At 31.7% G+C, this 72,089-nt stretch overlaps 1 protein-coding gene across 1 annotated transcript; it reads left to right on the top strand.

Annotated features, from left to right (window-relative positions):
- The first annotated feature begins 26,940 nt into the window (after window positions 1–26,940).
- On the top strand, window positions 26,941–59,453 carry LOC124366526 (atrial natriuretic peptide receptor 1-like). Its single transcript, XM_046823115.1, has 9 exons — window positions 26,941–27,045; window positions 47,453–47,572; window positions 49,692–49,904; window positions 50,045–50,167; window positions 52,497–52,749; window positions 53,802–54,015; window positions 55,854–56,072; window positions 57,324–57,415; window positions 58,314–59,453. Exons 2-9 carry the CDS (start codon window positions 47,526–47,528, stop codon window positions 58,470–58,472), a joined length of 1,320 nt encoding a protein of 439 aa, XP_046679071.1. The 5' UTR covers window positions 26,941–27,045; window positions 47,453–47,525; the 3' UTR covers window positions 58,473–59,453.
- Window positions 59,454–72,089: the final 12,636 nt, after the last annotated feature.

The raw sequence follows: 72,089 nt of genomic DNA, 5'->3' as shown, positions 1-72,089 counted from the left end.
TTGCTTTCAAGACTATAAATATAATCACATTTTAAATAACAGTTCAATTTTCTAACTTATGGTAGTGCAGTAATTTTCTTCGTTTAAACCAAACAGTTGATTATATTTAACATGCACTTATAAATAATAAGTTATGTTTGTCGCAACGCATTTATAATAAGAATTCTCGCAACTTTAAAGGCCAGTGGGGTGAAGTACTATTGCGGAGAGAGGAAACCTTCCTAATTGAACCTCTGAGGAATATAATTAACGTTGGTCCAGAATTCCATGTCTCTATCTTTTATGGTATTTGCTGAATATTGATTTAGTGAGTCATAATTCAGTCAGTGAGTCAGTCAGGTCATCTTTTTTATACATACAGGGTGTTTAGTTATCCAGCCAGCATCAGTCGTCGGCCGAATACAGTATCCTGAAGCTTGGTGTGGCCAACATATTATTAATTAAAGAATTAACAGGCTGCAGATCCCCAAAGGAAGAGATTCTTTTTTCAATTTAAGTTTTTTTCCCTATATGAATCACCAACTGACAGTTCTCCTTAAACAGTTATTATAACCAGGCCGGTTTGTGATTACAAGTGTATCGGTGTTCAAGCTATGATTCCGAGAGTATATATTCCCCATGCGGGAAACTATGTACAACTAAGTATAACTATGTACAACCCGTGACTCCTTATTTATCTATACTTAAAGAGTTAATCTTTGTGTTTGTGTACTCAACTCGTGATACCAGCCGTATCCATGCCAAGAACATGCAGGTATATGAGTACCCAACGACATAATACAAAGTCTGTCTGTGCCCAAACTTTAACTCAAGGGGTGTCTGTGAGGTCAACCCATGATACCAGCCGTATCCATGCCAAGAACATGCAGGTATATGAGTACCCAAAGACATAATACAAAGTCTGTCTGTGCCCAAACTTTAACTCAAGGGGTGTCTGTGAGGTCAACCCATGATACCAGCCGTATCCATGCCAAGAACATGCAGGTATATGAGTACCCAACGACATAATACAAAGTCTGTCTGTGCCCAAACTTTAACTCAAGGGGTGTCTGTGAGGTCAACCCATGATACCAGCCGTATCCATGCCAAGAACATGCAGGTATATGAGTACCCAACGACATAATACAAAGTCTGTCTGTGCCCAACCTTTAACTCAAGGGGTGTCTGTGAGGTCAACCCATGATACCAGCCGTATCCATGCCAAGAACATGCAGGTATATGAGTACCCAACGACATAATACAAAGTCTGTCTGTGCCCAACCTTTAACTCAAGGGGTGTCTGTGAGGTCAATCCATGATACCAGCCGTATCCATGCCAAGAACATGCAGGTATATGAGTACCCAACGACATAATACAAAGTCTGTCTGTGCCCAACATTTAACTCAAGGGGTGTCTGTGAGGTCAACCCATGATACCAACCGTATCCATGCCAAGAACATGCAGGTATATGAGTACCCAACGACATAATACAAAGTCTGTCTGTGCCCAACCTTTAACTCAAGGGGTGTCTGTGAGGTCAACCCATGATACCAGCCGTATCCATGCCAAGAACATGCAGGTATATGAGTACCCAACGACATAATACAAAGTCTGTCTGTGCCCAACCTTTAATTCAAGGGGTGTCTGAGGTCAACCCATGATTCCAGGTGTATCCAAGGCCAAACTCTGAATTCAAGTGTATTGCATGCTCCAACCATAAATCCAAGTGATTATTTATCCCACCCGTGATAATAGGTGTGTCTAAACGCAATTCGTGAATACAAGTGTATGCAGGGTGTAAATTAAGTCCTGATACTCCTGGATATATTCCAAATTTTATATCGATGTACAACTTTCACCATAATAGTTTTAAAAAATCTCCTCTCTTTTTCAAAGAGAAGTACGGGAAGAAACTTTAAATTTTCAAACTTAATCCCCATTTTTGACGTGTTATTTTAAAGGTCTATTTAATAGAAACACAATGTGTCTAAGAAAACACCTCTACGCCGTTTCTAGTAAAAGTTATGGGCTAATCTGCACCCAAACAGTGCTGAGCTAGTTAAGTGCACGTGTACTCAAACAGTGATTTGAAGTGTGTCTGTGGCTAACCCCGTGAATCCAAATGTTTTTTTATCCAACCCCGTGATTCCAGGTGTATACATGCCCGAACTGTGACTCAAAGTGCATATGTGTCTAGTCCACGATTCCGAGAGAAACTATTCCTGATTTTGTAGTCTAAATGCATTTATGTCCAAACACTGAACCCAACGCGTGATTCCATGTTTACCTATGACGTACTCGTGAGCCTCTATTCCTTATACTGGATTCCAAGAAAATCTGTGCCTCACCCATTAGTCTAAATGCAACTCTGTCAATCCATGATTCCAAATATTCCTATACGCCAAATCTGTGATTTAATGTATAACTATGCCTGATGTTTGATTTAAAACATATCAAAGTCCTACCTATGATTCCAATTGTATCCATGGACAATCTGCATTCTGTATATTACAAATGTATATAAGAAATAGTGGAAACCCGAGTAGGCCTACTGAAACTTGACTCACTGTAACGCACAGTAATTACGTTCTTGAAGTTCCACAGACATCTTATAAGCAAACCAAGAAACGAAGAGAGTGAACCACCGATCTAAACTCTCCTATTTTATATGCATCCAAACAGAAATATAGTAAAGATAGCCAAACGTGATAAGATGCAAAACATTTACCTCAACAATATTAACTCTTAGGAAAGTCAATCCTCCTACAAAGAAAGATGATAAGGTAACATCCAAATTATATTTGAATCTCACACCAGATAAGTAGTCTGATATGGAAATTTCATATTTACTTAAAAACCAATATCGATTTTAAGGTGTTTTGTATAACAAAAAATACGTTTAAGTAGCTTTTAAAACACATGCTTTTATTTTACAATATAAATATTGTCACTAGCATAGATTTAATACTTTATATCTTGTTACGCAAATAATTAAAATTGATGTGCTAATAATTGTGTAGTGCGTCTTACCTTCATTAAAATACCATTTTTTCTAGTAAATAATTTACGTAAATTATGCATCGTTGGATTTTTAACTAACAACTATATTACATTTGTAAAATGCTTGCGTTTTGAAATTTTTTTTAACCCTCCAACTGTTGTTTATCAAAATTTTGATAAACATAACCCTTAGCGGATTGTTGTTCGTCAAAATTTTGTTAAACAAACATTCCCTTGCATAATCACTCATAACAGTATATTCCGGCAACGTATCGATTCGATTCATGCACCATTGGATTCGGGGAAAAAAAGCCTAAGGAATACTATAGTTTTTATTCCTCTTTATATTGTAGTTGCAACGTACCAAGTTCGTAGTTTGGAACGTAAAAGATGTGACCGCCATGTTGTCGATGCCGTCTGAGTTGTTGATGTGACGAGTCGTGTTTATTAGTAAGTTTTAGTAGGTTTATTTGTGTTATAGTGTTGTGTTTAGTGTGTGGTGAATTGTTAAATATTGCAGTAGTGCAAATAAATATATTTTAGAATAAATAAATTTCTCGAAAATTTTTCGCAAAATTTTTGAGTAATGACAAAATGAAACTTTTTTCGACTCTTCAAAAAAAAAGTTATGGAATTTATTTTACTACTGCTGTATAGTTTACTTCATTCTGACTAATAAAATATGCAATATAACATGTATAGAAGTAAAACTGTATTAGTAAAACTTTTATTAGCAAACTCTTACATATACACCCTATTTTCACAATTTATGCGCATCGCTGCTTTTTGTTATATAGTGTTATTATAGTTTCATAAATTTGTATAATGCTTATGTGTTTCTGAAACTAGAATAAATTTGACACACAATGGTACTCTCACTTTTTATAGTTTTTCTTACTATAACTTGGTTTGCTAGGTATGGTCCCCCCCAAATAAAAAAAAAAAAAAATGTAAATTTTGAATTTCATGGAAAAAAAATTTTAGTAAACAATTTTTTAAGGCCAAATTTAAATACTAATATTATTATATGTTTAATTCTGAACACAAAAATATATACTTCTATATATATTACTTTTAATTTATATTTTTAATAAATTTTTTAAAAAAACCCTTGCACGAGGCTCGAAAACATGCCGCCACTACAGGAAAAAATGAATGCCAGTTGGAGGGTTAAGGAAGATATAAAAACAGCCCCCATCCTGAAATGAATACATTTAAAATGTTTATAACGTGTTTTTAAATGGACAGTACTAATGTTCTGCTTAGCATTTTCTTTTTTTATGTTTGATGGAAAACTCCAGGTTTTAATATAAAAGAAATTTTTATTTTTTCCACAATTTTAATTTATTTAAAAAGAGCTCTCGCCTGTTAAGGCATTACCAGAGTACTAATTGTAAAATCCATTGCCTAAAATTGGTAAACATATTTGTAAGGATTTCAAGAAAAAATAAATTTTAATACATAGAGGCAGAATACAAAATCCTTAGAAATTTAGGTGTAATGACTAAGGAGAGTACGGTAAATATAGCATCCGTCCCTAATATGCACGACCAGAGGTCTGAAACAATTTTCGTATATGGTTGTTGCGTATTTTTGAATATTGGATGCTAATGTTGTTTCCTTTCTGAACCTGAAAATGCAAAAGGTTTACAAATTCCAAAATTAACAGATTCCACAGCTCAAAAACCGAAAAATATGACCCATGATTTAATAATTTTAAATGGTTTCAAATTATCTCGTTAATTTTAAACTCTCAAAAGAGCAATGCTGTAGGTTTTGCAGTCATAAATAAATACTTTTCTACAATAAATATACAGTATATAACATAAATTGTGCATGTGTGGCAAAAGACAAATTTTTATTCTATGATTAGTCTAAATTATAACCTGTGCAAAATTTAGAATAGATTATCGAAACATTATGTAAGGTAAAATTAATTCTTTTTTATTTATTGGGCAGCATGCAATATAACTTATTAATACCTTCTATTGTATTGTTTTGTACTACTACTAATCGAAAATAAGGGGAGAATATATTATATTCACAAACTCTATCTATATTATTTATATTCTTCCAAGTTCCTCTGGTATAAAACGATTTGGAATGTAATGTTCATGCAAACGTTTGTTTGCGCCAAATCCACATGATGTCGTCACGACGGAAATGGAACTGAACCTAGCCAAGTTGTTCACAATCAGACTTGTGGCTTAAGCCCAGACAGTGCAGACACATTCTTCATATTCTGACATTGTTGTGTTCTACTGATGTGAAGTATTCTTTACAACGTTTTTATAATTCTATCAGTTTTTGCACTTTAACGGAGGGTTTCATTAAATAACTTGTAAGAAATATAAAAAACGTTGCTAAATTTATATACAACTAAGGAGTTGGTTAATAATAATATTTTATGTTAAATATAAAATTTTAATATATTATAATATTAATGTTTTTTTAATATAAATTATCAACTTCAACTGAGGAACTTAAGATTATTTGCTCTCTTCAATTTAAAATAAACGCCAGTAAAATTAGATGTTCAAAGAGAGATAAAATTTAATGCAGTAAAACAGAATTTGATTGGAAGTTGGCGTTATATGTACATTTTACGATGGTATTCAAACGGACAACAAAACTTTTGATGTCCCATAACGCATCCTTAAGCTGTTCCGGTGTACTTAAAACTTTAATCATAAAATTATTCTTATTGTACTAATCTAAAAAGATCATGATAAGAAATGAAAAAGTCTTAACTTCATAATTTTAACTATGTTTTAAAACAAAATTTGTCAAGCTTTTAATTATTTTTTGTGTTGTAATAAATCCAAACAGTTAATAAGAAATGGTCATTTCCAAATAATATTAGTGACCATTTTTAAACCTTTTAACATACAGATATTATTATGTGGTATGTATTATAGGATTTCAGCAGAATGTGACACCAGTCGTTCACCGTTACTGACCTGAATATTCTGTGTAGAATATTCTAGAAGCCCTTAGGAGATCTTTTAGCTGTGTTTAAGTACAAAGAGAAGTACAATGTACTTTTTCGTTATGTTTTTGAAATACTTATACAGGTTTACCCAACATTCAGCATAATTTAATATTGTGTAATATAAATATGTAAATAAGTACTGAATTACTATATTTAGTATAAGGGAGGACAATAATATTTTCTAAATTTTTGAAATAATTGAATGTTACATTAAATAAATAACAAAGAGACTGCTTCCTGCGGCATCATTTTCTGATGTACGGATCCCGAAGAGCGTATGTCATATCCCGGGAAAAACAGAAGGTTTTTGTTTCAAAAGGATCGTGTTTGTTTTACAGATTCTCGGCGGCACTATGCGATGTACAGCTGACTTTTCCTGTGCGTAAATCGTCTGTGAGGAACTCGGATGTTCTTTAGTACTTGCCCAAAATTCAGTACTCTTAAGTCAAAACATGTATTGCTCTTAAACTACTTACTAAGTGACGTAACATTTTTAAAACGAAAATATGAGGTCATAATTGTGGCTCAGTAAAGCAACACATACATTTTAATTACAAAAATTCCGAATCCTCCTTTTCCACACAAATGTTATTGCGCCAGGAACGGTTTACTAACATCACAAAACAATGAACCCCCTACCCCACCCCACGCTACTTAGAAACCTAAAAAATACTCGAAGGTTGATAATTTGATGTAAAAGTTTGCCGTACTTAAAACAATTGTTCTTGTGGTACATTACTTAACTGAATCCGTTGGCGTAACTGTATTCTCGGGGGGAGTTTGTGCAATAAACTTTCTCACTTCAACTCTTTCTGCAGATTCAGTAAACACTTCTTTATTATTTGCAATGATTTATCATACAACTCTGACTGATGATATTGACTAGTTATAAGAACTACACTAAACTACTAGGCTAACCTTATTAGACTAACATATTTGGTCTATTTCTCGAGCACCTATTAATCGTTTATCTCTTTCGTTATTTCCTTTCTCCATACGTTTCTTGCATTTCTATTATCCCCGTACCATTTAGAATATTGATCGTGTGGGTCACTTTGTTCCGAGTTAGCGAAAAGACAGGAGGTCTCGGAAGAGCGCCCCTCCCAAACTCGGAGCAAATCATAAAAAAACAATCACATGCCACTAGTGGGAAGAGAGACAAAGAGACAAGAATTCAAGTAAATGATATATAATTAATAGGTGGCAAACATTTCCATGCAAAATACAATTACTTCAGCACCACGGTGCACCGCGTAACTTAAAAACTAAATAACAAAAGATAAAATTCCAATAAAGACAATAACATAATAAATAGAAATAATAACATAATAAATAAATAATGTAATATAATATAGAGATATGATATATAAATAACAATTTCAGGTACGGCAGTAGTAAATCTAAAAATTTTAACAGGTAATTTTTTATGAACTGAGGGGAGGGAAAAGGTTGTAAAATTTCTAGGCCCACTAATTTTAAAAAGTAATTTGGTTTCAAGTTTGTAGCCGAAAATAAAAAAAAAATATTTAAAGCCAATTTTCGAAGGAGGCGGGGGCTTAGTTGCCTCCACGAATCCGAATTAAAGATGAAATCCTCCCCTTCAGTTCATGTAACTAAACTAAATAAACACTGGCTAATATACTGGCCCTCCTCCAGATCTAACATCTGGCAGCGCTCCATACAAGCCAATCCTCTCAAGTGGTATAAGAAGAAGAAAAAAAAAACATTTCTGATCCAACCTTGTTCAAGATGAATACAGGCGCTCCGGTTGGATGCCGGTACAGTAGCGCTGGCAGGGCGCGGGCATTCCATTTTGGTTTCAGTATGTTACCATTGGGCAGACTCGCCGCACCATTCCACTGACGGCACTCACGGGGACCCTATTAAATCCCAACATAACCAGTAGATATTTAGAAAAATTTTATTGTAACCTGAGAAATAATAATAACTTAATTATGTTTGCCACAAAGTATATATAAATTTTTTTTTATTTAACAATTAAAAATAACGATCTGTAACTAACAGTACCTTTTAAGTATTGAAAACTGTTTCCTAAAAATAACTCAAGACACCAAGTATTTTAAGATACCATACTTGGTGACAAGATTAAATATTACATAGGCTAGAACAGCCATACTAAATGATTAAGCGTGATGACATTTACTTGTAACTATAATTCGCTGGATTTTAATCATTCTATTATAATATTATAATAATTTACATTTTATTATTAAATATTAATTGTAAGGTAGGCCTAATAATAATTATATAATTTACAAATAATAATAACCGTACATTATTTCCCAAATAACAATAATTAAATTATAATCTGTTCACGCTACTCTAAGGCAAATAATTAATTAAGCAATAAAAAGAAAATCATTAATGTTGCCACCCAATTTTGCACGCAACACAAAACTCGAGGTAACAGAATTTGCAAAGTCTGTACCGTCTCGCTTACACTAAATAAAGACAAAGTGTGTACACGGAATAAATAATTTCCGTTCGCCGAACGGATCAGTTAGAAAGCACGGCGCAAAAATATAAACTTAACTGGCATAGTGAATAAACTAACAAAATTTAGAACGTATGATAGACAGGAAAGAACACTTTGCGACACGAACAACGTACACGAGGAACACAAGTTACAAAAAATATATAAACTACTAATAACTAATCTACGATAATATATGTCTGGGTGGGAGAGAAAAACCGCCAACTAATTAAGTTAAGAGAGTGAAAAAGACAATTACCTGCCGAAAGTAGTAGAATTAGCCAGCCATGTGGAACGGGACGAGCAGTGAACAGACAGCAACGCAGTAGCTTCTCCGAACGTGTCTGACCGCTCCGAACAGTAGCCGGTGCCGGTGCCGGTGCCGGTGAACAGCTGGTCGGTAAACTAGTCAAGGTCAACCAACTGACCTCAACCAATCAGTCCAACCAGGCAGAAAATCAATACTCTGACGGAGTGACTCCCCCACCGACTGACAAGAGTGGCCGAGGTGGGAAAAATAATAGACAAAAATAAATTGTCCAAACTGAGCCCCGGCTCAACTTTAACATTCTATTCTCTGAGTCCTATACTTATATACTCCAGTACACCAAAATAATTTATCGAGGGACCTTTTTACTCCGTCTTACAATACGTTCTTTCTACACACATACACACACACACACACACACACACACACGCACGCACGCACGCACGCACACGCACGCACGCACACGTAGAAAGAAAGTATTGTAAGACGGAGTAAAAAAAGTCCCTCGATAAATTTATATATATATATATATATATATATATATATATATATATATCACTAATTCTAATTCTTACTATCACCATTACCTAATCTAATCTAATACCATTACCAGCTAGATATCTAAACTCGTATCATTGTTTAGTCTTCGTCACACTTCTTCCTTCCATCAATATAATAATATTTCCATACACCTCTGCTATTTTAAAAATTAATTATTATTATGATACTAATTTCCGAGTTTAAATGGTGACATATACCGGTATTTACTCATATTTTATGAGACAAGTGTAATTTTTAAGCAAATAATTAATAGCAACCGAAAGTACAATATTTTTTGTAAAAAAAAAGAGTTTTGATCCTTCATAAAGCATTAAAACAAATGTTTCTCTGTAACATATTGAAGGGTGAATTCCCCCTCAGATTCCCAATGCACTAAAGATTAACGCTAACTGTGTCTCCTGTAAGCCAACTCGTGTACCTTTACGTCAAAAAGAAAGTTGCCTAATTAATGGTTTCTTCATTTTAATTCTCAGTGCGATTACTGTTTTGCGCAAGTACCTATGTCAAGAATAAAGAAACTTAAAATAAAGAAGCTACTCTACAGACGGGGGTATTAAAGTTAAGAAAATCTGAATGAGATATATAGAAAAGCCGTGATACAATTCAATTCAATAACAGTTTATTTCCTTAAATTTTACATTTTTATGAACATAATTGCATAAATAAGTTTTTAGCTGCCAAAAATATCCATATAATGCATAATACATTGAAATATTTTCAAATTTAAATAGCATTAAATTCATTCGAGTCGCTTTAGTTTTAGATTCTCTCACCTGTCAGCTTCTTGTACCTAATGCGTGCGTTCCATAAACTCGTGCACTGAGTGACATATTTTAGCTCTTAAATAATTATTTATTAATTTTTTTGTAAGATTACTTCATTTTACTTTACGTCATATTATAAAAAGTTAATAAGATGAATATCAGACGTTTATGGATTTTTAATATGATTTAATTTAATATTAAATTTCATTTTCAATTTAATACTATAATATGTTATAAATTTTTACGATAGAATACAGCAAACGTTCTACAATCAGTCTTCGATCAGGACGATACAATATTTACACAGTAAAAACTTCACTATTAGTTACAAATAAGCAACGTGACTTCATATACACATTGTTACAAAATATAAGTACAGTTTTCTTTTTCAAACTACATTCTCTACTAATAACAACAAAATAAAGGATATGAGAGATGTTCCTTACGTATTATTTAATGATGCTCTCCATTTCACTTTAATAGAGAGTGAGTTAGGCATCTGTTAATAATTAAGACACGAATTTTAAAAAGGTTAGGTCATAAGACGACGATATAGGTAACCACATAACTTTAATGCTATCAAGTTGTCAAATATATCTATTACTGTTTACACATAAAAATAACCAAAGTTATAACAAATACTTTCAAAACGATAAATTCATTCAATAAATCGATATACGTTACACTACTTTTTATACTTATACTGTGTTGCAAAAGATGAATCTTTCGCTGCTGCATTGGTTTGATGAACGGAATCAACAAAAGAGAGGTTACAGACGAAGGTTCTCGAACTGTTGAAGTATTGACTCGGCCAGGATAAGGCACAAATCACCGGTAACAAGTCCGAGTTTCTCTGCTCAGTATAAACTTGTTATCGTGAATACCAATTGACCTTTATCAGTTTAAAAAAACTACCTTTCTCTCAATGGCACTAGTTTTTAAGAAAATTGAATTTAATAAATTTTCGATTAAATTACAGACATTGCATTTCTATCCCATGTTGAGGTGGAATGCTCAGTCTTCTTGCAGACAGATGGCACTTTATTTCAAATGTTTTACGTAAACCTAGAACTCCTGATGTTAGATTACTTGAAGGAATTAAATAATCACCAAAAATTATAATTATAGATTTTTGGAGATTTCTGTACACTTTAAGTTGACGGAATGTTGTAAAAAGTCTATCCAGACTTTTGAAGACACATAAGAGAGCGGGCCTCTCATAGAAAGCTGTTAGCTGTAGCTGTACAGCTGAAAGCTGTAGGCAATTTTCACAATATAGTTTTGTAGCTTCGTATGACATTAAAAACATCAACAAGTACTTAGGGGATGATATAATCTAGAGTTTTCGACTAAAGTACAAACAAGGATGTTATCTTTTAGTATTTCTGATTGGATATGATTATGCTATTTTGGTTTGAGTTATTTTAATTTTAATTATCTTAAGTCTTTCACTATTAACTGGGTACTGATTTGTATTAACATGCACAACAAAACTGAATAATCAACTGTTTTACTTACACAGTTTCACAGATTTAATTCAATTCAATTGAATCGCATTTCCATCACTTGGTTGATGTGGAAAGCTCAGTATCCTTGGATACGGTTCCCTTCAAATATAGTAAGTAATCCCAAGCCTTTGTTAGATGGCATGATTAAATTAAACAATCACGACAAAGTATAATTTTAAAAGCATTCAGACTTCTATAATTTTCGGTGAAGATTTATTGAGGCTTCCAAGAAGTTTATGAAAATATAAAGAGAGCGAGTCGCGTCAGAATTCCAATATTCAAGGAGGCTATTCATTGTTAGCTGTTGTACACCAATTGTAAACCGTGTGCGGAGTTTATCTTAAGTGTTTATATTGTGATTAGATTGTGATTTTGACAGTATATTTTCAAAACCATAAATCGATTGATCAATCCATCCATAAAAGTATATAATACTCTAAATTTAATAGTAATATGAATTTGATTTAACCTTAGTTTTTAGAAGAAAAATCTTTATGATCTCTATACTCAATATTTAATCAAATTAAATATTACTTTTTTCTATGAAACAAAACGTGTAGGTTTTGGATTCCCAATCGTCTGCGCAACGTTATCACGCCTTTGGCCAATGTAATATCCACTGATTAACTAATTTTTTTGCCCTAGTCAGAAATATATGATACGTTACTTCATATTTATAACTAGGGTTTGTATCTAGTAATTAAACATACTACATCAGTCGTAAAAAGCTGAAGTTAATGTTTTTTCTTCATGTGTATTTTACAGTGTGTATTACTGAAGTAGAATAACAGCTAACTGTATGGTTTACGTTGTCAAATAAAACAGTTTACCTAGCAAATCTGACATGTTTAAAAAATATTAAATACTATGACTTGGTCAACGTTTTCTCTTTAGAGTATAAAACTTTAGTTTAAACAATCTCACCATGGGGTTTACTTTAATTCTTGGGTGTAAAAGTACAATAAAACAGTTGTTCAAAGAATTTCTTTTAACGAGAGTTTCTGAGATGTAGCAAGTTTCTGAGATCTGTTGTATACATTATTAGCGTTTTTTATAGCTGTAATTATTTATGATTCTAGTCCAACAACCGTTACAGACGAGTACCAATAAAGTATGTAATTTTTTAATAAGTAGTTATTTATACAAATAACTTAAAGACTTTTGTAACATTCAAAGGGTAAAAATATTTTTTCTTTAGAGAGCAAATAAACTATGTGCTAGTTACGTAGTTAAAGGAATAAAAATTTTAAAGAGACACAAGGGCTAAGGATAAAGAGACTTGTAGGAATGTATGGCAACTCACCTTAAATGTTTTCTCCTTTCATACAAGCTGCACTACTTGGCTGACTTCGCATTATCTGGAAAACTCTTATGAATTCAATTGGTGTCCATGTTCAGTTGACAATACAGCTATAAGTTAACAAATGCCACTGGTATCAGGCGATCATGGTGTACAAAGGAATTAATTTGCAAAAGTAAATCTGTGATGGGGACCTAAGGAGGTTTTGAGATGTAGGATCAACCTGGAATCACACACTGCCTCGAGTGGGAGGTAAGGTGGGAGGAAAGGAGGGAGGGATGGATGGAGGGAGGGAGGGAGGGATGGAGGGAGGGGGAGAGAGAGAGAGAGAGAGAGAGAGAGAGAGAGAGAGAGAGAGAGAGAGAGAGAGAGAGAGAGAGAGAGAGAGAGGATTGTCCAACCACTGTACCGTATACGCTAAGATAATCAGGCCACAGTTATTTTAATGTACATTTATTTGCCAATTGAGGAACATCTTGGTCTACGGCTAAGTCCATAGCGCAACTCAACCACCTTTTGTTTGTTTTGACTGAGAATCAAAATTCAGAGAATACAGACCAAATAACTATTGATAATTAAATTGTATTTTATTCTAATTAAATAAAATATAACTGTTAATATTATAAACCTGTGCTAGGACTCTTTGGAGTAATGATTAATATCCTTAATTTGTTAGAACCAAAATCATTTCATCATTCAATAACATTTTCAGTATTGAATAATGATCATATGTATCTACTTTTTATGCCTTTACTCAGTTTGTTACATTATTTCTGGATTTCAATACTTTTAATTTAACGATTCTTTCTAAGGCAACATCATTTAAAAATACATTTTCTAATAATTTTCAAATTTCATTAAACCATAGTGTTTCAAACATCTCTGAATTTAAACCAAAACCATATGAATGTATTGTTATACAACAGAATATTTTGTATAAGGCATGAGGTCACTGCTGAACGCAGCCTACTAGACATTTGCCAGCTGTACGGGTCAATTCGTTAAGGCAAGATTTGAAATTAAATGTACTAATTTTCTTAATGCTGAGATATCTTTTGTAAAAAATTAAAATATGACTACATAGTCACTATCAGATTACTTAACTTGATTTCTTTGTGTTAATTATGTTTAACCTTTGATTCCAATTCAAGTAACAGGTGAGTAATTTGATGGACATAGTCTTTGTTTAAAAATAACAGTTAATATAAAACTACGATACTTCAAAGCCTCTTCTTCAGGTCTTAGATATTTCAAAATATGTTTCATCCGCAAACACCATAATTATGTATACGCCGAGTGATTACCCATATGGTAACGTTAATAGACAACAAACCTGTAGTTTTATGGCTTGATTTTTCGAATATGCTTAGAATGATTTGTACTTGGGTTCATAATAAATGTTTATATATTTACTTAAAAGTTTATTGCCAATTTTCCTTCATCGAAATGAGTTATTTATTGGATTAATATACCTTATGTATTATGATTGCATTCCTAAAAAACAGTGCAGATATGAGTTCATTAAAAGTTTATACGTTTTTCTATTGTAGTAGCACATAATCATAGCAAATTCTTTGTTGTTGTACCATTTAATAATGGCACATTTTCTTTTTTTAATCACATTACGATGACCTATTTTCTGTTCTTGTAAGGTTCAATGATAGGTCATTTTTTACTGTAGCACATAACGATAGAGTTTCTGATTTATCTTATCATCTTTTAAAATAAGGACAGTTAAATGAAGAACCACAACAGATGTTGTGATAATTAATATGTGATACCATATATGTACCTAATTACTAAAAATATATTTAAGAGTTTCAGGTTAACGATACGTGGCAATAGTCGATAATGGTCCTAAACTAACAATATGAGAAATAAACAGTTTAGTGCTATAAGTACTTGTCTCTTTTTTAAATTAAATATATCTTTCTTTAACAATTATTTAAAATATCGCATAGTTAATTTTAGAAACACAGTAATGTAATATAAAAACCACATATAAATTATTTGCATAAATAAATAGAATAAGAAAGTTCTCAGGTACAAGTCCTACATTGTTATACGAATCATAATACGTCCATATAAAAATCAGCAAATTCTGCAAAATTAATACAAGTTGCTACAAAAATACTCTTACTTTTACCTTTTAAATTAAAGCTTTATTACGGCTTTTTATTTTTTACAGTTACAAATTTTTTAATAAAAACTTAGCTCCAAGAAAATACTCGTTGAAATATCGCACAAGCATTGACGGCAAAATAAAATTATTCCCAACAGAAGTAAGTTATTTCATAACTTACAGCATTTTTCGTTAATTTGTAAGTTCTTAAATTATAAAACTGCGACTAATTATAACTGAAACACGTAAACTAAAAATATATACAACTTGAAGAAGTCAAATTGTATGACTTAGTAGGCTACTTTCCAGTACAAGAGCTACGTGTAGTCATTTTTCATCCAAAGTTTGCTCAGATGTAATAAATCGTTCAGCATTCAGGAATTAAAGCTAAATACGATATTTAAAGCAATTGTATCCAACGTGAAAATGATTTTAAATACAATTTTAATGCTTTCTAAAATGCTAAAATTAATCTGTAACAAATTATGTATAAATTAAGAAAACAACTGGTTTATCTGGTTTATTTTTATTTGCTTTGTTCTCTACTAACAAGAGACAAGAAAGTAATAATTGCTATATAAAAATTGCCGAGATAAATAGTTATGAACTCGTATTATAAGATATAAATATAATTTTTAATCCAATAGTTATTATAAAACCGAAAGTATACTATTTTTATATCCAGGTAAATGTATGTCTACATAAAAATATTCCATGCCTCTACAAATCAGAATCTCTACGCTCCTGAATATCCAAATTACCGTCTCGTCTAACTTTTCCAAAAATTCAACCTCCTAAATTTTTATTTTTTAAGATATAGATACTTTAGATAAGATATAGAATTTTGATCGGCTTTCCTATGCATGCATACATTGCTACAAGGCTTTATCTGAGGGAAGTTAAATATTGAAGAGTCAATTCTCCCTCAGGTTCCCAGCGCACTAAAGATTAACGCTAACTGAGTCTGCTTTAAGCCAACTCGTGTACCTTCACATGGAAAAGTAAGTTGTGACATTTCTTTATTTACTGTACTTAATAAATTCTTATAATTTATTCTAAAACTTTCTTATAGGCAAGGGTATTACTGTTTTGCGTATGTGTAAGTAAAGTAAGTTCAAAAATAATGGAATTAGGACAAATCCAATAGGAATGCTAAAGCAGAAAGAAGCTGAATGATATATTTTGAAAAGCAGTTATTGAATTCAATTCAGTAACTGTTTCATTCCACAAATTTACCACGTTTATCAACAAAAATTGCATAACTATATCTGTTTATCTTATAAAAAGCTCCACTTAATTTATAAATCATTTGATTATTTTAAATAATCGTAACAGTGTATAGTAATTTAGTCCTTTCTCTCATATTTTAACTTCTAATTAAGGTTAGGAGCGTCCCAGGAAGTCGAGCACTGAGAGACATACATTTGCTATTAAATATATTCTTTTATACATTTTTAAAGTTTAGTTGATTTTGTATCATGTTATAAAAAAGGAAAGAAAGACAAAGAATGTCCAAATTGTATTTACATTTTTCATTTTATATAATATAAATGTAATATTACTCTACGTTTTCAACCTCACACTGTAATACATTATCAATTTTTACGTTAAAATACAGCCAAATGGGCTACAAACAACCATCAAAAGGGCGCTACAACATTTACATAGTAAAAACTACATTATTACGTTCAAATAAGTTATGTGCCTTCCATATACACTTGTTAAAAGATACATGTATACTTTCCTTTCGCAAATTACGTTCTCCACTAATAAAAAGAAACTAGAGGCTCCGGCAGAGGTTAGTTAGCTTTTATTTAGTAACGCGCTTTATGTCACTAAAATAGAGGGTGAGTTAGGCGTTACTTAATTTTAGAAATTAACATATACAATTTTTAAAAGACAGTTAAAAATGCGGACTTCACATGTTGTACAATATATTCACATACTTTAGTTTTTAAAATCTCGACTATGTTTTAAAACATAGAACTTTCGCTTATAAATCGGTTTGATGAATGGTATAATATTTTTAAATTAAATAAGGGTATCATATACTTTCAATGTTTAAATTATAGGTAGTAATTTAGTATTTTATTAAATAGAATTTCTAGTGTAAATCAAAGCAGGCAATGAGTTATACTGTCACTCATAATACTAATAAATTGTATCAATTCTGAAATCAATACCTAATGGAACACTAAATAAATTACGAGTATACTAAAAGCAATAATTCATAACATTGGTACTTACATGTTAAATCCCTATAGGCTAATGTATACGTAAGTAATTTAATTTTACATTTTAGAGTAAAAATATATGCAAATTAACAATCTTCATTTTTTATTTTTACAACATTTATACTGCTATAGTTTCTAGTTTTGTTTTGGACACTCAACCCTCACATTACAACAAATATATCTAAAACTGTTTACACAGAAAAATAACCAAAGTTATAACAAATATTTTCAAAACGATAAAATCGTTCAATAAATCGATATACGTTACACTACTTTTTATACTTAGATTGTGTTGAAAAAGATGAATCTTTCGCTGCTGTATTGGTTTGATGAACGGAATCAACAAAAAAGAGGTGACAGACGAAGTTTTTCGAACAGTTAAAGTATTGACTAAGCCAGGATAAGGGGCACAAATCACCGGTAACAAGTCCGAGTTTCCCTGCTCAGTATAAACTTGTTATCTTGAATACCAATTGACCTTTATCAGTTTAAAAAAACTACCTTTCTCTCAATGGCACTAGTTTTTAACAAAATTGAATTTAATAAATTTTCGATTAAATTACAAACATTGCATTTCTATCCCATGTTGAGGTGGAATGCTCAGTCTTCTTGCAGACAGATGGCACTTTATTTCAAATTGTTTACGTAAACCTATAACTCCTGATGTTGGATTACTTGAAGGAATTAAAGAATTACCATAAATTATAATTATAGATTTTTGGAGATTTCTATACACTTTAATTTGACGGAATGTTGTAAAAAGTCTATCCAGACTTTTGAAGACACATAAGAGAGCGGGCCTCTCATAGAAAGCTGTTAGCTGTAGCTGTACAGCTGAAAGCTGTAGGCAATTTTCACAATATAGTTTTGTAGCTTCGTATGACATTAAAAACATCAACAAGTACTTAGGGGATGATATAATCTAGAGTTTTCGACTAAAGTATAAAGAAGAATGTTATTTTTTAATATTTCTGATTGGATATGATTATGCTATTTTGGTTTGAGTTATTTTAATTTTAATTATCTTAAGTCTTTCATTATTAATTGGTAACTGATTTGTATTAACTTGCACAACAAAACTGAATAATCAACTGTTTTACTCACACAGATTGACAGATTTAATTCAATTCAATTGAATCGCATTTCTATCACTTGGTTGATGTGGAAAGCTCAGTATCCTTGGATACGGTTCCCTTCAAATATCTTACGTAATCCCAAGCCTTTGTTAGATGGCATGATTAAATTAAACAATCACGACAAAGTATAATTTTAAAAGCAGTCAGACTAATATAATTTTCGGTGAAGATTTGTTGAGGCTTTCCAAGAAGTTTATGAAAACATAAAGAGAGCGAGTCGCGTCAGAATTCCAATATTCAAGGAGGCTATTCATTGTTAGCTGTTGTACACCAATTGTAAACCGTGTGCGGAGTTTATCTTAAGTGTTTATATTGTGATTAGATTGTGATTTTGACAGTATATTTTCAAAACCATAAATCGATTGATCAATCCATCCATAAAAGTATATAATACTCTAAATTTAGTAGTAATATGAATTTGATTTAACCTTAGTTTTTAGAAGAAAAATCTTTATGATCTCTATAGTCAATATTAAATTAAATTAAATATTACTTTTTTCTATGAAACAAAACGTGTAGGTTTTGGATTCCCAATCGTCTGCGCAACGTTATCACGCCTTTGGCCAATGTAATATCCACTGATAAACTACTTTTTTTGCCCTATTCAGAAATATCTGATACGTTACTTCATATTTATAACTAGGGTTTGTATCTAGTCATTAAACATACTATAGCAGTCGTAAAAAGCTGAAGTTAATGTTTTTTCTTCATGTGTATTTCACAGTGTCTATTACTGAAGTAGAATAACAGCTAACTGTATGGTTTACGTTGTAAAATAAAACAGTTTACCTAGCAAATCTGACATGTTTAAAAAATATTAAATACTTTGACTTGGTCAACGTTTTCTCTTTAGAGTATAAAACTTTAGTTTAAACAATCTCACCATGGGGTTTACTTTAATTCTTGGGTGTAAAAGTACAATAAAACAGTTGTTCAAAGAATTTCTTTTAACGAGGGTTTCTGAGATGTAGCAAGTTTCTGAGATCTGTTGTATACATTAGTAGCGTTTTTTATAGCTGTAATTATTTATGATTCTAGTCCAACAACCGTTACAGACGAGTACCATTAAAGTATGTAATTTTTTAATAAGTAGTTATTTATACAAATAACTTAAAGACTTTTGTAACATTCAAAGGGTAAAAATATTTTTTCTTTAGAGAGCAAATAAACTATGTGCTAGTTACGTAGTTAAAGGAATAAAAATTTTAAAGAGACACAAGGGCTAAGGATAAAGAGACTTGTAGGAATGTATGGCAACTCACCTTAAATGTTTTCTCCTTTCATACAAGCTGCACTACTTGGCTGACTTCGCATTATCTGGAAAACTCTTATGAATTCAATTGGTGTCCATGTTCAGTTGACAATACAGCTATAAGTTAACAAATGCCACTGGTATCAGGCGATCATGGTGTACAAAGGAATTAATTTGCAAAAGTAAATCTGTGATGGGGACCTAAGGAGGTTTTGAGATGTAGGATCAACCTGGAATCACACACTGCCTCGAGTGGGAGGTAAGGTGGGAGGAAAGGAGGGAGGGATGGATGGAGGGAGGGAGGGAGGGATGGAGGGAGGGGGAGAGAGAGAGAGAGAGAGAGAGAGAGAGAGAGAGAGAGAGAGAGAGAGAGAGAGAGAGAGAGAGAGGAGAGAGAGAGAGAGAGAGAGAGAGAGAGAGAGAGAGAGAGAGAGAGAGAGAGGATTGTCCAACCACTGTACCGTATACGCTAAGATAATCAGGCCACAGTTATTTTAATGTACATTTATTTGCCAATTGAGGAACATCTTGGTCTACGGCTAAGTCCATAGCGCAACTCAACCACCTTTTGTTTGTTTTGACTGAGAATCAAAATTCAGAGAATACAGACCAAATAACTATTGATAATTAAATTGTATTTTATTCTAATTAAATAAAATATAACTGTTAATATTATAAACCTGTGCTAGGACTCTTTGGAGTAATGATTAATATCCTTAATTTGTTAGAACCAAAATCATTTCATCATTCAATAACATTTTCAGTATTGAATAATGATCATATGTATCTACTTTTTATGCCTTTACTCAGTTTGTTACATTATTTCTGGATTTCAATACTTTTAATTTAACGATTCTTTCTAAGGCAACATCATTTAAAAATACATTTTCTAATAATTTTCAAATTTCATTAAACCATAGTGTTTCAAACATCTCTGAATTTAAACCAAAACCATATGAATGTATTGTTATACAACAGAATATTTTGTATAAGGCATGAGGTCACTGCTGAACGCAGCCTACTAGACATTTGCCAGCTGTACGGGTCAATTCGTTAAGGCAAGATTTGAAATTAAATGTACTAATTTTCTTAATGCTGAGATATCTTTTGTAAAAAATTAAAATATGACTACATAGTCACTATCAGATTACTTAACTTGATTTCTTTGTGTTAATTATGTTTAACCTTTGATTCCAATTCAAGTAACAGGTGAGTAATTTGATGGACATAGTCTTTGTTTAAAAATAACAGTTAATATAAAACTACGATACTTCAAAGCCTCTTCTTCAGGTCTTAGATATTTCAAAATATGTTTCATCCGCAAACACCATAATTATGTATACGCCGAGTGATTACCCATATGGTAACGTTAATAGACAACAAACCTGTAGTTTTATGGCTTGATTTTTCGAATATGCTTAGAATGATTTGTACTTGGGTTCATAATAAATGTTTATATATTTACTTAAAAGTTTATTGCCAATTTTCCTTCATCGAAATGAGTTATTTATTGGATTAATATACCTTATGTATTATGATTGCATTCCTAAAGAACAGTGCAGATATGAGTTCATTAAAAGTTTATACGTTTTTCTATTGTAGTAGCACATAATCATAGCAAATTCTTTGTTGTTGTACCATTTAATAATGGCACATTTTCTTTTTTTAATCACATTACGATAACCTATTTTCTGTTCTTGTAAGGTTCAATGATAGGTCATTTTTTACTGTAGCACATAACGATAGAGTTTCTGATTTATCTTATCATCTTTTAAAATAAGGACAGTTAAATGAAGAACCACAACAGATGTTGTGATACTTAATATGTGATACCATATATGTACCTAATTACTAAAAATATATTTAAGAGTTTCAGGTTAACGATACGTGGCAATAGTCGATAATGGTCCTAAACTAACAATATGAGAAATAAACAGTTTAGTGCTATAAGTACTTGTCTCTTTTTTAAATTAAATATATCTTTCTTTAACAATTATTTAAAATATCGCATAGTTAATTTTAGAAACACAGTAATGTAATATAAAAACCACATATAAATTATTTGCATAAATAAATAGAATAAGAAAGTTCTCAGGTACAAGTCCTACATTGTTATACGAATCATAATACGTCCATATAAAAATCAGCAAATTCTGCAAAATTAATACAAGTTGCTACAAAAATACTCTTACTTTTACCTTTTAAATTAAAGCTTTATTACGGCTTTTTATTTTTTACAGTTACAAATTTTTTAATAAAAACTTAGCTCCAAGAAAATACTCGTTGAAATATCGCACAAGCATTGACGGCAAAATAAAATTATTCCCAACAGAAGTAAGTTATTTCATAACTTACAGCATTTTTCGTTAATTTGTAAGTTCTTAAATTATAAAACTGCGACTAATTATAACTGAAACACGTAAACTAAAAATATATACAACTTGAAGAAGTCAAATTGTATGACTTAGTAGGCTACTTTCCAGTAACAAGAGCTACGTGTAGTCATTTTTCATCCAAAGTTTGCTCAGATGTAATAAATCGTTCAGCATTCAGGAATTAAAGCTAAATACGATATTTAAAGCAATTGTATCCAACGTGAAAATGATTTTAAATACAATTTTAATGCTTTCTAAAATGCTAAAATTAATCTGTAACAAATTATGTATAAATTAAGAAAACAACTGGTTTATCTGGTTTATTTTTATTTGCTTTGTTCTCTACTAACAAGAGACAAGAAAGTAATAATTGCTATATAAAAATTGCCGAGATAAATAGTTATGAACTCGTATTATAAGATATAAATATAATTTTTAATCCAATAGTTATTATAAAACCGAAAGTATACTATTTTTATATCCAGGTAAATGTATGTCTACATAAAAATATTCCATGCCTCTACAAATCAGAATCTCTACGCTCCTGAATATCCAAATTACCGTCTCGTCTAACTTTTCCAAAAATTCAACCTCCTAAATTTTTATTTTTTAAGATATAGATACTTTAGATAAGATATAGAATTTTGATCGGCTTTCCTATGCATGCATACATTGCTACAAGGCTTTATCTGAGGGAAGTTAAATATTGAAGAGTCAATTCTCCCTCAGGTTCCCAGCGCACTAAAGATTAACGCTAACTGAGTCTGCTTTAAGCCAACTCGTGTACCTTCACATGGAAAAGTAAGTTGTGACATTTCTTTATTTACTGTACTTAATAAATTCTTATAATTTATTCTAAAACTTTCTTATAGGCAAGGGTATTACTGTTTTGCGTATGTGTAAGTAAAGTAAGTTCAAAAATAATGGAATTAGGACAAATCCAATAGGAATGCTAAAGCAGAAAGAAGCTGAATGATATATTTTGAAAAGCAGTTATTGAATTCAATTCAGTAACTGTTTCATTCCACAAATTTACCACGTTTATCAACAAAAATTGCATAACTATATCTGTTTATCTTATAAAAAGCTCCACTTAATTTATAAATCATTTGATTATTTTAAATAATCGTAACAGTGTATAGTAATTTAGTCCTTTCTCTCATATTTTAACTTCTAATTAAGGTTAGGAGCGTCCCAGGAAGTCGAGCACTGAGAGACATACATTTGCTATTAAATATATTCTTTTATACATTTTTAAAGTTTAGTTGATTTTGTATCATGTTATAAAAAAGGAAAGAAAGACAAAGAATGTCCAAATTGTATTTACATTTTTCATTTTATATAATATAAATGTAATATTACTCTACGTTTTCAACCTCACACTGTAATACATTATCAATTTTTACGTTAAAATACAGCCAAATGGGCTACAAACAACCATCAAAAGGGCGCTACAACATTTACATAGTAAAAACTACATTATTACGTTCAAATAAGTTATGTGCCTTCCATATACACTTGTTAAAAGATACATGTATACTTTCCTTTCGCAAATTACGTTCTCCACTAATAAAAAGAAACTAGAGGCTCCGGCAGAGGTTAGTTAGCTTTTATTTAGTAACGCGCTTTATGTCACTAGAATAGAGGGTGAGTTAGGCGTTACTTAATTTTAGAAATTAACATATAAAATTTTTAAAAGACAGTTAAAAATGCGGACTTCACATGTTGTACAATATATTCACATACTTTAGTTTTTAAAATCTCGACTATGTTTTAAAACATAGAACTTTCGCTTATAAATCGGTTTGATGAATGGAATCAACAAACAAGAGGTTACAGATGAAGTTTCTCGATCAGTTGAAGTATTGACTCAGCCAGGGTAAGGCACAAATCAACGGTAACAAGTCCAAGTTTCCCTGATCAGTCTAAAGTTGTTATCTTCCCTTAGTTCCCTTTATCAGTATAGGCCAAAGGGTCCATTTTCTCTCTATGGCACACTTTTTAAACTTAAAATAATTTGGGTAATATTATTTACAATTAAGCTTATCAACTTCTGTCATATAGCCTAATAATAATGTTGATAAAGATTATTCAGGTGGTCAAAATTAACAGATTGCATGTAGATATACATATTTTGTTAGTTATTTCATTTATATTAATAGTGCGGTAGCCTTGTAGATAAAGTATGTTTCTATGAGGTGAAATTGTGGGCAATGTGATTGCTGTGTATTTGATAATCTGAAGTTAAATAAACTTGTTAGTGGTGTACTACTTACCAGATAGTGTGAGATTCTATTATATATTTACAACTATACGATGAGTAAATGAGGGAAATATTCTATTCCTCCTATTAATTAGGCTAAAAGTGGCAGTGATTAATATTTTGAGTATAAATACCTTTACTTGGTTTTTTAAGCTTTATTATACTATGTTAGATGACTTGATTGTATTCAATCACAAAGCAATCACTACAAAATATGATTATAGAAGCATTGATATTTCTCTACACATTAGGTGAGCTTTTATGCAAAAAAGCTTTAAGGAAGGTTACGAAGAAACTCTAAAGACGGGTCTTAATCCATAAATAAGAGCTCCAACATTCAAGGCTTTAAGGCTGACACTAGGCCATTCATGGTAAACTGTTTGTACACCCGGAGTACTGTGCGCGGAATTCATCTGAAGAGTTTGAATTTTTAATTTGACTGTACATATTGAAAAACATAAATCCATTCATAAATCTATCCAAAAACTTATATAATATTTTTAAATTAAATAAGGGTATCATATACTTTCAATGTTTAAATTATAGGTAGTAATTTAGTATTTTATTAAATAGAATTTCTAGTGTAAATCAAAGCAGGCAATGAGTTATACTGTCACTCATAATACTAATAATTTGTATCAATTCTGAAATCAAAACCTAATGGAACACTAAATAAATTACGAGTATACTAAAAGCAATAATTCATAACATTGGTACTTACATGTTAAATCCCTATAGGCTAATGTATACGTAAGTAATTTAATTTTACATTTTAGAGTAAAAATATATGCAAATTAACAATCTTCATTTTTTTATTTTTACAACATTTATACTGCTATAGTTTCTAGTTTTGTTTTGGACACTCAACCCTCACATTACAACGCTTTTGGCAATTTTAATTTCCAATAACTACTTAATTTGTAAGATCCGGTCACAAAGTACGACCCATTTGCTCGCCTTGGCTTTGTATCTAGTAAATAAACATACCATATAACAGTTATAAAAATCATATGTTGGTGTGTTTTTCTTCAAATGATTTTAACAGTGTAGGTCTACTACTGACAAAGAATAAAAGAGCATGTTGTAGTAATAAGTTATAATATAAAACGGTGTACAAAGCAAATCTGATTAAATATTTCGTCTTTGTCCATGTTTTGTATAGAAACAACAATTTGTACAATATGTTACATCGTGATTCCTTTAATCAAGTTTACAGATTATATAAAAAAAAAACAGCTGTCTGAAGAGACTCTGTTAATGATGGTTTCTCAAATTTAATAATTGTTTTTTTATCCTTAAATTGTTAATTTTTTCTTTCTAGTTGTAGTAATTTATGTTTCTATGCTAAAAAACCAATATAGATGAGTTATAAGCATTGTAGTATTTAAATTCAAAATGTAATAATTGTTTAATTTAATAATTTTAAGGCTGTATTAATAGGCTCTGCAGGAAAATAATGGTACTTGATAATTGTAACATAGAATCTCTCTCCAGTATCATATCTCTAATTCTATAAAAGTGTATGTATTCAATGATATTCAGCTGCATCCAAAATAGCGTCCTGCGTTATTACAGTTATTTTTATAAAGTATGGACTCGTGAAACCAAGTTTAGTGTAACAAGCTCGGCTGTGGTTGTTGTATCCAACTCTTCAAATGTATGGCTCCTGTATTCTTTACATGTCCTTTTGATAGAAAAACAGGCAATCGTAGAGATAAAAATTTTACATCCTATCGGGAAAGAGAAATTCTGTAAGCCTACTTAGTGATAGGTTTCACTGACGATCAGCCAAATTCCATGGGTAGTTTCACCATTCACCGTCACAGAACGATGTATATAAGAAATTAAGTGCAAAAGTGTTAAAATTAAACATTGTTCGAGGTATCATGCAAGTAATTGGGATGGATGTTTACATACTATGTTACATTTTAAAATGTCATATAGTTCGGTTTGTATATACCATATACTCATTCAACGGTTTTCATTGACATCGTGGTTACCCTTAAAACAAATGTAAAAATGTTTCGCTACACTTCTAGAAAATCAGAGGAATAACATCATCGAAATATATGTTACCTATATATAAATGAAACTCAACGAAATATGTCAATAAAACGGAGCGCTTGGACGGCCATAGTGTCAGTACTTCGCCATGTATAATACTTTTGCCTTGGCTTAACTTTGACTTATTTTAGTCTCTCAATATATCGTTTAGTTCAACTCTTTTTGTTTTAAATTCAAACTTTTAATTCTCATACCAATTCTTTTCTTTCATAGGGCTGTCTCTTGCTGAGATAGTTGGGGTAGTGATCACTATCTCGCCATACTAACGGAATGGGAGGCTTCTCATGTTTCAACCTCACCTAGTCAAAGCGGGTAGTGGAAAGTATCTAATTCAATCTGGTCTTGTGGAAATCTGTAATACTAAGGGTTGCCTCTACCTAATCAACAATCACTCCCCACAATAAACTAGACTTATCGATTAAGTAATCTCTTTCCCTGAATAGGTAGCTCTACATTTACAGTTACTGATGTGCTATATCTAGACGTCCATTTTGTTCCCCAGATGTAAGTGACCACATTAGCTATATTTTAGTACCCAGCCTAGTTTATGCTTGCGTATGTAAACTCTAGAGAATCAGTGTTGTTCAGAGACCTACATAAAACATAGTATCCTGAGTACTTTGCTTCCAGTTCCAGAGACGGGTCAGAACTCCATCCTCCCAGAACTGGCGCACCGCACTCTTGGAGGCTCTTCGGAACTCCACGGTTTAACAGCTTGCTACAAATTGTGACGTAAGTTAATAATGCATTTAGATGTAGCATAATGAATAATTGTTTAATAAGATTTTATTCATTTTAAATTGAATAAAAGTAATTGCAAAAATCAAAAACCATACAAGCCATACGAAGCCTTTTAAGAACTTCCGAAAACATAGTCTACCAGTTTTGAGGGCATTTGTTTAATATTTCCTAAAATATTTTGTAGTTAGAAGCTTGTAGTATCATTATTGGATTTTTAATTTAAAGATTATTAAATAATTTTAGGCATACACGCGGTATTTATGTATTACCATAGATACCAAATAAGATAGTCTCTTTAAAAATAGAAACAGTCTATACCGTAAAATGCTATATACTGCATATTTTATCACGTATAAAATATATCTTAGTTTAAAAAGTACTGTGAGCGATTTCATTTCTATTTAATAAGAAAGTTTTACAATAAAATTAATTATAAATATTAAATTCATAAAACTTAAATTGGATTACCACAATAATAATTTTTAACAATTATAATATAAATAAGAAGAATTTCATTCCAACGTGATACGTAATAAGCGTGGGGCTTATAAAGCTTTGTAATGGAATATTGGAGAGCTCTCTGTAAAGCTCTTTATGTTCCTCATTATTTCTAAAATGATAAGAATTCTCATGGGGTTGGTTTTTCCATCATAACATTTAAAACTAATTTTAATTACAGAAAACTCCACTTTCCTCAGGAGTCAATTCTAGCTCTTTGCAGTATATACGGATTCCAGCAACCGATATTTGCCACTTAATGTTATATAGAGATTCTATTCATTGTATTCTATACGCGTAACCGAATCGTACGTAGCTTGAGCTATAAAAAATAACACAAAAATTAAGTGAACCACAAAAACTGTATCAAATATAAAGTACGTGTTACTTCTGATTTTCTTATGTAATAGAAAATACTAAACAAAATATTTGTAATTAAATGTTATATTGTAAAAAATAAATATCCTATTTTTTTATAATTTAGTTTCATTGTAAATATGAAGTCTACAGAAAAACTCTTTTCTAGCTCACTTTCCACATAATACATTCACATTTTTATTTATTAAGCATCATAGATGTTATCAAATAATAAGAGTTAGAGCACTAGCGAGAGCACTAAAAGTTAAAAGTGCACTGAAATCCTAAATGCGCATTGCTTTTAAAATTTATTTTCCACTTTGTTTTTTTTTAGTTTTATTTTATGACTTAAATGTCAAATTTTGAAATCTCATATTATTGTATTCAATTCTTGTACATATATACTTATTCAAATGTGTTTTCTCTCTGACAACATGGTTACCCATGAGATAAATTAAAAAATATTCGCTAATGCTCAGCAAAATTCGATAAAGTAACATGCACCATGATCAAACACAAAGATCCCTAGATATAAATAAAGCTTTGTGCAAACTTTCAAGTCAATTTCATCTTCATATTCTGCAGATCGTATCAGACAGACAGGCAGAATTTAAGTGCTTCAAGACCCTCTAGTAATAGGCTTCGCTACATCTAATAATTTAACATCAGTTACGCTAGGAAAAGCTCATTCATTACTTTGCAAATAAATCATACCGGTAAATCTCACCAGAATCTACTATGTCATGTCTATTCTTTGACGTATTGGTGGACGAAATCTTTGCACAATATAAACCTGTATATTTTAATTTCAAATCGTATATCTGCATAGAGTCTTAGAAAATTCATACTAGCCCATTAAAAAAAAGGTAAGAACGGTAAGGAATGGGAGCTACAAGGTGGTTGGTCACAATACGTGTCAAGTGACAGGCTTCGCTCAGGATTATCAGCTTTAATTAGAGATACCACAAGGTAAGGAATGTTATTTTTTATTGTAGGACTTTGGTAATGATATTATAACTTCCCCTTTTTTGTAAATATTATTTTCTCGATTCCCAATGAGAAATTCAAACACCCGTAAACAGACCTTTGCCAAGATGTCCTGTGTTTCTGTAGAATGTGATATGGTCGTTTGAATAAACTTTATCTAAAGTTATATTTTAAATACATTTTTTTAAATTTATTACACAATATTACAAATTAATTGAATCTATAAATAATACAGTTTTGAAAATGAAATTGTCTTCTCGCCATTTCGTGAAGTTGTAATGCTCTTTGTTTGTACAATTGCACAAGCTTCATGAAGAGACAATACAAGCCTTGCTAATACGATTCTTTTACTAGAGATAAATACTTAAGCCCAGTAAACTAAATTTGGTGTTAGGTAGAATAAGAGTATCTTGATCTCAGTTCGTACTTTGGGATGGGGGCGGCTTGGGATGAAGAGAGTGAGGGAAAGAAAGACTGTGACCTCAATTTCTCCTCTGCTCCTGTCTGCTTAGCTCAAATTTGTAGGATATCCGTTTACCTGTTTTAATGGGTGATATTTAAAATACATTTTCTATTAGTTTTACAAAATGTTCTAGTTAAATATATGTATTTAACCTAACACTTAGCTGTGAACTGTTAGTGAATAACTAATTTTGGTTTATGAAATTATATCAAAGTAAAGCAGATGCAAAATGCAATTTGTATCAGAATCCAGTTGATAGTGTGTAAGTTCTGAGAGTTATATGGTTGTGAGTCACAAATTAAAATAGTACGGATACAAAGTTAATCAAAGTAAGAAACCAATGTGTTGGACACTCTGTATTACTATGACATTCAATATTCTCAGCCCGCTGTTTTAAAAATGTTTCTTATTTTCAGAATTTGGACTCACTGTAACAAAAAAAAGAGCCTTGCAGATGTAATACTGTTTTTTCTCTTACCGTAAATGCATGAATCGACATAGTACAAAGCATAATTCTAAAGTCTAGTTGATGAAAAGCAGCGATCAACAGTATACATTTTAGTTATATCTGAATAAGGATAATGTAAAGTAAATTTCATATAAAGTAAATGCCTGATAAAATAGATACATGGCCGGGATGTAAGCTTAATAGCTTCTCGTTACTGATCTCGCGCTTAATCAAGTCTTATCCACTAATCCCATATTCGATGTAGTTTGTCAAAAAAATTCATAAAGAATAGTATAATAGTTTTCTTTAGATATGACATTGCGCAATGTTTATCACTATAAATTTAACACTTTAATTCTCTCGTAGGACGTTTATATGGGCGTTGGGTGGGTTCTAACTCAACAGTATTCTTGTTTTATTCTCATTTCTAAAATTTTGTTTACTATTTATCCATCCGTTTATTCTGGCCTGAACACTCCTTTTCTAGTAATTTAATGGATAGGATAATGCGCCATTATGAGGCATCGGTGTATTAAAATAAATTCAAACTTTAATTTTACGTCAAACTTTCTTGCCACAACAAAAATATTATTTTCTAAGCAAATATACTCAAAATCAATTTATGCACAATGGTTTCATGTTTTAAGCGTTTCAGTTAATACAATAATAAAGCGTGTAATTCTTATATATATATATATCTTTATTATTATGGATTATTATTATTACATTCCTAACAAAATAATCTCATCATGAGTTTCTGTACTAATTTCAGATTATGATAATATTTTCAAATAATTAAGATTTAACTTCCTTGCACGTTTTAAATAGCTCACAATAAAATTATTTTTGAGCTACAGTATTTGTATTGGAGCAGAGTAATATTTGAGCCGAATATATGTCGTGAATCAGCTTTTATAGGTCTTGGTGTTTTTAATTATCATTCGATCCAGGTGGCAGGCAACATATTTAGTAAGGGTTTATCAATAATTACGTACAGCAATTTGCTGTTCCAACTAACACTACAAAACATAAAATGCGTTTTTTACAAACAAATGTATTTGTATTAAGTGCGAACTATTATAATAATGAAGCATAATTAAGAAATATATGATTCACATTAGGCTACACAAAATAATTGTGATATTACAATGTTGGTACTTGGACATTCCAATTCACCTTAAAAGGTTCACCTAGTGACCTTTAGAGTGTAATTTTCTTGAAGCATCAGAAACCGCTATATCTTTGGTATCACTTATCACTAGTCGATTATTGTGTGAGTATAAATATTACTGCACATTTTCAAGCTTTTAGCTCAGTTCTTTATAAAAATATATTGGCATAAACACACGATTATTTTCCGATGCACATGTGAGATAGGCTTAACTTAAGCTCAGCCCATATATTTTACATTGCATTAAATTGAATTTAAAGTTATTTTCTGCTCTGCTACATTCTCAACTACTCATCAGTTACTCTTGTATATAATTACTTTCCAACAAAATTTCGAAACAGCAAGATTAGCATCTTGTTTAAAACTCTAATCGTCTTAGTTCACAGTTGGAGATTAGTGTTATATTGTATTTTTAAACAGTTTCCTCACTTTACTTTCAGTGGTATCATAAAAAATCTTAAATATATCAAAGAACTAGCTATCCATGGTTCATACATTTTAATACCATTACCTTGAATAGTTAAACTTATCAATTATTTTGAACAACATCCATGTATGAAGAGGCTAAACGTAAAAGGATCTATCCTTTACAAATTGTAGCAATTTGGATACACCTCAATCTTTAATTTAGATAATATTTAAATGCTTTAATCAACTAATCTTTTGATATTTTTTGTAATCAAAGTAAATGATTATTATCTCAACCTGCTAAATATGATACATGATTTTTATTTCGCTAGTTGATTTTTTGCCCACGCCTCAGAAATGGATTTACACTCAAGGATATTAAATACGGAAAATAAATTTTTATGATAATTCGATTCTATGCATCAAATAAAACTAATTTCTCTATCAGTACAAACACCACGAGGATGCATATTCAAAACAACGACTGCTATTTCAATTTGGACCTGATGTTTATTGTTGTACCTTACACACACTTTTACATATTGCACTAAGTTTACGATTGTTTAAATAATAAATAAGGTGATTATTTGTATTTTTAAATTATACGAGAATCTATAAATAAGGATGCTACATTATTGGGCACCAATTTATATTTAAATATCTGTGTAGCTAACAAAAGTAACAAAGAGGACGGAAATCCACAAGTCCAACTACCTTATAGTTTAAAGTGACAGGGGCAGCGAAATTGTCCTCCTGCACTTAGTCCTACCGATTAAATCCCTTCTGCTTAACCGCTGGTACTAGTAACACCTCACATAATATCAGTTTCTCTTAAAATCAGTTTTAAAGGCACATATTACTAAATCATACACAATCTTCCAGGCACAAATCCATATGACATACCTTCAATTAAAGAGCAAACAATTAATGAATATGAATGAAAGTATACAATTAGGAGAGCGTTCGAACCTAAATCATATCATAGAGAAAACCGTTAATCTTTTAATCTTTAAAAAAGTGCATAACTCACTTATTTATGTATTTTAAGAAAAATAACTTGTTCTGGAATTCTAATAATATTTGCTAAACTATTTTTAAAAATTTTTTACCTTGCAGGCCTTTGTGATAAGCCGTTACCCAATTACATGTTAAACCCTTTTGATTTTATTATCACCGTGAACTGTGAACCAATTATCACTAATAAAAATTGGCACACAAATTTAGCTTATCAATATCTAGGCTAAGTTCGTCGTCAAACTTCAGTGCGCCATTTTGTTCAAATATAGCGTTTCTTTAAATGTAATACGTTAGCAACTCTATTACTTATGTACCTAGAGAATTTTAAAGAGTGTCCTGGAATCCTTATGTCATTTACTAAACTTTTCTTGTATCTTGAATGGGTTTTCTGATATAAACTACATTTACAACCTAACACAAAGACATTTCGCTGTAAAAAAATCTATATTAATGCTAGAAGAACAATTTAAATTTGAATGTTCAATATTAAAACTATTTAAATAGAATACTCATATTTAAATAATTTTGTTATACATCGATTTTCAACATTAACGAGTGAATATAAAATATGTTCACAACCTGTTACAGATATTGGGAGGAAAGAGGTAAACAACGCAAATTATTAATTTTATTAACTATTAATTATTAACTATTTATTTAAATTAACTCACTTTTGGTAATAAACGTTAATGGTTTAATCGTCCAGGTACATATTTGGAGGTCTACATCTGGGAAAGGAATGTAATATAGGGGTCGGCGGTGGACTTGTTCTAGAAACGCCAGGCTGTGACGGAATGAAATGTAGGTTTTCACAGTACATATATAATATATGCATATATATATAATATATACATATATATATGTATATATATATATATATATATATCAATATGTATTTTCTTCATGTAGAAATAAAAATAAAAAAACAAGAACGCTAATATTGGTGAACTCTTTATAAATTTTCGTATGTCTTAAGCATACTTCTTCAGATAACAATAAATATTGTATAAATACTTACAACATTAAATAATTGAACTAACTAAATATAAACAAGAAAAATAAGAACTGAAATAGAATAATAAACAGTGGAAAATACCTCCCAGCTGATGTTTTATCAGAAATTCCAAAGAGTAAAAAAAATATTTTCGAAATTAACGAATGTTCTAAAGGAAATTTTTATTTTAAAACAAGTTGATGAGCAGTTTCACTCTTTCTCAAATTGAACCTATTTATATTTTCGTTGGCATGCAGGGGAACATTATTGATGCCTTTTAATGTATAATATTTTTCTATTTTGTCCTGATTATGTTCCCTGGAATGTACAGCGAGGGGCTAGTCATCTCCATTAACAATACTGTAACGGTGACCTGTCATTCTTATACGAAGAGTGTTAGAGGTTTGGCCAATATATTGTTTATTAGAAAAATTACAATTTAGCTGATATATTATATCAAGTGAATTACCATCAATAGTTTGATACGTCCTTTAATTGGATACGTTTTATTGGTTATGTTACTGCTAAAATTTTGACTAGAGGACATAATTTTGCATGTACCACAACATGGGTTTTGACAGGGTTTGCAACCGTTAAGTTTTCTATCGATTTTTGTTTTTAAGATTGGTTTGGACTAGCATATTTTTAAGATTGGACGGTCTTCTAAAAATGATCCCCAGGTGGTTTTGAAAATATATATTCAGTTTTAATTATAGGCTTTATTTTGTTAAGTCCGGCGTAGAATTTGGTAGTAAATTTAGGTTCATGTAGAGGAAAAGATTTGACGTAATTAAAGCTTTTTGTCCTATAATTTAGTTTGTCCTTAAAAGTTTGTCGGGATAATTTAAAGTTTTGAATGTGTTTGTTAATTTGTTAATATAATTTGTGAAATCAGATTCTTTGCAACATAAATTCTTTTCTCGAATTGCTAAACTTTTTGGAATACTTTTCCAAAATATATATATATATATATATATATATATATATATATATATATATATATATTATTTGAACTAACAATATGATACATTTTACTAAACACACACACACGTGTGTGTGTGTGTGTTTGTGTGTGTGTATGTGTGTGTGTGTTTAGTAAAATGTATCATATTGTTAGTTCAAATATACGTTCTTCTATAATTTGTATACCAACGATACTAGAGGGGAGCACGAGAAAGTGTAAACCAAACAACTCCGCTAACTCATCTGTCCACAATAGATTAGGATGTTTGATCGTCGACCTCATGTAAATATGTATAGCCTTATTATATGGAAATATGTTATGTAAATGTCAAAAATATGCTGTGAGAGGAGTTAGTTCATCCTTACGTGCGGAACATACAGTGACAAATTCAAGATTTATTTTGATGATCCAAAGGTTGGTGTAGTACATGTTGTACTGTTAGTTCTTCTAATTCTAAAGGAGAAAATAGGATAAATTTTGCAAAGTTGTGTATGGTTTAATGTATTGTAGAGGTTAATAGAACGTTGAATTGAATTAAGCTTTGTGTGAGACATGTTTTATATGTATAATTTTAAATGAATTAATAATAATAAAATATTAAACAGAAACGATTTTTTTGCCTCTAAGAAATATTTGTCATTACCATTCCTTACGTGCAACAATAAGACACCTTCCTGTAGAATTTCAGTTATTCAACCCTATGGAAGAATTATTGTAACCTATAAGTACGTGAATGGTTTTTAGAATTTTGAACACTCGCATCAGCCATATTATTCCTGTGTCTAATAAGTATTAGCTGAGCATAAGCGAAGCCTATTACTCAAGAAGCTAGAAAAATTATATTACTACTCGCACGATATTTCGAGTGACCTAGACTTGATCTTCAATTCTACGAAGGCAAAATAGAGTTTGATGAGAATACACGTCACTGAATAAACAATGCATAAAGAAGCTCATTAAAATCATATGACATTGTAACATGTGATATAGTAAAAAAAATAGGTATAGGCTAGTAATTATGCCTTGTAGGATTGAATAGACAAATTCAAAAAAGATGAAATAAAAAAAACATATAAATAAACATAATTAATTCAATATTAAAATAAAAAAATTTAAAGTAAAAAATATGTAAGAACTTAAAAAACAAAAAAACAAAACCTTTTAAAAACAGGCATTACATAATATCAGTCAAAAATGTGCACTAAACAAACGTAACTTTTTTATTTTATTTGCTAACGTTATGTATAAAATATTAGGGACTCACTATAAATAACGGGAAAATACAAGAAATTCGTTTCATTCATCTGGTATTTTAGAAATATTACTTGTTCACGGCCTTCACTATTTACTCTTGTGTACATAATTAAAGAATTTCATCTATACCAGATCTATCATAAATATACCATATTATATATTAGTCACCCTCAAGCTGTCGATACCCAGGTCAAGTTTAAAACAGGGCTTCTTAGTTTTAGCTTCAGCTTAACAAATAAGAAATTGTTGATTTAAATTACACCTTTATTTACAACAACATTATACAAATATTTAGATATGTTGTATTTAGTTTCACAAGTAAATAGAAATAAATATATTGCCATGGTTTAGATTGGTGTAACTCACCAGGAAATAAATTGCGTACCATAGACCTGACTCGGTGGAGACGCCTGATGCGGTTGATATACTCGTAACAAAGGGGTTTTGTGTTTAAACTCCGCTTTAAATGTTTGCCTTCATAAAAATGTAATGCTAAAAAGGTTCATTAAAAGGTGTAGAGACATATTTCAACATATCCATTATATTCTAACATTAATTAAAGTTGGCATTACAATTCATTTTATTAAATTGTTTAATTAAATAATGAATTTTGTTTAGTGAACGATAACCTCATTATAGATTGTTTCACAAATTGGAAGTACTGCATAGTTAAAGATCAAAGAACTTTTTTACTTTCATGTTCCATGACATTCCAAAGTAAGTAAATAAAGATATAAAGATTTAAGCGCATGAGGAATCAAACCATTTTTTTTTTATTTATTATGAAGAAATATTATCTTAACATTGACATATAACATATAATAAAAAAAACTCATCACTTTACCATTATAAATATATTATTTCTTGCTATTTTTAATCGTGTTTTAAGTAATTTTGCAAATAAAATCGTAGTTACTGTGAACTTTATAAAGCAGAAGGAACGGAATGCCCTTCATTAGTTCAAGAGGCGTCCCGGTTACTGACAATTATTATCTCTAGCTGGCTGTGACAGCGAGTTATTCCATTACCCTTCTTAGTCTTGTGAATTGCACTGTGAGGGCCAAACTGTTGTTGATGATTTTGGATATATTCTATGGATACTTAACACTACGTTTGGAAGCCTGTGATCATGCTGTTATCCAAACTCGTAAGACATATGATTAAACACACAGAAACACTGCAGTTTGAGTTTTAAAAATTAGTTTAACAAAATAATTTACCTAAAATCCATGCAAATTCAGAACAAATCTAGACTGGTGAGAATGAGTGCAAAAGATGACAGAGCATAGAACGAATAAGTCTACACAAAACATTTCACACACACTAGTCAAGTAGCAAGACTGAGTATAGTTAGCACTTTCTGTGCGATCGAGGCGCGTAATTCCAAACAAAGAGAACCAGAAGTCTATGTTCAGAGGAAGAGGTGAAGACTTCTAAATGATGGTGTGTACAAATTCTTCCGCACTTTTTAGACATTGTATAAAATCGTAGTATCATTTCATATCATGCATCGCCATAAACTATAAGCAAACAAATTAAAATTAAAAAGTTAAAATATATATTAACATTATATTTTCCGACATAAAATTGTATACGTTTCAAAATATGAATTTGTTCTAATACTCCCTTAGTATTAAAAATAGTAGTTAAATTCTATACGCACTGTGATCCAAGATCACCCTTGCAAGTCTGTAAAAGAATGAGTAATTATTATACCCCAGAGCAGTCAACCAACCTATAAAGAGTAAGTTATTCGCAGTCAACCAACCTATAAAGAGTAAGTTATTCGCTTATTGACTACATCATACCCCGAGGTATCATCATACATATCATAATCTGCAATCAAACATGGTATTCCATAGATACTTTTAGTGATAGCCAAATAAAACGTTCATAAAACTTGTACTAAATATCTTAGAAAACCATTTCAATTGCTCATTCTAATTATGTTTACAATAAACATTTATTGAGAAAACTAATCAAAAGTTAAAAGCCACTTCTAAGTAAAGTGATAATGGTTAAAGCAAAGAAACTAGTTCCGAACCTTGACTTTAAATGTTTATAGCACAGGCGGGAAACAGTTTGTGTGTTATTTTTATAAGAAACAAATACTATTTTTCCTCAATAATATTTTCCCAAGAATTAAACGTTTAGTAAGTTTTAAACGTTATTTGCCACCTAATAAAATAATCAAAGTGGCAAATAATCTAAGAAGCCTTTGGTCAAATACTTAATATTAAAAGCACACCCTGTATAAAATAACCATTGTCGTACATCTGCCAGTATTAATTTAATTAAATACAATCTGTCAGCGGTTTCAATCATCGAAATATAAACAATATTATTTTTATCGATGATTTTAATTATGATATTGATTTGGTAAGGTTTGTGAAATTATTTCATTTTAAAATCTGCTCTGAAAGAAACTAATTAAAAGGCTTCATATTTATTCTATTTTATCACTCCAGATGTTATACATAATGACACAATATCGCGCATGCCTGAATACTAATCATTAGTACCAGTGACGTTTGGAGAGATATTGGTCTTATCGTAACTGTTCCTTATGACTTTTACTATGTCTAAGACTATGAACTTAATATACATTTTATTTTTAGGTGTCATTAAATTATAAGCTTCTTAATACGGATATATTAACTTAATAATTAATTCTGATGGGCATGTCCCTCTGTGGAATTTAACTCGAAGTTTACCTCGCCTAACAATCTCAGTGTATTCCATTTCATCAGACTTGCATAAAACTCTACATAGACAATAATTGGTTCCATGATGGCGAATGTTTATTCATGGAATTGGGCTGTGTGTCATTGGATCCCACCAATCAGTATGCTAACAAAATCTTCCTTAGGGGTAAAAATTCATTTTATTCTAATTGCCTGTCCATCTATCTGTCGGCAGGATATCTCAATGGGATGTACCATAGACTGTCCTGCATTATGTTCCGTGCTATATCAGCGAAGCCTATTCCATTACAAGTGGTCTGGCATATTACCATTTTGTATTACAGGGTAAGACATGCCATTCCGTAGGTACTTTATTGAGATAGTTAAACATTTTGTACAATTTTGTGTCAATTATGGATATTTAAAGGCCTAATATTATTTAATCTTTTAATAATTCTTTTGTAATTTTTTTATTGTACTCGGTAGAGTGTTGCATAAATTGTACATTATCGTAAAATGGGGTTGTCACTGAACCGGTTGTATGGCCTTATTCCACTTGTGCTCTGCTATAAACTGCGATATAGACAAGAGACCAGGTGTAAATTTAATTTAAAAGTACATAAATAAAAATACTTCGAGTAAAAAACGTCAATCTTTAAACTACATCAATTTATACCTTAATGCAATAGTTTTATAAACACCTTCATCCAATAAAAAGACACAATCATATAAAACAAATATATGTTTTATTTAGTTATTAATTGATTTAATATAAATCTTAAATTTTTTTAGATTAATTATTTCCACCACGTATCGTTACCGTTATCGTGACTACAGCACTAGAAGTGTAAGTACTACACATTCTTTCTGGCAAATCTAAAATTAAAAAGCTCTACATTTATTTTTTACATTTAAACTATTAGTAGATGATAATGAATATCTATCATTTCAATAAATTCAACTGCCTTCAACTGGAAAGATCGTTAAATCCTTATTGATTTTGGAGATAAATCAACGAATAATTGACTCTCAATGGATTCAGCCTGGCAAATTTCCCTTTCTGAGAAGACAAATCTAAGCTGCTAATGACAGCAATCCAGTAAATTTTGTGTTAGAACATTTTATTGCTTTTGTGTTGACCATTTAGGTAACCTTCTCTTCAGAAGTACATATGAATACATTTATATAGTTGTATATTTTATTTTTCTCTTTTGCAATTGACGTTCGTTAGCAAAAACTATTTCTATGCAATGCATTGGATCGTGTACAAGTAATACGTATGTTACATAAAACGTTTCTCTGAAACAACTGCGCTCCATTTATAAGTGATTTTGTGTTAGTTTAGTCTTGTAATCTATTTTTACGGTTGATATAAAATTATTGATCAGTGAATCATAGGCGGCCTATCATAGAATTTATTGAGTGGCAAGGAAATCAAACAAACACATTAGTAGCCATGGAAATCATATTGAAATGCAAACATTTTTGTGGCTTTATTCATCTTGCGTGCTTTCATGTCAGACAAACCAGCTTATGTTTGCTTAGAAGTTTACTTTATTGATTATTATAATAGTCAACATCAAATTAACAATTCTCTAACTGAATAAATATTTAAACCGGAATGACATTTTCACTATCTTATGGGCTTAGCATTGCGTCAACTCTCTCTCCCTGACTGATGAATGACTCCATTGCAGGTGTTTACAAAATAGGAATTTTGATACTTTCGTAGAAAGCAGCTGGAAAACTATACCAACTTTTCTGTTAAAAAAAAAACATTTTTAAATCTGTGAATGTTTAGTTATATTTGACGAAGTTTTGAGTTTATTTAGGTTAATAGCGTATAGTTAAAGAAATATTTAAAATTTGATCCGTTCTAGAAAAACCTAATTGTTTAAGGGATTCGGATCGAAAAATAGGCACAAAATCTCTAATTATATGTTCTGCTGTGTAGCGTTGTTAAAGCTACATTGGTTAACTTTTTTTAATTAAAACGTAAATTAAATGAATATTTTGGGAAAGAAATGTAATTTTAATTAGATTGTGAGAAGTTAGGATAAAAACGAATATGTAATCCTTTGCCAAGTTAGTGCTGGTAATTTTAAGTTATTAGGAAGGAGGTTCACTGCCTTGAATTGATCATAACTCTTTTGTAATTTAGTTAGTTATCTGAGAAGGCTATTGTTCTTAGCTTGGATACGGCTGGGCCAATGAGAGAACGCCCATCAGAAAGGGAACTATAAAACCGCCAGGTCATAATTTTCGCTCTTCTTTTGGTTATTATCGTGAATTAAGTTGGTTTCTAAATTATTTCCGCGAAGGATTTTGAGGTAAGAACCAAATTTATTGTACTTTATATTGAAATAGTCTTCCAGATCTGATATTAAATTAATTTTGTTGCCTTTTTTTATAGGAAAGATTAAATTTATAGAAACTACAGAGCAATCTGCATAACTGATTTTTGAGAAACAATAGAGCACAATAGGATCAAACAAGTTACATTTAGTACTAACTTGCATGAAAAGTAAATAAAAATTGAACTTTGTTAATAACTTTGATTTAATTTTGGAAATGTAGTAATTTATTAATATTTAATTTGTACTGTTTTATTGTGAATTATTAATTGGAAATTATTTAAACTTTAATAATTGTTTGAGAGAGTTGTATCTGAATTGTAAAGACTGGAAAGTTAAGGTACAACTAGTGGAAAGAGAAGTTTAATTTTTTATTTTGAATTTTGAGTGAACTTAGAAGTTAACATTTTTATTTTAGTTATTTCCAAGTGGTATTTGATTTTTATTTGAAAACTTTATTATTTAATTTCAGAAGAGAGCTCTGGTTTTTAGTTTGATATATTTGATTTATATTTTTGTTTCTTGCCAAAGGACCATTTAATACTACTAAACGGTTTGTCAATTCTTTGTGGAAAATAGAGTGATGAAAATTCTAAAGAATTGTACTTATTAATTTCCCAGTTGAAAATAAATCCAATATTTTTATTTAGAACTGTGATTTTTATTTTAGACAAACCAGATAATATTTATTAGTCAACGATTTAGTAATAAATTGTACTGAATATTCACTCGGAGCATACTAATCAAAAAATATTTTATTTCGTCTTGGTATATGTCTCACTGATAATTTAAATCTTAATATTTTGGAATATTAATATCTACAATCCAAGTCGTTATATGCTGTTATTAATTTCTAAAGATATTTAAAACAAATTTGAAGTGAATCGGGTTGTTAGAACAAATCCTACACCAAATTTTGTGAAACAATACCGTTTAATGTTTATATAACTACAATGACAAGATTGACTTGGATATTTTTTCTTATATATCATGGTAAATATCACTGTTATACTGAGAAGATCTCAAACCTTTTAGTGTTTTTTATTGTTTGTTGTGAGGTGAAATATGGTTATGGTTTCTTAGAATTGTGATTTGAGTTATACTTAATAAAAAGAATAATGTGTTTGTTTTATTGGAAACCCCAAAGTTTTATGCATTTGACCCTGTTGCTACATTTAAAAAGGGCAATCTTTTTCGAGCATTAAGGCCTTTTTTTAATTACAAAAAGTTAACTTCAAATAATTTTACTGTAAATGTTAAAACATTGTACAGCAAAACTGTCTCAGAAAGTGGTAAAGGTTTCAATAACTAACTTTAGTAAAATGTTAAATAAAATATATAAATTTACTTCTATACGAAAATATGCAGCATAAATAAAACTCCAAGTCAGTGTATTTAAAAACAATATATACCGATTCAACAACTGTAATATGTAAATTAAAAAAAAAAACATATAAATACACAGCGTACCTTAATTAGTTTTTACTCTACATATTTCCCTAATATATTTTTGAGGTAAACAAACAGCACTTGGGTTATGACAGCTGTAACACAAGTGCTTTGAAATGCAGGATAACCATTCCTTATAACGTATATCAGTTTCCTATGCATACATCTACGAGTAGAGATCTAAGCCACTTTTATAATATAGAGATATTATTTGGTTCATACATATTTGAGTGATCGGCGCCAGCAAAGCATGTCACTTAGATTGTGGAAAAATTTAATTTTGCCTGTTTTCAGCACCAAATCTCGAGAATAAGCTATATATAGACTTCATATCTAAAAATAAACTATTGTAGCCCATATCCATTAAATATTGTTTTGAAATTCAACTTAATGAACAAAAATACGAAAGTATTATTTATGTAGCACAATATTTCGAGAATCATTTGATTTGCAGATTTTACTTTTGAGTGAAACTACATTTCTGCATAACCAACCATGAGTAAATATGAACAGGGAATTTGCTTGAGCATTATTAAGAAATATTGCTCATTAGGTTGCCTCAGTTTGTTTTTAGTAAGTCAAATTGTATTGTCTTTCCTGTATGATTATCCGACTTCCTGTCTGTACTGGGCATATCAAGAAAAAAAGATGCTTGAAGCTCAGTAATACCACATCGTAGTTGACACCTAACTTGTCAGTAGCAGCAGCTCATTACACCTGAACTTCTATCCTTGTCATACCGAGTTACACTCATCCCCTTCCTCATCAGTGGGAGAGTTGACAAGCCGCTACGTAACGAGCTGTCAGTAGCAGCAGCTGTGTACACCTGAGGCTTCTATCCTTGTCATACCGAGTTACACTCATCCCCTTCCTCAGCAGTGGGGGAGTTGACAAGCCGCTACGTAACGAGCTGTCGGTAGCAGCAGCTGTGTACACCTGAGGCTTCTGTCCTTGTCATACCGAGTTACACTCATCCCCTTCCTCAGCAGTGGGGGAGTTGACAAGCCGCTACGTAACGAGCTGTCAGTAGCAGCAGCTGTGTACACCTGAGGCTTCTATCCTTGTCATACCGAGTTACACTCATCCCCTTCCTCAGCAGTGGGGGAGTGGACAAGCCGCTATGTAACGAGCTGTCAGTAGCAGCAGCTGTGTACACCTGAGGCTTCTATCCATGCCATCCTGACCCATATCTTAATTTATTGTGTTAATTAGTAGACAAATTAATAACTTATTTTATACTAAACATCGGTGTTTTTTTCCATTATCCGTCATATAATTTTACAAATATTTCTCGTGTGTAAAAACAATTTTCTATAGTGAAAACTTGAAGTTTCTTAAACCTTTGACCTTTGAAAACTCTAAATGAATATGTTTAACCGTAAATTACCAAAATATTTAATTTTAGAAGGTATAAATTGAGGAACAAAAAGTGTTAGAACCTGTTTTTTAGTATATTTATACAGACGAGTTAACATACATTTGTGACTTTTGAGTTTGATTCTGAATGTAGAGATAATAATGGCGAAATTATCCAAATTCCAATTACTGCATAAGATCTCAAACAAGTATCTAATCTAATAATCAAATTTTAATCATTACAGTTTATTAATCAAAGATCTGAGTCAATGTTTTCGACTTGGATAAATAATCGATTAGTTACACTACTAGTAGTGTCATATATGATATTACTTTACAGTTACCTATTAAAGGTTTAAAGTTACCTTCTCAAACACACTTTTATTAACAGTTTTATACTTGACAACGGTAATTAATTTTTTTTTATTCCTGATATCAAAGGTATACTAAAGGGGAGGGTTATTGATTTGTTTTCTCTATATATAAAAATATCTTGTGAGTGTTTGGAAAATTATCTTATCGGTGTAATTTAATAACAGGATTGCAATTTATTCTAGATAAACTACCATATTTGTCTTGGTTTGTTCATGAAACAAATTTGAACATATTTGAATTCATTTACGTCAGATTGTTTAAGGTTATCTGGTGATTATTATTATGTATTATGTATATTATTATATATAGTATCATTATGACATTAGGTACCAAAGTGCAATGCTCAGTCTCAATGCTACCACAATACTGAGCATGAATGGGTTGTTTCCTACGTTTAAACACAATAATATCTGGGATCTACATGCAAAAACTTGTGCAGACGACTTGTGCAGTAAGAGACTCGAGGGAACATTGTTGATTGTAGGACGAGATAGGACTGCAAGCTATCTGGAGCCTTACAGGTCATTACAGCAGTATCTGTGTCACACTGACAGACTTGTGCAGTAAGAGACTCGAGGGAACATTGTTGATTGTAGGACGAGATAGGACTGTAAGCCATCTGGAGCCTGACAGTTCATTACAGCAGTATCTGTGTCACACTGACAGACTTGTGCAGTAAGAGACTCGAGGGAACATTGTTGATTGTAGGACGAGATAGGACTGTAAGCCATCTGGAGACTGACAGGTCATTACAGCAGTATCTGTGTCACACTGACAGACTTGTGCAGTAAGAGACTCGAGGGAACATTGTTGATTGTAGGACGAGATAGGACTGCAAGCCATCTGGAGCCTTACAGGTCATTACAGCAGTATCTGTGTCACACTGACAGACTTGTGCAGTAAGAGACTCGAGGGAACATTGTTGATTGTAGGACGAGATAGGACTGTAAGCCATCTGGAGCCTTACAGGTCATTACAGCAGTATCTGTGTCACACTGACAGACTTGTGCAGTAAGAGACTCGAGGGAACATTGTTGATTGTAGGACGAGATAGGACTGTAAGCCATCTGGAGACTGACAGGTCATTACAGCAGTATCTGTGTCACACTGACAGACTTGTGCAGTAAGAGACTCGAGGGAACATTGTTGATTGTAGGACGAGATAGGACTGTAAGCCATCTGGAGACTGACAGGTCATTACAGCAGTATCTGTGTCACACTGACAGACTTGTGCAGTAAGAGACTCGAGGGAACATTGTTGATTGTAGGACGAGTAAGCCATCTGGAGACTGACAGGTCATTACAGCAGTATCTGTGTCGCACTGACAGACTTGGCGGTCTTTGTGATCATTTGTTGAAAATATCATAAAGCCCTTGTTGATTACTGACTTGAATCGCCGTCCTGCACAGTTGTGATTTTAAGGCAGTTTTTCATCAAAATTTGAATTAAAATAAGTGTTTAGGTAATAGATTTTTTATGTGAATTAAGGTAATGCCCGAAATAATTGAGTAAGGATTATAACAATAATCTTTTCTCAATTATTAAATTACACTACGGCTTTGTTAGCTAGAAAAGATCTAATCAATTTATTTTTAATCCATTTTTTAAACCTCGGCAGGACGACTCTAATAGTGAACTAGCTGGAAGAGGAATTAATATTAACCGTGATAAAATTCAATTTAGAAGGCAATGAGCTTAAATACTGTTATTTAATGATGAATTTCATCTATTTTACGATGAATTAATCAATCAATAAATGAGTAATTAGTATATTTATTCAAACCAGAATTGTGCATCAAATTACATAGTCTTTTTGCAATAATTAATTAGCGTGGGATTTTGTGTGTGTGTTATATTCAACATAACTACTAATAGAGGATTTTGAATTGATTTTGTAAATTTTTACAGCTTTTAAATTGCAGCTCAATTTTAAGCTTACTTAAGCTAATCTTCTTCTTATTATTAGCAATGTAACCTGAAAAACTCTATAACATTGTGATAAATCAAGACATTGATATTTCGGAAATTTAGGTTTATAATAGAATGAGTTAACAGATCCAATAGTTAGAAAACAAATCATTGTAAACACTACTAGATTAGAGAAGCGTTTCGTTATTTTCCTTATTTTATTAAATGTTGTATTCTATTGTGGTTTATGTTTCCCTTTTAATCTATCCTAACACATTTTTCATCAACTTCAACTTTTGTTAGTTCAGGTCGGATGTTCATGTAAAGGTTTGTTCACATTTTGGTATAGCTCTCATTCTACGTTGAAAACACGTGGGAAACCTAACCATGTTTGACGCGAAGCGAAAATTTAATCTCCGTCCAAAATGTAAAACCATAGCCAAAAATTTAGTTACTTCAACAAGGAGTGACAGTGGCCTGTCACTCGCTCGCCAGGATAGCTACTGTTCGGAGAAACGCCCTCCCTGGCAGAACAATGGCCGTGATAGTCCCCTCCCTAGCGGCTACAGAGCGAAAATGCGTGACGTTACGTTCCGAAACGCGAAACGAAAGTTTTTTCCCTTGCATAACGTACATCCATTGCTTGGCATTAGAATTAATCACTTCAAAAAAGTGCACAACAACTTTAATCGGTACGTATAATATCTGTTTCACTCTGTGCGTCGAGAGCATCTTAAAATACCTTTAAACTCAAAGAGCAATTTTTCTAAAGTAATCAGCAAACTTTATTATCTGTAAAATAAGCATCACTTACCACAGGAGTGTTTGGTAAACCTTTGAAATAGGTTTAACCTTTTAAGTACCTGTTATTTTGTTGAAATCTCCGTTTGTAGACGCAAGTATTTATTTATTTATATCCAACGGTAGCAGCCATTGCTACAATTGATTACAATAACTACATGTATAATACAAGTTAGGGAAACGACAATACTTATTTAAATATTATTTAATAAATACGCTAACTTATAAATGATTCAAATTTGCAAGTTTCAAGACGATACGCAGTTGCTATTAAATTACTACATTGTGCAACACAGTATATAGATATAAAAATGTTAATGATAAAGGTATTTTATATCCTTTATAGTGGAATTTTCATTAATTCTGCCACGCTTAAGTATCATATGTTGAGTCTCTGAAGTAGAAACAATTGCTATATTAAGGAATTTAAAACAATATATCGAAGTGTTACAAACACAGTCCTTGATGGGATAGTAGTTAGCTGTCTGCCAAATTGGCAGTATTACAAGAGTATCATTTATGATAATGGGTATGATCGATTGATTCAACTAATTATATGAAGGAATATTAAAGGAACTAACATTTATAGCCATTGGATAACACATGTTGTAAAAAGAACAAATACGTATGAATATTGAGGAAAGTGCGGAACATGTACGATTAAAATGAAAGTAAGAAACTGAGTAAAACATAAACAAATATACAGAATGTACTATTAGGAAATAACAAATAAAAATTAAAATGAGAGGTAACGAGAATCTATTCAAACATTGAAAGACACTCCATCAATGAATAACACGTATTTATAAAAATTGTAGTTTAAAATTGAGATTTTAAATTTTCATTTCAGTACAATTTCTTCATTAGTGTTCAAATACTATGAACAATTATCGATCCATGTCTTTTCAGGGGGAGCGAGAACCACACAGATGTGAGTAACTCAAGTATATTAACCGGCATCAACTCTGTAATATTGGAGCGGATGTCAGAATTGATCAGAAGCAACTCGGGAACTACCCAGGTCTGGAGGTAAGTCGAGAACTGCATTATCATCCATCAGTCATTGTTGGTGAACCCAAAAATTATTTTACTGTAAACACTTTACATCAAACTCATCAAAACAGAAGTGCTCTACTTACATCTTAAAGTGGAGCAATTGGTTTTGGTTTAAAGGGTGTTTTATTTTTATTTTTTAAAGGAACATATTTGCCACATTCATATATACCATTTCTTAAAACAAGAAACAAATTTAGAACTTTTATTACTCCTTGAGGAGTAAAAATTTAAAGCAGAAATTAGTGGAATTTCATAATCGGCCATTTCATGAAAAAGCTGATGGAGATAGATATATATGACATGGAGGGATATTTTTTTTTTAAATCTAATGTCCAAAAGAAAACATTATTTTAAACAGATATATTTCTTAAATGAAATAATAAAAAAAATCACGTTACTCCCTAAAGCAATAACTATAAAAATACACATTATTATTTTCAACTGTCCTTATTTAGGCATCGTTAAAAATGTTATACAAATTACCAACGTGAAATGCTTATAAATCCTCGTAGTGTAATTTAAATTTTCAACTTAATTGCTTTCAAAAAATTATGTTAAAAGGATAAAATAAGTCATCGATTTCATCACACTAATGACACTCAGTTATTAATTTTAACATTTTCCAACTGATCCCTTCAAATGATAAATGGCTTTTAATATACAGTAATAAAAGAAAAGATTACATGGAATGGTTTACAACATTTATCTGGTTCTATTTGGGAGTCAACTCCAAATTATACGAGCTTTGTATCTATTTTATTTATTTCTTTAGTGTACTGTAAACTAATGTGATTTATTCTACAAAATATGAGATGAATTAAAGCAGAAATTACAAGTGTACTGTGAATACACACGTCCTCTTCAAACTTCGAGCGCTATAACCTCCTCTGATTTAAAATCGAAGAAGTGTTTGGTTGCAGGATTTGCAAGATGTTATAATTTCTTTAAAGTTCCTGAAACATTTTTTGGAACCTGGCAAATTAAAAACATTCCTCAATTGACTACTCCTAAATTTTCAGTTTATAAGTCGCTAGTATAAAAATTTTTTGACTAATCAGTTTTAAATATAATTTTAATTGGCGTCCATCGGGCTAACTCACGTGCCGGCCAATTTCACGATCAATAACAAACAATTAACGTGTACAAGAAGCCGAGGGGGTAATTTAGGAACTAAATTTCATAATCCCCAACATATTGCTACCAGTGTTCATTAAAACTGGCTTTAACTTTTGGCAAGGCTCGTGAGTGAAACAATCTTAATACTCTGGTAAACTTCCATCGTTAACTCAAAGACTGCAGACTGGGCTCACCCCTCGCTATTAAACTTTTTCGCCTGACGTGAATTTTAGCCAATTGTAAGTTATTATAGTTGGCTGAGTGTTAGCGAAGCATATCTCTCGAGTTCTGAATAATTTCCTTTCTGTTTATTTGTCTATCTAAATTTCAATGTGTCTGCATGATATCACAATAATATATACATCATAACATTTACATGAACCTAAATTTATATACAAGTAATATCGAGTTTCATGACGATGCATGTCACTCAAAGGGAATAGGTATCTTATATTGATTTGGAAAACTTCATGGAAAGTTTCAAGTCTATCTTCTTTGCTAACGCAAAGACAATAATTCATTTAAATACTGTAAGGATTTACCATTTTTATCTTCAACGCTTTTAGCTTTAGCATAGTTACAGTTTGCCTGATTAAAAAGCGGTCTTCCTCGTGAGATACCTTTGAAAATAATACACAACAAAAAATATAAAAATCTTCACAACACCCAAATTTGGCTGATCCAACATTTATAGGAATGCCTGACTATGTTTAACATGGTGGTTTCGATTATCAACTGGTTCGTCGCTTTTGAACATTTTAGTTATATAAATTTTCTGCCAACCTAACATTGTCAAGGAACTTTACAAAACATCGGTGTATATGGTGGCCTAACCTTTTTAAATTTTTAGTTCCTCTCTCCTTGTGAATGCATAATATCTTAATATTAAAATAAGGATTTCAACCACTATTTATTGCATTGAAAATAGATGTTTTGTACTAAGTTTGATCTATTGAAGTAGTGAATGTGTCTGCAGGACTCTGATGACGTACCACAACATGATGATAGCCTCGGAACATATCCTGCTGATGGCCCTCCATCAGGTCTCTAGCCTCGCACCAGGCCACTCTAAACACGACACAGCAGCCAGACAATATCTGTTCTCTGCCAGGCTCTTCTGCCATTTTGACCCAGACTTCTACCAGATGTACGTCAGATTCTACTCCACCCAGCAGATCGCGAGCAACAAGTAAGTGTTATTGTTCGTACGAGAGTATTTAGAAATCTATATTAACATCGTGATTCAATCATATCTAATTCACTTGCTATGATAAGTTGTTTAGTGATTATTTACAAGACTGTTCTTAAGAGAACCTTGTGCTTTTCCAGATCATCGCTAAACTCGCAAATGGACAGATCAGATTTTGAAGAAGCAATTCGTATTTTAGAGAATACGACCGAGTTTGTGAACCTAATAAAAAACTACCAGAACCATCTCATAGCTAACATTAGGTAAGTTGAAAAATAAAAATCTGTGAAGATAATGAGGCTCATGGTGATGACAATAATGGATTGAGATTGATAATGATAAATGTTTTCTCAAATTATGTTGCTCCAAGGTTTGCACAATTAAAACCATTGGACGCCGTTCATCTCGTCCTCCCTCAAAAATTACATGGCTGACGATCAATTTACTTCTTATACAACAACCCTCTATCGACTTTAATATAAGCCAGGTTGTGTAGTTGTACATCTTAGTTCCTTTAATAAATATCTTAAAATAGTTTATTTCACCCTGAATCAGTATTAACTAAAAATTATACATCTGCACTATATAATTAAATAAAATTTCAAATATTTACGAGAATGGGATCAATTATAAATATCGTAGAAATGTGTTACTGATTTTATTCATATCATCATAACTAACGCAAAATCTCTGTAATAATTTATCAATAAAAGTAATTCTATGTTCTTTTTATTTGAAACAAAACGTATTGTATAGTTTTATAAATTTCCGTTTTTAGTGTATTTACTTACCCTTCTACTTACCCCTATGCAAAGAATGAGTGTATTCTAGTTCTAGCAGGCATTTTATTTGTATAACATTCTTTTCATAATTTCTTATAAGCGATTACGTTAAATAGTTGCATTGAACACAATGTGGTTCTTGACAAATTCTATGTGTACAGGAATAGTAGTCAGAAACACATGATACATAAGCTTATATTCGGATATTTTGTATTTATTTCGAAAAACTAAACCGTAGTTAAAATATAAATGGAAGGTAGTGTACGAATTTTACCATCCATAAATAGAGGTCTGCAAGAAGAACTAGTAGGTTATAGCAGTTTTTTGAGCTTTAAAATAAAATGAATTGTGTTTTATATCCCTAATAGGATCTTTGTAAGCACGAAAGGGTATAGTTAACCACAATAAGCAGTTAATATAAAGTCAGGATTTAAAGATTTTGGCAACTGTCGTAAAATAGAGATTCTATAACTTTATGTTGTTTAACTTCATGTTGTTATCGATACCTACACGTTTAAGAACTTTTTATGTGAATAAGAGAAAATTACAGAATTGCAGATCACCAATGGCAAGTTCCTTTTGAACATTGATGTCACTTATTTTATTATCAATCGTACATGGTTTATTTATATCTAGTAACAACTGAGTTTGCTAAAACCATTGAACAAGTGAATTAGGCTCTATAATGGATTTCATTTCAAGTTCCAGCTGATATTTTACATAAATTGGGAGGAATAAATCTTCAAATAAGGAGACTTTTGAGTCATATACATTGAGCGATAAAGATAGGTAATTTATAAAGGGGGAAAATAGGCCCGAGAACTTAACCCTGTCGAATATCTTGACAGATCTCAAGAACATTTTCCAACAGCTTTAAAGTACACTCGAAATTGATTCCCTTAACATAGTGGCATATTATGCTTGCAGTGGCTCGAGGAAAACTTCCACATGGAATTTTCAGCTAGCAAGGGTATATTTTGAATTCTTACTATTTACTTGCAAATTCTTATGGGCTATTTGATGGATTGTCTAATTCCCCCAACAAAAACGATAACACAGCGAGCATCCTTATGGGTGCCATTACACATTTATTTCTTCCATAAGAAGAACCAATAACATGGTATGAAGAACATCTTAGTAACCTTCAGTATCAGCTTAAACCTATTTATTGAGCGACATTAAATTCGTACATTGTTAACGAAGTTTTGTTCAATTTCAGTAAATGAAAGTGGCACGTACCCAGATACTTAGAGTATAAGTAAACATAGGTGGTTCAGTTGAAGCTTTTTCCATCATACTCCTCATGTTAATACCCATACAATACAAACGTAGTATATATTCTGATTGCGTGCTAAAATTTAACCTAGTGGTTCCTAATTGGAGACGGGGACTGGGCAATAGCCTGTAATGCTCTTGCTAATCCTGTTGAAGCTTGCATGCTGTTCAAAACCCCGGTCTCATACTTGGTACTTTGGTATTGAATACCTGTACTTAGGTGGTAAGCCATAAAATTCTTAGCTAATATTTTGATCTTCAACTAGAATATATCCAAGTGGTACGCCATCAGATACCGGGATTGGACACTGACCAATATTTAATCTTATTAAAATGATCACCATAGTGCTTCTGTTGGTGCACCCAAACGTACTCTAACATTACAAACTGCCGCTAGCTTAGGTCTAAGAGGTATTGCATCAAAGAGAATTTGGCAATTATCATAACTTTATTCGTAGTGAACTTTGTGACGCTTTATTTATAGTATCCTAGTATTGCAGACCACCCAACACAACACTGATACTCTGTTCTCTAGCCTGCAGGTGTCCAAGTGGCGTTCCGCCAGTTTTCGGGACCGGACGCTGACGGTTTCCCTCCTCTCTGTGATCCTCCTGGTGTCTGTGATTATCGTCTTGTTGGTGGTTCACGCTACCCACACTATACAGACGTATGCCAACACCCTGGTCCGCCGCACCGTCCAACTGCGAACGGAGAAGCGGAAGAGCGACTGTCTTCTCAGCCAGATGCTGCCCCTGCCTGTTATACGGCAACTGAAGCAACACAAGCAAGTAAGTGAGTTGCCATTTTTTGTAATTCACTATATAAGAATAAGTACACAAGACTTTATTGCGCCATTATGCGGGTTATGACAAAAGATTTGATATACCCCATAAATTTCAAACTGTCAAAATAATCATAATAGCGTCTGGTCTTTGTTATCCTTGAGTTGAAGCGCAACGTTTAGGAGCTATAATAATAGCGGCGACTATTTTCACATCCGCCACTTCCAAATTGGATAGAATTTTCAAAGCGTAAGGGAGACATTTGACCACAATTTTAACTATTTTGTTCTCAGGAGTATATATTACACTTTATTCCGGCAAACGAACTGGAATAATAATTCCCAGAGTAATCGACAGTCTTAGAAGGTAATCATCCCATTACAAAACAAAGTTATCTTAAAATATATTTCACAGTTTTATTCCTAAGAATAGAGCAGTTCAAAATAGTGTACCACAGAACCTTAAAAAATTCAGAAAAAACTCAGAATTACAAAACTTAAGATGGCTGCATCTATCATCATAGCTTGTAAAAGTAGCGCCCTTTGTTTAAAGAAACCTGTTAAAAGTCGCCATTATGATTCAAACTAAATTAAATAGTTTATTCTCAGAAAAATTTTAAATATACACATTAATATATTCATTATATTAAAAATATATTATTACGTTAAAAATTTTGTGTTTAAAATAATTTTCTAATTTAATTATTTGAGAAATATTTCTTCCATCTTTGAGTTTTTAGGGGTCTAACTGAAAGTTTTCCTTGCACTGTTGAATAATGCGACCTTCAAATATTTCAATAATTGTAGAAAATTATTTTGAAATCTATATTTTAAACTGTGATATTTAATTGGGAAAATGTTAAATATTAGAGAGGAAATTTATATTCTCGTATGTTTTTCTGTAGTATACAAAATTTTGTCGATGTATATTCTACAGTATTATCATTATTCATTTTTAAAGTAGATATCTTATATGAATGATAGCACTATAATAAGAATGTTTCCTTATGGAGATCAACCTTAAAACTTTGTTCCACTAGTCATGCCTGGCTGGTGCAGGTTGTAGCTGAGAACTTCGAGAGTGTGACGGTGTACTTCAGTGACATAGTAGGCTTCACGAGGATCTCTGCCAAGAGCTCCCCTATGGAGGTGGTCAACATGCTCAACAATCTGTACCGCCTTTTTGACTCCCGCATCCAAAAGTACGACGTCTACAAGGTGGAGACCATCGGAGACTCCTACATGGTTGTCAGCGGGCTGCCGCAGAAGAATGGTACGTGCGTGTATTGTAATGATTCCTAAATGGTCAACAATGGAAAAACAAAAGCGGTGCATCATTATTTAGTGAAGTATTGAATTAGGGGATTGACAGTGTCCTCTCTGTTTGTTGATATGTCACCTAATATTATTTTGTTGATACAACAACACATTTAACCGATCTATACCATATTGTTTGATACTGAAATCAGAAGTAGGACAGAGGCTTCGACCTATCCTGATTCAAACAACATTACCACTTTTAAATCGTGTAATGTTAAAACTATATTGAGGAATTTTATGGAACAGTATGAAAATAAAAAAGGAAGAAATCTTTATCCACATACTAAGCCGTTTGCGAAGAACGGTTTGTAGCGTGTACGATGGATATTGTAAGACAGCTGAGTCAAAATTGGCTGCCGCTTTGATGGGTGACGGCTAAGACTTCCCTTTCTTACGCACAGCCCGTCTAACTGGCCAATAGCGGTGGTTCGGAAGTCATCTTTAAACCGTTGGTCCCCAGGTTAAGAGTCAGAGAAGATTCTACTTAAACTTACACCTCGTCTCGTGAAATAAGATATCCTTTAAGTTTTACATTTTTACTAACGCGAAAAATGCAAAGCAACGAAAAAAATTTGTTTTTGGCTTGAAAGGATAGTAAACTATTTGGATTTTGCTGATAAAATCCTGGTAATTTCTTCGTTTTACTTTCTGGACTACATGACTAGAAATCTTGAGTTCCTCTATCTCTGTACTGATCTCATCCAGAAAAATCTAAGTCTAAAATATTATTCAAGACGATGGACGTGCGGCCAACGGCTTTTTTATTTTGAGTAGTATAATTTGTGTTACAAATTTAATTAAGCTATTTAATTATTTTTTGTGATTCTTTTTATATTTTTATAAGATTATAAAATGTGAAACAATTAAAAATTAAACTGATATTGAGCTAATCTGTATCTTGTAAACTAGCCTTGTCAGATAACTTATATTTCACTAAACATCTGATACCAACAGTATGCGCAGCGAAATGCCAGTTAGTTGTAACAACCTCCGAACAGTAGAATAAAAATTTCCTCCAAACAATGATAAACAAAACGAATATTTATGAATCGTTTGACGAAAACCGCGTAGTACAAAATGAGTGATATTTACGAAATTAGTACAAATTGAATTTTGTTTCATTAAGTAATCAGATAATTCGTTGGTTTTTTTAATTGATCCGAACCCTACACCTCTTACTTGTTTGTCTTAAAAATTGTATTATTGTAATATTTAAGAACTAGAAGAAATATAATAAAGGTTTCATGGAAAAATTATATTTTTAGAGTTTTATAATAAGACTAATAAGATACCTGTAACAGCTTATTGAGCGCAGCAAGCTAACGACGCAACCAATAACTAACCTATCCACATTGGTTTACAGGTCTTGTGTTGGTATGATATTTAATCTTTGCTGTACTTCTTATAGTTTCCAGGATCCTTTCAGTGTGCATAAGATTTGAAAACAGAGTATTAAAAATTTTCGATTATGGTGGTTTTTTATTTAGGCTAATAATCTGAGAAAATAAAAAAATGCCACACAAGTGTGATTGCAATAGGCCAAATTCTATTAAACCTACTTAAAATAAACTACTGATTGATAACGTTTACTGGGCATTGTTTTCCACTGTAATAGACTCGTATAGGAGGAATATAGCTTAAAAATTGTCACCCAAATAAGATTCTTTGGATCGGAATATAGTTTCAGAATGAAAGTAGATTGAGTCGGATATACAAATACATGAAATCTAAAAAGTTACTATAGTAAATAAACACTTATAAATGAGGTGTTTCCCTTAAGTTCTGTTCCAGGCAACAAGCACGCTGCAGAGGTTGCCACGATGTCACTGGACCTGTTGTTTAGTCTGGAACACTTCCGGATTCCTCACCGACCTCATGAGTCCCTGGAAGTCCGGGTGGGACTCAACACTGGACCTTGTGTCGCCGGCATCGTAGGTACCACCATGCCGCGCTACTGTCTCTTCGGCGACACTGTCAACACTGCTTCTCGTATGGAATCCACAGGGGAAGGTAAACTTTGACAATAGTTAACTTCTTAAATCAGAAGCCTTTTAATTTTTGTGGACTTTAGATTTATAGATTTCATATTGTATATTTTATGTTCATAATATCTAGTTTTTAATAATTTAAACTACCTAATATATATTGGTACAATCAGTAGTTTTATCCTTAAACATTTTGTATGTAATGTTTTCTCCATAGAGATTATTGATTTTAAAACAATCAGTATACCCAAATACTAATAAAAACAAAATACAACAAATTGAGACAAATCCTCACACCATTAATGAACCAATTAATCATAAAAAAATTTACCATTTCCAATTCTAGTTTTATACTGTCAAAAATTGTCGGGCGTATTTCTCAAAGAACATTTTTATATAAACTAGGCTTAAAACTATCATGTATATTACCTTTTAGGTTAGTATCACTTATATATTTTCCATATAATTTACGTTTTACACCTACTGAAATTAAAAAATTACTCTATTAAAAAAAAGATAATTAAGAAATCACTAGTGCAGTATTTTAAAGTAAAATGAGTAAGGTATTAGGTTTAGATATATATGTTTATATATGTATATAATATATAACGAAATAGGAATGAACGGGTGCCTTCGACCTGGGCATACTGCTCTCTTTGAGATAGATAAGAACCACTGTAATGACATGCTATCCAACCCAAGGTCCCTCAGACAATCCAAAAGGTGTGGATGACTCACCCAGTCGAATGCTTCGATTGATCCATCAGTCTTGATCCCAGCGTTCCCTACACTACTACATTTAAACGTGTGACGAGGAGAGCAACAAAGCACGTGTCGATTATGAGGCAAAATCAGTGAATTATTTCGAGAGGGTGGGCAATTGACGAGCAAACTGGAGAGACTTCTATCAAGGATCACTATGGCTCACGCTCCTCCGTACCCAATTATACCGGTAGGGGTAGGTTGTATTGTTTCGACCAATTAGGGACAATATGGGCGGTCACCTGATCATACAGCAATAATCTAACTATTTGTAGCCATCCCGTTTCTCTCATTCAGAATAATATATAAATCAACACAAGTAAAACTATTAATCTTGGATTGAATTGAATATTTTTGCCGTAGTGCAGGAGTATTATAAATATTATATAAGTAAAGATTTAATCTGCACCATGTCATTAGGCATGTCTACTTTGTTTTGTTTTGTTTTTTTATGTTTCCACAAATCAAGCAATGTTCCATTAAGCAAATGACCTATTACTGACCTATGTTGCAGCAATGAAGATCCACATGACCAGCGAGACCAAAGATTACCTGGAATTGGAGGGCGGCTTCTACATGGAGTTGAGAGGTCAGATGGAGATCAAGGTGGGGGATCTACTTTAGTATCTGAGAATATGGTATCAAATATTAAAAGTAATTGTGAGTTTTTTCTGTTTCGTACTCAGATAGCCATTATCTAATACAATATACATATCTTGGTAAAAGTTATGATAAAAATATTATTAAATATTTAATTAACAATAATATTAAATATAAACCATGTTAAAACACTTTTAAATCGGTTGCATCGTAGAACATTGCAAAGACCTAACGTATTTTAAAAGCGGATTGCCTTTAATAAATCCGTCTACATCGCAATACTTCTTAAACTAGTTGATTAGGTTTATACAGGGGTTTTTTAGAGGCTGGCACACCTTCAGAAATTTGTAGAAACATACGTAGAAGACAAATAGTCCATTCAATCATAATATATCTTATCTCGCTTCATGTGTTGTGTGTTTTATTGTCAATCTGTCCATTATATTCATATTTAAATTATAAAATTTAATATTGTTCTTTAATTTTTTTTTTATTCTAGTAATTTAGTTTGAAAAATTTTAACACCCGTTAGTTCAAAAATAAAAATTACGTTATGTTTTGCTTTTACATGTTTCAGTAGTTTAAAATAAGTTTTATATTGTTCGTATCAAAAGTCTTATAAGATGTAATTTTGTATTAAAACGCATGTCGACTTTATGTTTATGTGAAAGTTTTTGCTTCTTGATGTCTCTAGTATTATTTCCTGATGTCCTTTCGAACTCTTACAAAACACTATGCATACACAAAAACGTTTAACAACAGAATAACATGAAACAATTACACCAACCCGATTGCTGCTATAAGAGTCAATGAGTTTTAGAGGCTACTGAAGAATATTTCTATACATTTCTGGCTAACCGCTGGTTTGAAAACCTTCAAATTCCTCAGTGACGTCTTGTTGCAGGGCAAGGGTATCATGAACACATACTGGCTGACGGGAAAAGAGGGAGGCGTTGGCTCGAGCACCGAGATCGAGTTCACCGAAGACTGCACCTACATCCCAGAGTTCCTGCAGATCATCGGTACTCCGACTCCACAAGACGAGGAGCTGCTGCCGCCATAGTATCAGGATGTTCGGTGTCTGGACGGCAGCCTCCTCGCCCCCAACACCGACATAGAGATGTGCGAGCGCAGATTCTCATTGTTCTCTCAGAAAATTAATATTTTCGGTAACCATTGAATACGACGGTCTACTGTCCTCTGTCATCGCTTCAGAATGAATCAAGTTGCTGCTGAATAGGAAAGTTTTACTTTGCCAACAACTTTAAATGGCAAATTTCTAGCCAATAATGGTATAAGTCCATTCAACAATTATGAAAGCGTCTATAGTGTTGGTGATAGTGATAAATGGTGTTTTAATAACGGTATTAAATAACATTCTTTTATAAACCATAGATTTGTAACATGCATTGGATTTCTGAGATTCCGAGATAATAAATGAGGGCTTCTAGTGAGGAAAGAATAAATATGAATACAATTTTTACATGAGCAAATGGATGAAGTTTGATATCATTAATTGATAGAAACACTCTTACGTATACGTTCACTACAATTAAAAAAGCTCATTTCGTTACTAAACCTATAAGTTATTAGCGATAACTTTCCGCTTTGCCAAACTGTCTTCCCTCTATGCATTTTCTCTTTTAAGCAGGCTGCAACGTTCCTATTGTAATGAATGAAAGTTGTGTTGCAAGGCCTTTAACACAAAATGAACACTGAAATATGGATTGTCATGTCTTCTAGGCGAAATAAATAATTATCCATATGATAGGAGTCCAAAGTAAACTGAAGTATACAAAGCACGAAATCAAATCACGTGCTCTGGGACATATTATTTTATAGCATATCAGTAAGTACTACGATTACGGGGAGACGATACTACCCTCCCCCCCACCCACAACACGAGTGTAGTACACATGAACTCGTCCAACGAGTAGAAAACTTTCGAAACTAAAAAGCGTCTTAATTTTGATTTAAATGTTCTTTCAGAATTTTCAAATCGAATGCCGTTCGAAATTATATTTAGTATGGAGACACCCTGAGAGAGTAGGGCTATAGTTGCCAACCTGTTGAGGTACTGTTCTGTACACATGTTTTATCCGGTGTTGTATTCCGTGTACACCCACCTTGTATCGGTTGGCTTTTAATGTTAAATAAAAGTGCATATTTCTTAACGTACAGATCGTCCAGTGTTAGCAATCCTAGTTTCCGAAAGCCATTACGGCACTGCTTCATAAATGTATCGTTGTCAATAATCAGTATGTCTTTTTCTGAAGAAATTATATACGATTGAAATTAGCCTGTGAGCAGCTACCCCACAAAACAATGCAATATTGCAGATGGCATTGAATCAGAACCGTATAAAACTATAAGCAATACCTCCTTTGGACAATGTTTAGAAAGTAATCTAAGCAAGTATATTCCTAATGACGCCTTTTTACTAACTATACCAACATGAACGTTACTAGTCCCCATCAGCTCGTTATTAACGGCATTCCGAGAAATTTAGTGAAGCCGGCTTCTTCAATAGTATGGTCTATTACTGTAGTCTGACGGCTAAAATTCAGAGCGGCACTTCTTTAAAATACCATGAAGTTTGAATTTGGGGAATTACTTTAAAATTTTTATTTTCAAAGTATTTAATGTAAGTGTTGATTACTTCAAATTAATAAATAATAATTTGCTAAATTTCATTGTAATTGAAACAGAGTCGTGGACAATTTTTTTCAATTCTAATGATAGAATTCAAATCATTTACATGCTTCAGGAATAAGATAGGGCTGAGAATTGATCCCTGAGGACTTCGTATCTCAAAAGTTGACTATACGAGAAATCGGCAATGACTAATAAGTTCATTATTGTTCCAGGAGGATATTATGACAACACAATCGAAATCCTTGGACAAGGCTATAAAGACACGTAATGTCATATTGTGCTTATCTAAGTTGCTCATAATCATTTCCAATAAGTGGAGGATTGCGTCAACAATTGATTTTCATTTTTGGACAATTGAGCTATGAAAAAAATTTTGTGCGAACGACCATTCTGCGCATGAAAATTTACTCAAAAACTTTACTTGACACTGGCATGATTGGTATTGGTCTATAATTGTTTGGTTGTTGTAAATCTCCTTTGTTAGAAATAGGAATCACTTTTGCAACCTCGGGAGAATATGGAAAGATGCCGGTTTAAATGAAAGATTGATTGATTGAGTGAAAGGGGCACGATATCATTGTGGAATCTTTTCAGAAGCCATGTTGACACGCCGTTATTATCCAATGATTTCTTTGCACTCAGATCGCAAATAACATTAAAAACCTCCTGCTTAGTTACTTGACTCATTACAGGAACATCAAGTTGGCGGATTTTACTGCGCAGGAACCGCTATTAGCAAAAAGTGTATTAAGGATTAAACCATTGGGATTCAAAGGCTTAGTTGTACTATTTGCTTGATATCTTAAACGAAATGCTGATTACCATATGTGCGCCTTTATATTTTTTTTAAAATCGGCCACCGGTGTTATAACGTGGAGTGGGACACAAGGCCATTTGCAAGTAGCAGGAAGGAAATGTGTTACCTATAGAAGGTTATATGAAGGTTTACTCCACTAAAACAAGGCTTTAATTCAAAAGAACTATTTACTTTTATTATGGTCCATAACTTAAAAATGGCCTCCCTAGTATTGTACCTGATACATGTCACAGTATTAAAACTATATAATTTTGTTGCAATTATTTTATTTTTGTATTTTTGTCCGCAGTAGATACCTTCTTACCTTAGGCACCATTGGTTGTGTATATTGGTAGACGTTAGTTCATTGTTGGTAATTTAATACCACTATTTTCATACTATTTTCATTATATTGTTGTGTCAAATGTACTTTAAAGTACTAATGTAGTATTTCAAATGAAAAAAATAACTGATCTTACTTCCGATTTGTTCCTAGTTTCTGAGTAAAATTACTTACCTGAGGTCATAATTTAGTTGCAATACGTATTAAAAAATCTAAATCCAAAATGAATGCTTTTGATATTAATTTCATGTTTCCAGAGACGAAAATAAGACTACTATAACTTTATATTTTCATCAAAATGCTGCAAAGTTTATTTGTTTTAATATCGGTTATCAACTAGAATTAATCTTTCGTCCTTGTAAATACTTATACATAGTAGTAAAATCATTTATCTTTTTATAATATTACTATTTAAAATAGTGTTTAAGAACCTGATTACGATTAAATGCTGTATCTGTGATATTTGTATTGATTTTTACCATTATTTTTATAATCAATTATGTCATATAAGTACAGTATACTATAATTTTATAAGTTAAGAGATAAGCCATTTCTTGATAGCTATAATAGTTTACGTGATTGTTGATCTCCTATTCAGCTCTAATGTAGCTGTTGCTGAGTAGTGATGTAGAATTTTTACAATGTAAAGTTATCAAGTGTTAGAGAGTTAATTATAATTTTAGATGGGACTCTGAAAAATAAAATTATGATCTAAGATCTTTGTATTATTGGAAGTATTACACCAGTGCTTATTACAGCTAATAGATTAATCCTTGTTATTGTTCCTGTTAGAAATAAAAATACAAGCAAACGGAATTATTTTACAAAATAACACGTAACTTCAATCACCTAATTCGTGGTCTAATATACAATATACCGTGTCAAACTTCATAAACAACGCAGATATTATAATAGAAAACAATTTCAGTAAAAGTATGAATTACATCGAAAACAACGACGTCATTGCATTTCAGGCGTTTCTACTTTACTGTAAAAAACCCAGTATCGTTCTATTTACCAGTGTTAATTGAAGTCCAATTATGAGTCTTGCTCCTAATATGAGACCCCTTTACTACCTCCATCATGTGCTGCTATCTTTTTGAAACCAATGTAAACTGTGGTATGTCATGTCACTTGTCATATGTGAGTTTTTGATACTCAGCAGTAGTGAAAAGAGCTCACATTTTACTGCATTAGAACATTGGTCAACTTCAAAAACTAATATTCCCTTCTTTTTGTGCAAACATTATGGGAGGTATCCCATTTTAAAGTCAATAGTTATTACACATCCAAACACTGTTTAGTTTTTGAAGCAAATTACACATTTTTTAAACTTTTAACCAATGGTATAAACAAATTTGATATTTTTTCGAAAAACTTGTAAATTATAAAACGATTTATAGCAGTTTGGATCGTATTAGTCGTGTTTTAAAAAATTAGCCTCTCATATGTTTATCCCTGGAAGTAAATTCCTAAAAGTATTTTATGTTTAACAGCTGTGATTTGGGTTAGAAAAAGTTAGTCAGTGTAAAGCCGACTTCTAATAAACGGAACATTTCAGCGTTTAACATTTTATTACTTTTATACAGTTTTCAGTCCTTACAATTTTTTCGGTTTTTAATTTCTTTCACAAACGCATTTGGCTGTAAAATGCGTTCTACTAATAGCATTTGGTATCATAATCAGTTTTGAAATTTAGTTGAAAATGACATAATATATTTGTTACAAAAGCCTGCACAATATCACACAATAGAAAGTCTATTACGAGAAAGGGTTTCATTTAAGGATCGTGGGTTACTCGTTTCTTAATTCAACTGCAAGGGGGCATCCTTCTTTTAATCCTTTTTTGGATAAAAACAATAAATAAACGCACCAAAGAAGCACATGCACTTCTTGTTACCTGTTATTTCAGTGGTAACTGCTACTCATACTAGATATGTTTAAGTCCTTTGAACGTGTGAATCTTATCTTTCAGAACTTGTGTTCTAGAGCTGACTGTTTCTAGTATACCAGTTCAGTGGCGTTACTAAGGGAGAAAAAAGAAGGGATAAAATGCCCTCTCCCAATAAAGTCCTTATAATTAAATAAATATATAATTATAACTAGAATACAATTATTTGAATAACAACTGTGAAATTTTTTAATTTTAATTACGACAATTTAATTTATGTAAATTTTATTTTCTAGGTTTATCCCAAATTCTTCGTTGTGGTGTGCACTTTAATCAGACTCATCCCCCTAAAATAATTTCCTAGTTACGCCTCTGAGCTGGTCTGTATTAATGGCTGGTTCACTGGAGGGATGGACAGTCATACAATATTATTGTGTGAGAAAAGTTTCCTTTCCTCAACCAGATCCTCTAATCTTTATCGTTCATCCTCTTGAATACCGTATGGCTCATCAATATGTAAACCAGTAGAATCATTAAAAATTCCGGGGTTTTTTAATTCTTTACCAGACATCAGAAAATGAGCAAAAACTTTACAATGAACATTATAGCGTATAAATTTTAATATTGTAAATGATGATCAAACCTGTTAGATGAAGTAGCTGTAGTTTAGTAAATATGTATATTTTAAGGTCTCAGCTTTTGTACGGAGTAAAAGTTATAACACTGTTAAAATAGTATGTAAAGCTCTTGTTTCATGCTTCATCTGTCTTTCATATCTCACTGTACCCTCGGATAACAAGACACTCCTTCCTGAGATTCTAGTTGTCGTAGTAAAACAATATAGGCCTACTAGTACTTTAAGATTGTTTACAGGGTACTTGATGGTTTATAAATCTGTGATTTGTACATTTTGAACTTTTTTGATGTGATATAAACATGTGTTCTTTTTAAATTTATGTGTGATTGATTTAACCTTGTATGCCCTTGAATATCCATGTACATTATGACTGCCATTTTTGTACATCAATAGTAGGGTTATACCGTATTGCATTATGAATACAGGGATTCTGCCTGATTGGTGACCAGTTAAAAATTACATTTAGATATATACTGAAGAGTGTAATACTGCAGAGACTAATATTCTATCTCTAAATGCATTACGTCAATCTCACCGTCTTTCCCAATATTTTCTGTTTTGTGTTGTTAGCAATGTAAGAGTTTTTTAAGTAGGGAAAACCACAAGGCCGGGTCCACGTGGGTTCTATAAAGTGAAAACCGTATTCATTGTAGTAAGAAAGGGTTTAGCACCTTCCTCCTGCTTTGTGCCCCTCCCAGAGGATATTTTTTATAATTGCTGGTCTTTGTTGTGGTGTAGTCTGTAGATGATAAATTATCGTATGTTATGGTGGAAGTGTTTGGAAGGTTATACACTATTCTCTGTGTAATTATTCCATACCCAGGAGATATTATTAATCATTGCTAGCCATCGTTATGGTGCGTGTTGTGATGTGAAAACCTACAACAATATTCTCATTGTAATTACTCAAGACCAAGGGATATTTTTACCAATTTCAACCATCGTGATGGTATGCTTTGTGGTGTGGAAGGTTTTAATACTCTGTGTAATTATTCCATATCCAGGAGATAACAATAAACATTTCCAGCCATCTTTATGGTGCACTTTGTGGTTTGGAAAGTTATAACACTATTTTCAGTTTTGTGCGCGTTGGTCTTACTATTCCAAAACCAAGGTATATTTTTTGCCCTACATATTTTAGTTGCGAAAACTTATTACAGAAATTTATGCGTTGGAATCCCATCCTAAATGGATATTTTTCATACTTGCTGACCATTCGTAAGGTGCGCGTTGTTGACTGAAAGGTTATTACTGTATTCTTTGTGTAATGGACCTTTCCTCACGTTATATTGTAATCATTTCTGTTCAATATTGCTCCGTGCGCTTTTTAACCCAACTAATCAATTGAAATTGTAAAAGCACTGACGGAATTTTAATGAACTAAGCTACCAGTTTTGGTATAAAATACATATATAAAATATATATATATATATATATATATATATATATATATATATATATATATATTGTATATAAATATATATATTTTATATAAATATAGACTATATATATATATATATATATATATATATATATGAACTAAAATATTTTTTAAACATAATTGACTACGAATATTCATAAATCAATACTTGGTTTCTGTTAGCAAAACGAAGGGGAAGCTCTAAGTCCTAGGTCAGGAACTTTGATTGGCTGAACGTTATGGAAGGTTTAAACTTGTGGAGTTGTTGGCATGAGCTTTAGTTGTGGACATTTTATGGAGGCTGTGGATGATGAGGGTCCATATATGGAGATTTTTCCGTAGGGTTTCTATGACATCTTACTACCTAAAATGGTACCTTAGAAAGCTTAAGTTAATTACTCTGAAACTTAGAGATCTAAACCAATGGGATGCGACTAGCTGTGGAAATCAGCATAAACATTCTACAATATAATTAATACTATTCACCTTAGAAATTTCTAGATATATCTCTATATTAAGGTAAATATATATTTAATAAATTCAATTTCAATCTTTGAATTCATGATCTATAGAATATATTTTTTCCAGACCCACTCTATTGCTGAAAAATGTAATTTTCCCAATTTATATAATTGGGCAGGAGAATTACTAATTTTCAGTCATCTGTTACTTATATTCTTTTAAAAATGAGAGTTTTCATTATGATTCATCTGAAATTTCAAAATTTTTTGCCCTATTGCTTTGATTTGGGTTAGAGTTCAAGATTGGAAAGTATCTAATAACAATTAATGGCCATGAGGTTGCTTGTGGATAATATGTTTATGCACATTTTGACTGTTCTTGTAAACTATGCCCTGTTATTGCAAAAATAATTTAATATAAAATGTAGTATAAGTTATCCATAGAGGCTGACCGGATAGTCTCGGTGTAGTATCATCACCCTCTGTATAGCAGTCTTTGTGTCTCAGAAGGGCAGCTTGAGGCCTCAATTAACTCTGCCTTTGTCGAAGTGAAAGGCGGAGAAAAGTTCTATCTTACATGAAGGCAATATTCCATTATTGTCAATTATGCCATTACTTACAGTGTAATTTTAATTTATTAATGATATATTATTGTACAGTCAATAACTATGATACTATTTATAAAAATGAAGTATAGAAATTAAATGGAGCAAGATTAACTAGAAGAATATAATTCATTAAAAAATAAACATTAACAGTTAGAGCTATACTACGTAGCGAAATTTTTTTATATCTCACATAATAATATAGCAAGAGTTTAAACATCGAAAACAGGGTTTTGGAATATTAAAGGTTTTTATCGTACATAAATTATCATCTCTAATTTCGACTTATCACTGAGTGAGTAAAAGCGTATAGACCGTATTAAATATGGTTATGATTATCAAGTGTAGATACTGAGTCACTGATAAAAAAGAGAGAGGCCAAGTTGTCGCTTTCACGTATTTCTGAGTCGGCATAAAACATGTTAGAAAACGCTCCTCTAAATGTAAACTTTATCTTGGTTAAGTCTGCTGTTGTAAAATCCAAAATACAGAAGGTCTGTTACTAATGGGTATTAATTTTTATAGTTACCACGAAGTAGTAGGGGCCTAATATGATATCTGAAATTACAGGCAATACTTAATTATAAGTAGTAACATCATTGTTTTGTGTATGAATGTATAGGTCTTTATATAATTTTATATTAACACATTTTAAGAACAAAATGCATAGTATTAAATACTTTTCAGTTGTAGTTATATAAACATATAGCATATTAGATCATTTAAGAATAATATCATAGGATAGTGTTTGTATGTAATACAGTCTTATACTTATTTTTAAATTAATAAAAATTTAAAAACAAATAGTTAAAATGAAATACTAGAGTTCTTGCATCTTGAACAACCTACATAAATACAAGACCTAAAGGATTTTACCTGACGCCGAAAACTTTCTAGACTTCCTTGTTGTTTCAAAATGTAAACTATACGAAGATATGAATTAATAAATAATATTTACAGATGATGGCTTTATTAATCCTACGTTCAAAGACGTAACAAATGCGGGATTTAAGCGTAATTTTACGAATGTACATGCCAATGGCTCAGAGTAGCAGGTACAACGGTTACTGCAAGATAACCAACCAGATCAAGCTACGTCGCGCATGGCTACCTCTTGGATGGGTAACAGCTTATCCAGTCTTTACAGCAAGCTTGCCCGGCCCTTGGTGGTTCGAAAGTCATCTTTAAACTGCTGGTTCCAGGTTAAGTGTTAGAGAGGGCATCTTAGCCCTATCTTCGCCTGACAAAATAGTACATCTTTACTTGACATGAATAAATTAACGCTGTATATGACTCAGCATAGGGAATCAAATATTTACAGAAAATTAAGACGTAAATATATTTAAAATTTTCTTCATATAGTTGAGAAGTCAGTTGCTACGTTTGTGAAGTTAAACTGATCAGGAGATTCTTGAAGTTATTGCAAAAGTTATAGAGCGTTTCTTTATATTCTGCTGCAAAGGACACATTGATAAAATTGGCTTAGTGGGGAGGATTTTATATTCAGCTTGAATTTATGAGTCGACTCACTTTTTCACAGAATACGTTTCCATGTAAACTAGGCAGAGGTACGCCACACCAAGTGCCACGTAATAGACTTCCCTTAGGTTGCATGCAAACTATAAAATCTATAGTTTCATTTCATTCTTGAGATTTCCAGCGGCCATAGACAGTAGAAAACCATGAAGACATTTTTAAAGCCCCTCCAGCAAGCAAAATCTAAATTAAGCTCAACCAAATTCTATGTTTGAACACGTACGATCATAAATCATATTATTGTCTATAGAGAAAAGTTTCATACAAAATTGCAAGTCATTATATAAAATCTTATCTAGATATCTAGACTCGAAATGCATTTGATTTGAGTTTATTAAATTACGTTTCGAAACAGGTTTCTATTAGTAAACGTTCAGTGGGTTAGGCCAGGTATTACTATGCATGGTTGCGCTGAAATCAAAACTTGTCCCCGACTTTTAACATTAAATTTTCAATTTTTCCTTATTAATGTATAAATAAAAAAAATTTAAATATATCAAAAAGTAGGAATCAGTTTCATAATAATTTATATACTGTATATTGTGTCATTTTCTCGTTGCCATAAAGATTACCCTTAAGACAAATGTAAAGATATTCTCTAACGCTCAGCCAAAGTCAATATATTGACGTGCATTATAGTCAAACTAAGTGTTCTTAATGTATAAATGTTTCATGCGTGATTTCAAGTATGTAGGTCAGTTTGTATACGACATATCGAGTTAAAAGACAGACTGGTAGACAAAAATCTCCATCCCATCGAGTGATGGTTTCACTAACACGCAGGTAATCCAGAAAATGAATTTCCGTGTGTGGTATATCTGAAAAAAAAACCTATTAGTAGCCGTAAAACTCTCAACTAAGATGCAGTAAATCAGTTATGTAACCGTGCTTGTTCCAATAGAGATATAAAATAATTACATAAGTATGTACGTAGCTTTCATCACAGTGTAAGGCACTAACCCAGCTTAAAGTAGCGGCTATTGCAATTAACGTGTTTACCTTCCAATCTTAGTATGACTCATTAAGTTCGTGATCCGATTATAACAGTTACAGTTATTTACTAATCACGGTGACAGTTTCATGAGGAGTAATCGGCTTTGTATTGTTGGAGGATTATTGTTTCCATAATGAAGAGCAAACCTAAACTCAAACTTCAGCGTTCACAATAAATTATGAACATTTTAAAATGACACTTGGATAACATTGGTTTAAAATATAGTTTAGTAAACTAGGAAAATAATTTTATTAGTACATTTACGCTAGGGTTTCCTATTAATGCGTTTGAGGAATGGAACAATTATTTCAGTAAATAAACAGATTTGAACACGGTGTGCGATTGTTACAACGCAATCACTTTAGGAACTGTAGAGTTTTTTATCTCAAGTTGTTTACATTCTAACCATCCTGATTCTCGTAGATATTTTTATACTTTAATGCGTTTAATTTTATTTATTTCTTAGTTTGTTTTGTGTATTTAGTTAATGAGTTAAAAATTCTAATTTTTACTAAGAATAGTAAGTAAAACTATAAATGTGTTGATCTTCTCCTGCCTTCAATCATATTAAGCTCACTTTTTTACTATTGTTAAGGGCGTATTATTATTTATGCTGACGGTCATAATTTGGTTTACCTCCAGGAAGATAATAATGAGCTATGAAACACTTTATTAAACGTATTATCTTGTTTTTGGTATTATTTAACCCCAGTGGAACCAATAAACTGTTAAATGGATTAAAATTGATTCAAACAGAATTTTAAAATATGCAAGGTTTTTCATTAATACGTTAGTTGTGCTTATTGAAAAAACAACTGAGTTATAAACTATTATAACAAAGTATACATCAATTTCATGACACATACTGAAAAAATGGATCAATAACTTATATATTTATGACCATAGATTGGCACCCAATAAATATAGAAACGGTTTTGGAAAGAGAAACTTTTTTATACATTTTATCCCTTACTGATAAAAAATGTATTCTTAAAAATAACTGGTTTTATGCAGTTTCCGCAATAACTTAATCTTTAATACGTTGACATAGAGTACCAGTTTCAAAACTTAGATACTGTATTCTAAGGCATGATGCCATCATCTCTCGCCAGGAAGGGATCATTTCACTGGTTTTATTTTTGCAATTTTATGACATGGAACGCATCGTTGTGTATGGTCCATGTCTTGGAAGTGTTATCCAGTCTTTTAGTAAAAACTGTTTTCCTATTAATTCATTGCGTCATTTGAGATTACGTTCCAATTTTCCTAGTAACAAATAATTTGATAAAGATAAAATTAATAAACATTGGCAAAATGTTTTACAACAAACATTTACAATTATTTTTTGTTTCTTAAAATCAAATATATAAAAAAACTGAGCTAATCATGGATTTAAAACGTAAGCTTTCAGTGGCTACTTTTCTTTCGTCATGTAAAAAAGCAACCAATTTACTAACAGGTTCAGAGCAATTCAATTGTTTTATCTTCCACTTCTCTTAATTTGTGCTCGTTTCTCAGCAATGGACGTTACAGTGTTAAATCGTTTGTTCACAATTATTTACTATTTAGGAAACAAATTAAAATAGAGTAAAAGTAGAGTAATAATTTAAATTATAACATTTATATTCTGGAAACATATCCTTCTGAAACTTTGGTTTGATTTCCATTTTATTTATTAAGTTTCTGTAGTTAATAACGGTAAAAACACAAACAATAATACTTCAAACTCCTTAACAATAAACCAGTCAACTTTTCTTTGTAAACATTGTTTTATAATAGTACAAACATCGCGATTTTAAATTTGCTGACAATTACAGTCATGAAAGCAGAGAGAGTCTATTCTCATTAATAATATAGTGAGTAAATATCTACTCCTGCCATTCCTCATCGTATACAACTCATCTTCTGTACACATCCTCTTTAAGTACGTCCGCAAAAGTTACACAATTTATGTCGACTCTGAGAGTAAAGTCTTGGCCTAATGAGATCTTAACAAGCCCTATCTGTAGTGCCGCTGTATTTTCGAGTACTCTAGATATATTAAGTACTCCATCCATCCTATTTCACTGGATAGAGCCCAAAACCAGTTATATTCTAACAAGAACATAAACTGGAATACCTTCTAATTCAATTAATCAATATACAGTAGTCAAGTAGTGTAAAAACCGTATATTGAAATTAAAAATAACCATTACATATATGATCGTCATTTTATTTTAGTTCTTCATGTGCTTGGCTGATATAAATATTATCGCATGATGATAGACTTAAGTGTGCATATGTTATAATTACTCGTAGTAATACAGGTATCATTTGGCATACAACTATCCAGCTACTCTCCCAATTTCCATCCCACAAATAATAACCCGGCTGAGGATCAGTTCCTGTAGAAAGGTACATTTGTAAATTTATTTATTAATCTAGGTAGGTTTCTTACGGTGCAAAATATATCCTAGTATCAGGAGTACTGTAATATGTTTAATGCATGAATATATCTCACCATAGAAAAGTACTCTTAGTTCAAGTACTAGAAAATGTTCAGTTATATAAGGATATTCCAAAAAAACTAATATATTTTATAGAGTTTGAAATTTCTTTATTTTATTATCAATACACTTGTACACTTGTATCCTTAAAAAGTGTTATAAAGTCAATAGTAATGCCAAACAGTTTACGTAACAGAATATTACCAAATTAACTATTTTCAGCTATACAAACATAAAAGCAAAGTCGTAGTGACATGTTTTAAACTAGTTTTAAGTTATATACAAAGTTTATTGCTTTAAAATAAAGATTTAATGTTTAATAGGCAGAATATTTTACTGCATAGTAAGTTTTGGGTGTTTGCTTAATATTATAGAACCCGTAAGCCAGTTTGAAAGAAATATATGCACCAGTCCGGTTCTTCTTGAAATCGATGGAGAAACTTTTCCAAAAAATCGATCGTCTGTAGCGTCAGTTTTAATTTAAATAAAATGCGAGGGTATTAAATGTCTAAACACATAATTTGATAATTATAAAATTATATATTTACCTTCGCAAACTTAAAACTGACCGCCAGCTACATAAGTAATAAATAAAGTTCTACATGAAAAATGTAAAAGACACCGGGATTTGCCACTGTAAGAGGGTGTATGTGGTTAGCCGGCGTTGATTTTTATTTCCGTGTCTGAACCCGGAACTCTTACTTGCCGGGTGTGCTACCACAAAATCACAGAGCCCTTGCTTTTTTAAATTCAATTATTTGGTATTGGACGTTTCTGTCACATATGCGTTTTTAACCAAACAATTATGATCAAAAGACAAAGTGCATATCAAACGACTTAAATTTACATTCATTTA

This window comes from Homalodisca vitripennis, chromosome 7 (genome assembly GCF_021130785.1).
Source record: "Homalodisca vitripennis isolate AUS2020 chromosome 7, UT_GWSS_2.1, whole genome shotgun sequence".
Lineage (NCBI taxonomy): Eukaryota > Metazoa > Arthropoda > Insecta > Hemiptera > Cicadellidae > Homalodisca > Homalodisca vitripennis.
This window is presented reverse-complemented; position numbering and strand designations above follow the sequence as displayed.

Excerpts from the sequence above, each read along its gene's own strand:
- LOC124366526 (XM_046823115.1), top strand. The coding sequence starts at position 47,526 with ATGTCAGAATTGATCAGAAGCAACTCGGGAACTACCCAGGTCTGGAG. Across the intron at positions 49,905-50,044 it reads CAGCAGATCGCGAGCAACAA|ATCATCGCTAAACTCGCAAA; the intron begins GTAAGTGTTATT and ends GTGCTTTTCCAG. Across the intron at positions 57,416-58,313 it reads GAGGTCAGATGGAGATCAAG|GGCAAGGGTATCATGAACAC; the intron begins GTGGGGGATCTA and ends GTCTTGTTGCAG.